This window comes from Varroa destructor, unplaced genomic scaffold, assembly GCF_002443255.2.
Source record: "Varroa destructor unplaced genomic scaffold, Vdes_3.0 BEIS01000001.1, whole genome shotgun sequence".
Lineage (NCBI taxonomy): Eukaryota > Metazoa > Arthropoda > Arachnida > Mesostigmata > Varroidae > Varroa > Varroa destructor.
This window is the reverse complement of record NW_019211454.1, coordinates 43,815,222-43,871,661: the sequence shown is the minus strand read 5'-3', so window position 1 is coordinate 43,871,661 and position 56,440 is coordinate 43,815,222. Positions and strand designations below refer to the sequence as shown.

At 42.2% G+C, this 56,440-nt stretch overlaps 3 protein-coding genes and 2 long non-coding RNA genes across 9 annotated transcripts; 2 read left to right on the top strand and 3 right to left on the bottom strand.

Annotated features, from left to right (window-relative positions):
• Positions 1–3,309: 3,309 nt before the first annotated feature.
• LOC111255300 (uncharacterized) lies at positions 3,310–9,556 on the bottom strand. The gene is made up of 2 exons (XM_022817107.2): positions 7,232–9,556; positions 3,310–7,015 (listed from the first exon to the last, which is right to left on the bottom strand). The coding sequence occupies exons 1-2, from the start codon at positions 8,330–8,332 to the stop codon at positions 6,908–6,910; spliced, it is 1,209 nt and encodes a 402-aa protein (XP_022672842.1). The 5' UTR covers positions 8,333–9,556; the 3' UTR covers positions 3,310–6,907.
• Positions 9,557–10,638: 1,082 nt separating this feature from the next.
• On the top strand, positions 10,639–20,173 carry LOC147758682 (uncharacterized). Its single transcript, XR_015324200.1, has 2 exons — positions 10,639–11,134; positions 14,449–20,173. It is a non-coding gene; the product is annotated as an uncharacterized LOC147758682 (long non-coding RNA).
• A 5,458-nt stretch (positions 20,174–25,631) lies between these two features.
• On the top strand, positions 25,632–29,111 carry LOC147758681 (uncharacterized). Its single transcript, XR_015324204.1, has 3 exons — positions 25,632–25,749; positions 27,888–27,933; positions 28,318–29,111. It is a non-coding gene; the product is annotated as an uncharacterized LOC147758681 (long non-coding RNA).
• A 4,005-nt stretch (positions 29,112–33,116) lies between these two features.
• On the bottom strand, positions 33,117–40,055 carry LOC111255377 (mRNA (2'-O-methyladenosine-N(6)-)-methyltransferase-like). 5 transcript variants are annotated; one of them, XM_086991777.1, is made up of 8 exons: positions 39,712–40,055; positions 38,742–39,029; positions 37,217–37,504; positions 36,080–36,944; positions 35,521–35,714; positions 34,881–35,116; positions 34,539–34,704; positions 33,117–34,127 (listed from the first exon to the last, which is right to left on the bottom strand). In XM_086991777.1, the coding sequence occupies exons 2-8, from the start codon at positions 38,880–38,882 to the stop codon at positions 33,768–33,770; spliced, it is 2,250 nt and encodes a 749-aa protein (XP_086847903.1). In that variant the 5' UTR covers positions 38,883–39,029; positions 39,712–40,055; the 3' UTR covers positions 33,117–33,767. The 5 variants fall into 5 exon arrangements, with proteins under 5 accessions (XP_086847903.1, XP_022673021.1, XP_022673025.1 ...); XM_022817286.2 differs by having other exon boundaries at positions 39,728–40,055; XM_022817290.2 differs by having other exon boundaries at positions 39,898–40,055.
• An 11,773-nt stretch (positions 40,056–51,828) lies between these two features.
• LOC111243411 (uncharacterized) lies at positions 51,829–56,434 on the bottom strand. The gene is made up of 2 exons (XM_022788936.2): positions 55,990–56,434; positions 51,829–55,546 (listed from the first exon to the last, which is right to left on the bottom strand). The coding sequence occupies exons 1-2, from the start codon at positions 56,195–56,197 to the stop codon at positions 54,978–54,980; spliced, it is 777 nt and encodes a 258-aa protein (XP_022644671.2). The 5' UTR covers positions 56,198–56,434; the 3' UTR covers positions 51,829–54,977.
• Positions 56,435–56,440: the final 6 nt, after the last annotated feature.

Here is a 56,440-nt window from a genome sequence, read left to right as displayed (position 1 = left end):
ATATATAGATAGATAGATGCTTGTGTCTCTCTGGGAGCTGTTATCGGCATTGTTGTTGTTGTCATTAATTCTTTGAGAGCACTACTTTTAATGCTGAAACACCACTGTGTTTGAGTACGTGTTTTTTGCTTTGCCCTGACTACCGCCTACGCGTCATTTTGCAATGTGTTGGTCGTTACACTATGTGCGATCACTCTACTGCTTCTGTCAGTTGTCATCGTCATCGGTGGCCCATATTAACCCACTTTAGCACGTACTTTCCTCTCGCTGAGGATCAACGCCGATTACGTTACTGTGCAACTTTTTTTTTCTATACTGTATTAGCCTCATAGTGTTTCTTCCGTGGTTGTGCCTGCTTTACCGATAAGCTATAGTGAATGAACAAATTGTATACTACGCATTTTTCGGCAACGGAAAGCTTGGAGACGTCCCAGAAGGAGGCTAGCTTATTGGAGGTACTGGTAATTTCAACTGATATAAAAGGAAGCAAAATGGTAACGTCTTTTCCGAGCTATTATTTTATGTCGCTCCGTCAATACACGTAGATACGTGCGTGCATTGACAGACGGTGTCATGCCTCGAGACGGGTACGGGGCGTAAAGATACGGTGTCGCATCACCGATCACGGTACGTGTTGCTGTGAGCTTGAAACGCTGTTAGATGGGCAGAAGCTGCTACACAGGGTGCGCCTGTTGCAGGGGTCACGCGGAGTACTTTATCGTAATGTTTTGCGGGAAGGCGCCACCAGAACACTGGGAACTGAAGAGAATGGTGTTTTTAATAACATGTCACTCAAAGGATCAACATTTGGTAAGCGCGTCATGGCAATGCGTGGATTTGAACTAATGTATTAAGATTTAGCCAAGATAATATTCTGCTTGTGGCCTGTTTATATTTTTTTTCGTTGTTGATGTGAGTAAGCTTGTCAGTAACAGATCGGTCAGCACACATCAACTGGAGTCGATAAAGGCTTTCTAGCTATACTTCTGTATATCCCGATTTTAGCATCTTAGGTGCGTTATTTAAACAATTGGATAAATAGAGTACTTTGCTATACGTGCTTTGTGTGCATGGTTAACAAACGTCTCAACTTGAATAGTCAGTAACTTGAACAGGCATCAATTAAATAGTTGTTAATAATCACCGTTCAAATGATTGAAACACGACAAATGGCGGACCTACGAATTATTAGCTTGTTACGAGGCAACGCTGTACAATCGGATCGTGCGGATCCGCAACTAGTTCAAAATGAAGATGCCCTACTCAAACCGCTGCAGTCACACTTGTCTCAAATGCAGCAGCGAGCATGTAGGACACGGTATTTTCTATAACAGAACGATTACAGTAAAACGAAAATCTCTCAACAATAAAAGAAGGTATTTTTAATTCTTATCTCGAAACACTCAGGTTAGCCGTTGTCGTGGTACGCTCAAACATGTGAATTTGACGGGAAAAAAAAAATCCAGTGACGCGCATAGATGGTCTCCATTTTCATAACGTACTATAGCAGACAGCTCGGTAAGCGGACTAATAGGCTGGCGAAGGTTTTCAACGTAAATTATTTCTCCACTGAGCACTGAAGCTTCTGAGAACTAGACAAATATGACGGAACAACGGGCCGTCTTCGGAATGGATGCATCTGTATGGGAAACGATAAGTACCGTCCGCAGGTTGCCTGCATTGTCAATCAACAGAGTGCGCGCAGTTAATACTGTCGTTTTGCCGATGAGTGCCGCTCACGTTTGCTATCTGCCATTATCATTTATCAGACGCAGAAGGGTATGGGGGTAAATTAGGAGTTTGGCTCGTCAGGATCGAGATGAAACTAGATGAGTAACAGTATAGTTATGGTTGTAATAGAGTTGAAATTGCGAGCGCAACACAAGTAGAAGAACTGTTGAAAGCGTATCACTTCGTCTACCTGGTTAGCGACTATAAGGGTACGGGTGGGTCAGTTACAATGCGTGTGTCCTATTATCCTACAGTCCTGCTGTATTCGTTGTCGTCAGTCACAGCTCCGACAAAGTCGATGTCAATTTCCTTCCCCATCAATTCATTAGTCGTCATCACGAATCATTTCGTGCTCTTCAATGAATCTTCTCTTCTTGGCCATCAAATCATGTTCATTGGAAATAGGTCACAGGGTATATGATTGCAACTCGTTTCCTTTTGTTCACTCACGACTGCCTCCGTACGACCGCAGTTAGTGCACGAAATAGCATATTGTTTTACTAAATGAACTTGCTTATTATTACTAATATCGGTAAGTTGTTCTTCTTCTTCTTCATAACGAAACATACGTGTACGGGGTATGAGTTGTGTTTGTGTGTGTCGGGATCACAATAATGTCCGAATTCCTCGCCGGTCTTGAGGGGGCACACAGTGAGCTGGCTATAGCATTGTATCGTCTATTTCTTTTGTCACTTTGTGCTCGCAGCATTTGCCTTCGGTCTATTTATTGTATAATAGCTATGGATACAGCGGGGTTCAGCTTCTTTGCTAACAAAAAATTCAGTGGGCTGTGACGGATAGAGGTCTGTTAGCTGAACTGGGGAGCAAAATCTAGTGAGGGGCTAATGAAGTGGAGAGAAGGATTCTTGTTTTTCATTTTCTCTCTAGAAGAGGAAAAAGGAGATGAAGTGCGGCGCTCGTATGTGCGATCGATCAAGATATCGCCACTAATCGGCAACAATGCTACAATAACCGTGTATAACAATAATAGCTTGAATTTTACTGAGCAATCGTTCATTGTTATGTGGGGACTCTCTGTCGTAAATTGAAGGCAGCTAGCCAGCCAGCCAGCCAGCCAGCCAGCCAGCCAGCTTGTTTCGCTTGCTTTTTTTCATGGTAGCATTAGGAATAGTAATCATAAAGAGCTTCCGGACACAGTGGTGGTATGTAGCTAAGCCGACTTCCCACTGTCAAATCGATTGATGATCGGCCGATTCATGCGCGTATGGGCCAGGCTCCCGGCAATAGCTTGTTGCTCTGTACGACTTTTAAGGGAAACAGCACCATATGATAGATTTCCTTAAAATAGAGGAAGGTCGCGCTTCAGTAGGGCAATAAAGGTGTATGTAGTACGATGGTGTAACCATCAACACCCGTGCGGTGAGAACCAGAGTAATAATTAAGTACAGATAATTAGAATCACCGTTATATTAAGCAATATTCGACACGCGCATTGATCTAAAATCTCTTTCGTTCTCACTTGGTCTACTTCTTTTCTAGAATCTTTTGTTGAACATGATAAACTCTAGCGCGAATATAGCGTCGTCCGTCGCGTTCAGGAATTACGAATACGGCAGATATTTTCGGCGTAAACAGTAAAAATCGCTACGCTATTTTAATTATCTCATATTATCTATTATTAGTATTATGAAAAATAAACTAGAGTAAATTGGAGCTATGCTAAGTTAGATCCTAGTACATTTTTGGTGCGCTTGTGATTTTTGACGAGCAGATATCTAGTCCCGTTAATTGGCGACGTAAAGCGATCAGTTACGGAGAACAGAAAGGAATCGAAGATAAACTATGTATCGAAAACCGGCGTGTTATAAAATCGGAAGTGGAGTAGCATTCTGCTTTTGGTGATCGATAAAAAAATACTGCGTTATTATATTAATACATCAGTAGATACAACAATACGATACTATGGACCGGATCTTCACTCTTCATTGGTCGTAATAAGAGCGCGGGTAGACGAACGGATGAGCTTCTAGATAGATTTCTGTGTTTCTTTCTTTTGCAATTATTATTGTTCGCTCTGTTACAGGGATTCTTGTCGATGTCTGTGTGGTACTATTAGCAATAGTACTTTGTGGCTGTCTTTTTTCGGGTTGCTGTTAGCCTTCATATGGTTCTACTATCATATTCTCATCATTGTAGGTCTCCATAATCCGTCCACACCTATTGTACATATTAGTTGAACTCAATACCATCAGTATCATCTGAATATCACCATTGTGACTACAAGTAGTAGTAGTAGTAGTAGTAGTAGTAGTAGTGCAACCAGCTTCGTCATGCTCATCACTATCATTGCTGCTGCCGCTGCTAAATCACACGCAATCTGTATCTCGTCCATATATATATATAGATGAGCGTGTCTGTATGGTTAGGCGTTCGCGGGTTCGTACTCTCGCGAATGTTACTGCAGTTACTATTTTCCAAATTGTAATGTTTGTTTGTTTGTTTGTTTCGGTTGTTACTATTGCGGTCGTTGCTTTTGTCAAGGCTGCAGGCAGTTATTATAGGTGGTAGTGTTGTCTTACAAAAGCAGTACTAGAATAATAACAAATGGTTTATCTTCTGTTATTATTGTTATGGTTATGATCATCCGCAGTGTGGCTTCGTTTCTCCTATCATTTAGATGGGATGGTCAGTGCCGTCGCCCAGCAATACCATAAGGACATGAGTCAAATCGAAGTCAAGTGAAAGCTTGAATTCATGTATCCAACAACTGTTTACTTTACCAGTAATATACTAGAAGAACACAATTTTTCTAACGCTTTTGTTCGCTCTATCCGGTGTTTGCTACTACTTCTTTTTCATTCTGTCTTTTCTCCGTAGTATTATTATCAATATCAAGATCAATCATTACGTTTTTTTTTTTTTTTTCCGCTCTGTTAGCTAAAATCACTTATTTACTCGACGATAAGAATAATCAGCTATTTACCGCTGTCGTTGATCTTGATAGTAGAGATGTTATAGTAGTATATCGTTGCTTGTTCTATTAGTTTAAGGCTAGTCTGATTGTTGTTTTCGTGGATCACTGTTACTTTCGTTTTGCCTTTCTTTTCGTTGCACATCGTTTTTGTCTTCTACAAATTGAACAGCCGCATCCATCCGGTAGCCGAGCCAGTCGTCGTGAGATTATTTATTTGAACACGATTGATAGAAAAGGGAAAATTTCGACTATTTTGCCTTCCTTTGTTTCCACAGTTTGGGAAAAAGCAAATGCTCATTTCGGCCAGACGCCTGCTCAGCGCCGGTTCGTATAGTCGATTAGTACACCTAGATCGAAACTGACATTTGAAGAAGGGGAGCGGGGGCTTTTTCTGATGAGGAAATGCATTTCTCAAACAGAAGTATTTTGATATAAGACAAATGTCCAATTGCTATGGATAATAGAGTATCGGGAAAAAAACGGGCCCGTAAAAGTGAAATATTAAATCGAATCGAGACACAAAAAAATCGAGTCATAGCAATCATTGGGGAAATTCAGGTGTTAGAGAAAAAGGAACAATGAACGAAATGAAGATCACAGAAAACAAAGGAAAGAAGAGTACGCAAGGTAAGGTAGAACAGGACGAAAAAGAAGCAACCTCAAATTAGGGGTCTCGTGACTAGAATATATGTATATATATATATGTATGTATGTATGTATATATATATATATATATATATATATATATATATAAATGCATATTTTTAACAAAAACTGTAGGGGAGTCGAATCTTATCTCAGCCTCGTCTCCTCGGGAACCGATGAACGAACTGCGCTTAGATTCTCCGAGAAAACTTATCCCTGCGGTTTCGGACGGAAGGACGTGTCTGTCGGATAGACTGATATAGAGATGTTTATCTTTGTCTTTTGTCAACACTCTTGAAAGAATAGCTGTTGTTGTCATTGTTGTGTCTTGAAATCGTCATCTTTTGTCTGCACTTCGAATGGAATGGATATAGCGTATACTGTGTCACATATGTGTCTTGTACACCTTGGTCAGCTGCTGCTGTTGTCGTCATAGTCGTAGCAGTAGTAATAGTTGTTGTTGTTGTTGTTGTCGTTTTGCTGGATCGCATCGAGCAGATGTGGATGTTTTTGCAGTTGTCGTAGGTCCTCATCTGTTATTTGTAGGCCTGTCGCTCGTCGTCGTTACCTCATTCTCCTTGCTTGTTGTCTTTTTGCTGATCGCAGCTGGGGTGCTGGCTAATCCTTCCTTTGGTTTCGATTGGATCACTCTGTCCGGAGCCGGACGGCCAACTCTTCGATTGCGTCTCGCTCTGAAGGCCGTCCCGTCACGTCCGTCCTGCTGCCGCCAGCGTGTCTGGTCTGTCTGACGCTGCCAAGCAGGAAACTCACTGTAGCAAGGCCCTCGCGCACCACTCGTGCCGCTTCGAACTGATCCCACTAATTTAGCCGTCAGCCCACTTGTCTTGAAACACTAGGGCCAACATGGATGCCTGCCATTTTCTTCTGTGCGTACGCCGATAAAGTGCGATGGGCCTTGCTAACGCTCCCTCTCGCCCTGCTCTGTGTCCTCCAGCCCGTCAACAATGGAACTTTCCCAGTGGTCATCCAATTCTTGGATTTCATTGTCGTTGTTCTTGTCTGTTATCGTCTGTCGAGTCTGCTTCCCTATTTGGTGAACTTTACTTGGGCGAAATTTCTTGAAGAATCTTTTTTTGTCACTTGTTGCCGTACTTCATTTTGTTGTCGAGCCAGTTACGTACTGGGAAAATACCATCTTGGCAGGGAGAAAAGCTGTTGAGTTCCCTCAAGCATGGCAGACCCGCCGCCAGTGTCCGCGGCGCCACCCCCTGAGCCAACAGTGACGTTAGCTGATGCGGCTGTATTACCCCCAACACCGTTCACAGAGCCCGAACCTACACAAGCACCTGCCGCTGCTGTTATTGTTGCTGCTGCCTCCTGGTGGCTCGACCTGTTGCTGAGATCAAGGCTTTTGGAGCCGATTCCCAGATTGAGCGCCAAAGCCGGACTCGAAGTCCGTGATGTTAGGGGGCTGCTGTGAGCGCTATTGCCGAAGGCGCCGAGAGCCGGGGCTGCGAGACCGGTCAACTCGAGGGAAGCCGTTTGGGCGAGGGAAAACACCCCCGAATCCAAGATGGACCTGGAGGCTTCCGCTTGTGGGGCGGCTGAGCCGCCGCACGAGGGCGGTCCTGCTGGTCAGTAATGATCAGGCAGGCCCATATGCAGTGATCGGGCGATCTCCGAGTCTACGTTTTCGGGAGGAACCCCCACGTTGGTGAGCAACGATTTGAGCACAGTTAGTTCCTGCAATCACATAAGCGAAAAATAACAGTGAGAGGGGACATCCCGTATTGGACAAATCATATCATCAATGACTGACACAGTACGTCTTCAAGTTTGGGGTGGTCCCTCACCTGTCAGGCAAGCATCGCTGAACTAAAGTACAGCAGAAATAAAACAATAAAGCAGGCAACACAAACGAAAGCCAAACGAAAAACCGAACCAATCGTCCCAACTTACCTTAGTGAGCATCTCAACTTTTTTTCTGAGGCCTTCGTTTTCGCGGTTCAACTCAGTCACTTTTCGTTCGGTGTCTCTTGTCCTCTGCTTTGCCTTTTCCCTACTTTTCCTCACTGCGATATTGTTGCGTTCCCTCCGCCTTCTATATTCCTCCGAAGTCTTGTCAACGAACTTCTTTCCAGTCTTCTGCATGACGTTCGGCTGCTTGAGCTGCGCTTTGTGGGCCAGAACCTGACCGGGAAGGCCGCTTAGTCCATTGTGCGCAATACCTCCGAGGTGTCCATTCTGAAGGCTGCGATGCTGCTGGTTCAGATCGTGTGAAAAGATGTTCACAGGAACAGTAGGCGCAGGTCGAGGTACTTGCGCCTGGTGCACCGTATGCTGATGCATCTGATTGCCGGCCACGCCGGGAACATTTACATTGCCGGGTAAGATCTGACCGGACGTGCCCGATAAGGCCGGGAAGGCCGCCGCCAGGAGATTGCGCCCATAGGCGGCCTCCCGATTGTAGTCGTTCTGATCCAGCGGTTCCCTCTTGATAGGCACCGCAGGAGAAGGGGTGTCGAAGCGGTCTGGCGATCCGGTTAACCGCTCGCTGTACTGCCCAATGTTAGCTAGGCTAAGACGACCGCCGCGCTGTTGCTGCTCGGTGAGTAGATCCGTGAACAAGATATCGGACTCACCAAGATTTGAGCCTTGCGAGCTCTCCGATGACTGGGAGCTGCCAAGAGACGACGTCAGCGAGGTACCACTCAAACCACTTCCCCCACCGCCACCACTGCCGGCGTTGTTCTGTGCCGCGATGAAGTTACCGAGGTCGAACCCGCCGAGATCAGACAGGTCCGGAACGACGCAGCCGTCACCGAACTCAAAATGGCTGAGACTGCCCGAGCTAGGAACTCGGGCTGTGGTCGGGCTACTGTTAGCCGAGCTAACGGACAGTGCCGGGGTGGCGGACGTCGGCGACGAGCTGGCACAGCGCTGGCCGCCGGCGAACAGCGCCGCTGGGGCGGACCCGCTTGCCGGCTGCTGGTTCGATTGTCGCTTTGGGTCTTCACCACTGCTCACAGTCTCATATATTTGTCTGTCTGGAGAATCCATGTCGGAGCATGTTGCGGAACGCTCACTATTTGTAGGATTTATTTTGGCAAGTGGCTGTAGGCACTAGCAGATGGCGGCACGCTCCGACGATCGTAGGATAGTGGCGGCAGGTCGTGGCTGCACGAGCCACGTGACGCCGTTTGCTAATGGCGGAGCCGGTCAACGCTCACGCAGCCGATTTTTACGCAGAAGCTTACAGGAAGGAAGTAAGTTTAGGAGGGAGTCGGGTTATGCAATCTTGCCGTGCTGTTGCTCTTGTTGTTATTGCGGTAGTAGCCTTTGCGATGCTTTTTTCGTTTGGTTCAACACTCTCGACGACGGGTCCGCTATATCGCGATGGGAGGTGGTATAAGTTTCAGTTTTGCGGGTAGATGTTCGACTTTCTGTCCTTTGAGTTTCGGTTTAGCAGTTTCAGCATGGATATTTCTTTGCTTCCGCTGTGTTTCTAATTGATCACTGAACAGTGCGGATACGTGCACTCCAATTGTTTTTTGTAGATTGTAGCTCGTTGTCGTTGGCCGTGCATCCGTCCCTACGTGCTGTACGCGCTTTGATTAAACAGCTTCTCTGGCACTGTGTCGATGAACGATGTCACTTCAGTCACGTAATCCAATGGCACCAGAGGTAGTCACTTGTTCGAAGCACTAACAACAAATTGACGATGATTCACAGAACTCCTGAAGAACAGATACCTGCTTATTCTTTTCCCGTTTGCTTGCCCCTTCGTTTACTGAATTTTGTTTTTACTACGTTCCTCTTTGTGCTTGCCGCTTCGCTGCACGAGCACACAATGCGAAGGCAATGAGCGCAATACCCAAAGGGCCTTAGTGTATTTGTGAGGCACTGTGCCAACGTCAACTTGGTCGTTCGGTCGGTAAATCTTTACCGTTTACTTCGAATTGTCGTAATAACACTTGTAGTAGAAGTAGCATTGGCAGCAGCGGCAGTAATAGTTACTGCTATAAGTTGAATATCGCAATTGTTTCTGTTATGCTGATAGTTGTAAGAGTGGTAGAAATAGTTATACGGTATTGTTATTGGTATTATTGTAGATTGATAGATTAGAGCACCTAGCACTAAGTGTGAATGTGGATTGGAGTTCGCTTAGAGCCGGCTGCAATGCAGTGCAACCTAGCTTTCGTCACGATACTAAATAAACGGAGCGGAGCAACTTAGCGCACTTCCGGACTCACTGCCTAGCCCGACGACGTCTCAATATTGAATGGGGCAACGGTAGCGCGGAAACTGTGAAATTGCCCACGGCTCGCAGACCCTCGCTAACTAGTAAAAGCGGAGAGAGAGCGGACCCGACGATTGGCCAGAACCACACACAACGCTGCGCGATTGGACCGGAAAGCTGTGACGTCAGTGAAGGGAGAGGCCCACACACGTGCAAAGCGGCGAGGGCGCCAGCACTCCGCGCGATCACTCACTAGCACACCCGGTCACTGCCGTGGCCGCCGTCGTCGCCGGCAGTCGTCACTCGGCGCTGTTCGGCGGCTGGCCACTGGCGACTGGTTTGATTTGCCTGTCAGAACGCTGCTATGGGCAGGGAAGAAAGCAGCACGTAACTAGAACGAAGCCAGCACGACCTCGCGGTTAGCCACGATGGTGACTAGTCGTCGTGAAAAGGGCCCCGCTGGTTAGCAGGCGAGGGATTCAGCAGAGAGAAAAGCAATACGACGGCAGGTAAAGGGTGGCCAACCCAACCCAACCCGACCCAATTCAACCAAACTCAGCCCAACTGACACCTACTAGCCGTTCCGGAGGAAAGAGGTAGACTGAGAGGGGAAGCAGCCTGCCAGAAGCGCCTCGACCGTCCTGTTCTGGAGACGGGGCTGCGTTGAAAGCAAGGCGAGGCAGCAACTGATGACGATCGCGCTGCTGCTGCTGCTGCTGCTGATGTGATGGCAAGGGAAGCGAAAAATGAGGGAGAGAAGCTCCCTGCGTTACCTTACATTGAAGCGAGTTTGGGTCCTGAAAATTACCCCCGAACCATCCCGTTCCCATTCACTGTCCGGTTGCTCGCCTCCTTCGCTCCTCGCCTTCTCCAAAAGGCGCAGATCAGAACACCTTCGGAGTTCCGAGCAAGAAAGTAGAAGGGATCCAGATAGGTCGACGGTAGTATATTGGGGCTTTCTCGTGACTCGGTATTGCCCGGAGGCAGTTTAAGGCGAGTAGGATAGACAAGAACACGATCCAGAATGACGTGAGAGTCACAACCACCGTCTATTCAGTCTGCTGGAACGGGCGCGTGAACAACAGCCGAGTCGGAAGTCCCATTGCAGTTGTGGCGTTCGCCGCGTGGGGCAGATGACGCTGATTGGCTGACTGTTTCTAACAGGAACGTCAGGACAAGAGAAAGAGAACGGTGTATCTCTAAAGCAATGGACACTGGGGTGGCCTTTTCAAAAGGAAACTAGAGCCCTCCAGCATTCTCGTAGAGTGGAGACAGGGGTATAGGCAGTCTCGTCCTCCGTCCATTGTGACCTTTTGAAGGCTGGATAAACCGCTTCTGAGTGTGTAGGTCAACTAGGCAGTTACAGGCAAGAACAACCACACAGTTAACTGACACAGTAACTATATGCTCACTGTGAACCAAGCCAAGTAGAAGCAGGCGAAAAGAGCCAGGATATTTAATGTTTGCTTTGCGATGCGACAGGCAAATGAAAAATTGATTTCCGGTCGTAAGGTCCCTCCTAAAGTGCACAGAGGATCCGTTCACAGACGTCGATCGAACGCTACACCCAGTTGACGTAAATGGTACCGACAAAACTTGCTGCAACGCTTTTTAGCATAAACGTAAGCCAGTTAATTAAGTAGCTTACCATCTTAGTGAGACGGTATATTATATGCTGTATTATTTACTCTGATATCTGTATGTATGTACGTGCGATTCAAAGTGTTTCTGAGTGGCACTCACATTCAGGCCCATATCTACGTATTTTTTTTATACCTGTATAATATAAACATGTCATATTATTTTAAAACAGTAAGTTTTGTAACGAAAAGCATGGCATCGCATCATTAAAATATCTGTCCACTCTTATTTTCAAACATCAGGCTCATTCACATTGCCTCTTTGGGCGTTACCCAACGCCGCCCTGTGTACGTATCGACCTGTCAACGACGTTCGATAAGATAAATCGTAAACAGCTAGTCAGTAAGCTTGACACTCTTCGCATAGATGACAGTCTGGTAATATGAATTAAATCATATCTGAATAGCAACTGGTTTTCAGCAAAAGCTAAACACTTTTCCAGATCCAGCTTTGTATAATTTGGAATTTTGCCACTTTGCTAGTCTTCGTTCCAAGCTGTACGGTATCCGGTAGGCAAACTCTGCCGTGCAACCCGCATTTCGAGAGTGACATTGTCTAGAGGGTCAAGTATAGCTATAATTGAATCCTGCCCTACTAGACGGTACAGTAGACCAATTCTATTTCAAATTTATTGTTACAATTTCCCGCCGTTTTGCAACAAAAAAAAAACTCGAATACGCCAGTTAGGCACCAGGGCAAATGTCCCACACGTTTATATTAGCTATTCCGGATCTCATGGAGAGTAAACCATTAACACTCTATTTCCTAGTTCTTAAGCCACTACCTCATGCTGAAAATGGTTCAACCCTTTTGGGCTAATCGGAATATGAAACGTTACTTCACAAAACTTGTCAAAACTTCCAACCGGTCTCTGTGCTATCGCGTTCAATAGCATATTCAAATATAGAATGGAAAGATGTACTTAGAAAGATGTAATAAGAACTTTACGTTTGTGTCCGTCACACTGAACTCGAAAGGCCATTGCACTCTTGAATTGTTTCCCAAGTTTTCAACCGTTGTTGAGAAAACTCAATGTCTGTACCTGTTCCGCTCTACATTGAGTTACGGGGAAATTTTTTTTCTATTGCTTATCATAAAATAGCGCAAAGCATCGTAGTTTTCTCATTATATCTACGTATAAACATCGTTGAAGTTTTTCAGATGTACATACACACACACATACTCTAGGACAGACAACGGATAATAAAGACATAACTGTCATATATATATGTACATATATGTGCGGGTTGAATATAATGCTAATAGTAAGGCAAATCAATACAGGTTTGGCAGAGTCAACTCACAATAAGACACGGTCATGGAAGTACGCTGGAACCAGCTGCTGAAGGTTCTAGCATCGATACGACGCATTCAAAAAAAGATGCTAGCCTTGTATGTCCATTATGTTAAAAGTGACGAGATATTTCCAAAAAACAAAAGAAAAGAAAGAAATGCCACCTATTTTTATTCACTAGGCCCCGGAGGGAACTAGCGGAACGAATAAGAAACTGCCACTAATATCCGAGAAATTGAAGGCCATTATGCATGGCCCTAATTAAAAAGAGGAGTCTCGCATGTACTGTTTATAATATATGTCAACACGTATAATTAAAGAAGAAAAGCTTTAGATCACATAGCAGACAGGCGTTTTATAGCGATAGCAATGTCAGATGGCTGGCAGAGTTTCTATTGATCTCGACGGATTTTTTAATGAGATGCGAAGGTAACTCATACAGAGTTGAACGGCTTTTGTATGGATCATAGTCAGCTAAAGCAAAAATGGGCAACGTGATATTTAACTTGTTCTCGGTTCTTTGAAGCCAATTGTCTCCTCACAATTAAAACGTATTATTAAAATTAATAACGTATCTCATTTGCAAGGAAATCCACCTTGGATTACACCTGAAGAACCTCTCTCGTACTAACAAACAAGCGCAGAACGTAATCAAGGCGTCTATTCTAAAATCGAGTAGACCACCTGTGAATAAACACCAACTTAAAAAAAACGTTGCACAGCGTGCGTCTACTTTTACGCTATTTAACGTATTATAGCTGAACGATGGCAACAGGTTGTGGAATCAAATAGAATGATTCTACTCAAATCATATAACCGAGCCTAGGACACCCAAAGGAATCCAGTGGGTCATTCTTCTACGTGGTTTAAGCAATCTTCCTTTTTCCACATTAGAACCGATTATCCTAGTTCAGGTCCTCGCCAAAGGAAGGACTCAAACAGGGAGCTTGCTGTTTTTTCAAAGGTTCAATCGTAGTTAGTTCCTCGTTTGGCTTTCAAGGACGTTCCGCGAAAGAGTTCCTGCTGGTGAGTATCTAGAATCTTTTATCGTTCATCCTCCATTAACGTCCTCCTGCGCCCCGCCGGAACGATGCTTACAAGATGGGTAGCATTCTGTAACAGTTGTGGAAACGCTACAAATTCAAGTGCCGCTTTTCAAACATTCGTCCAATCCCGGTAACGATTAAAAATATTTTTTTGACTGGACCAAACTGGCAAAAAACAAAAAGTTGCACAGTTTTGCTTCATGTATCTTCGTATATCGCTGCGACGCGCGAAAGGTTTAACAATGATAAATGTGTTAACTATTCCATCAGACGGGGGGCCGCCGTTACAAAACGAAACTATACGACAACGCGTCCCTAACGTTAGCAGGCAAATACGTTATCAAATAAGCTATTTATAGAACGATGATACCAGGAGTCATCTACTGATTGATCACACCAAAATTCGGCACTTCCTATCCAACAACAATGAAGTCTTGTTCCAAAAGTTCAAACTGGTTGGGCTGGCAATAGTAAACTTTTGTTTTACTATTTTTTTATTAACTTAGTTGTTTTTGCCACGTTTGGGGGTTTAAACCCAAGTAAGACCAATTCGTGAAAAAGACCGGAATCTAGAACGGAAAGTTAAGCTATTTAAGTAGTGCGGGCTAGTGTACGCTAGGATGCATCTAGGTGTTGCGTTTTTTTGCTTTCCATACCGTTCGGTGACCTCCCTTCTAAATGGTCTTTATTTAGCTATAGCTAGGTCTTACCTCATGATTTTATTACCTCTTTAGTAAATAACTACTGCGAAGTTACTTAGCTCTAATACAGAATAGTAAACGAATGATTGTAGTATTTTGCTATAATATTATAATAAATTAGACACCCAACTAGCTAGATCTTTACATTTTACGTTAGTTCTATTTGAAGACGTAACTTGTTGGAGGCGACAGATCCTTAATCGGGCGGACTGAACAAATACGATGCGCTTCTTTTGATCTTAATTACTTCACAGGAATATCGACGGAGTCCCTGTTTGGAACGTGCACGAAATTGTCCCGAGGTATAAAATCCACCTACGCAAGTGGGTTTTGTGTACACTTTAACAAAAAGTATGTGGCTTGCCTCTCCTGCGGCAAATGTTGATTGTTCGATGCATGACATCTAATGTGTTTAAGGCCTATTTGACTATTGCAATATCATGTAGAGCGTCATGCAGAGTGGCGACATTCAAATAAGGTACGATTCGCGAAATGGCACAAACGGATAACCTAATACCGCTTCGTGCGAACGCAATTCAATCAGTTACCCGATGGCCTATTTTAAGGTACGAGTAAACCTGACTTGGTCACCTTCTCGAAGCTAGGATCGACTTGCAAGGATACATAGAAAACGGTTTCGGAAGCGTATCAATTTCAAAAGGAATTTGAAATTACTCTCAATTCAGTAAACAGCAAGAAGGTAGCGAGATAAACAGAATGCGCCAATTATAAGCTATCTTTGTGGTAACTAACAATTATAAAAAACTGCTATCCTATATGACTGGTTGCTATTTTCAATTTAATTATACCTACCTTGCATGTCATATGTACGAACAAATACCTTGTATGTATTGTAACGTCATGTGATAGATAGCTAGCGCTTACGATATGTTTGTCTGCCAGAGTTAGAAAAACGCTAAGATTGCCTGAAGAAAGAAAGAATAGAGAAGCGGCCAGAATCGCATCGTAACAGCGGTACTACTTGCGTCCAAGATCGAGCAACTTACGTTGGGACGTGGGTGTCTACGTGCGTACGTATGCATGCGTCTATATAGCTTGGGATAATATAAGGCTAACATGAAGGAATGGATTCGAATAAAAACAGACTGCTGCCTCGGGCTGTTCGCTTCTTCATTGCGCTATTGCTTTTTCGATGCTAACGGCAAACGGGGGTGCGCTGTAACCCGTGCATTCGAAAAAGCCAAGTAGACCATTCTATAGACTTTACGCAGATATGAAGCAGAGAAAGCGTCTAGGACATCTGTACACAGGTCCATCGAGGACTTCCGATCCCAGACACACACCAGTTATGTCTGCGATATTTATTCGTCGGATATATGCATTATAGAAATCTGTAATATTTTGAGGTTAACCTCATTGCGTTGCAGCTATGAAAGGGCTGTTTAATAGGACTCGGCCATGTTAAGGGGTATAGGCTCATATGATGGGTGCTTTCGTCTACTGCCCTTGACTTGACCTAAGAAAAATACTGTCGCTGCGATAGATCACATTAAGTGCCGTAGTTACGTGTACTCGACCTCATGTATGACATTTACAAGTAAGCTGTGAAACGGTTTTCATATTCAAATGCATATGTGAGAAGAGTAAAGCTACGTAAGGAAGGCATTTAGGGCAAATTACGTAGACCTAAATGCAATTGTGCGGAAGTTAGTATGCTATTAGCAACATTAACATTATCCTATTGTGGTAGATTATATTACCAATGCACAATAGGTATATCCAGCAAAACTGTTATTGCTTTACGATATAAGTTAAAGGAGAGTATTCCTACGCCATATAGGAAGACCAACAAATGGCTACCGATTATCAATTATCATGAAGGATACAACAAGGTCAACACCGCGACGGGCTAGACATGTAACGCATGAGCAGTCTGTGTATATAATTGTTGACGTCCTTTTCATCGGTACTTGTGAGCAAGTATAGATCTGAAGAATCGAAGACCTCCGCTGGCGTCCCGACGCACCGCCGCTCACTGTGCATTTACGTGAACAAAATGTCTGCAGTTTCCCTACAGATCGATAATGTTGCTACGGCTGCCCATCTATCTAATGCATCCAGCCAGACGTTTACCGACCGATGGTGCAACCAAATGCTGGAAAAACGAATAATCTCGGTTCTATCACAAAAGGATTGGCTAGGTGTTCGCTCACGACGTCAAAATACAACAGAGCTTCACTTTGCGACGCTCAAGTGCAGCTGTGTGGTATACCAGCGTATTATTATCCTATATACGTCTTTCTAACGGTCCTTTGAGCATAATTTTGTTTCGGGCCTATTCCCACGTAGGCCATAGATGCAACAGATTGTTTTGAAAATTGAAGTGACTTTTGTGAAGGACCACTGCCTGGGCCATTGCTATGTTAACAATATTACCAATCTGATCTTTTCCGTCATTGCACTTTGCATTTTCGGATGGCTGTCAAAAATTTCCTCTCCGCTGGTCCAGTTTATTATTGTGTTGTTGTTGTTGTTGTTGTGGGGTTCACCACTTCAATGTTTCGATCATCATTTATTACAATCCATTACTCAAGGCCGTCTGTCTAATGTTGTTTTTACTTTTCTACAATGTGCAGATGACGCCTCATAACAACATGCAAAAGGGCTTGTGTTTCAAGAGTACTATGCCACTCGGTAATGTTCCCTGGGAGAGCTGTTCTCTCCCTCTGGTTGGGTCCAAGCGATTCAAGCCGAAGAGCTTTGGCCCATCAACCTGTCGTCGCTGCTTTTGTTCGATCATCTGTCGAAAGAACTGAGAGTTGGCGGTGTCTCGACGCAGCAAACCCTGTCTGCCGGCGTTCTTTTCTACAGCAGCCTAATTCGCCTAGTTCTAATAGCAGTAGTGGTAGTAGTAGTAGTGGAAGCCAATACTTCAACCAACATACGACCACGACTAGCCACACCTTGTCATTTTTACAAAAACAGGAAACAGCAGCGGCGGCATCAACGTCAAAAACAACAGCGAGAGAAGCACTCCAACAGCAACAGCAGCAACAACAACAACAATAACAACACTCAAGTTTCCAAAGAATAGTAGAGGTAGTAGCAAAAGTAGCAGGGGCAACGAGAACAACGACAGCGGCAATAACAATAAACAGTTTTAGGACGAAAGTTGGCCCCTAAAAGGGGTGACGGCCGATGTTTGGCAGAAGCAGTTCTTCGTTTTCGGTCAACAGCGAATACTCCACATACCTGTTCTTATCCTTCGCCCAATCCATTCCTCCGACGTCTCCACAGCTGAAGCAACTACTATCAGGCGTCCCTCACCTTCAGGTTCAGTGCAAGCAGGGTAAATAGATAAGGCGCAGACCGAACGGCTAGCGAGCTGCCGGGAGAATTCCGAATCGTAACCAGTCGGCCGCAAGCTTTCAACCTTTTTTTAAGTTGTTTTCCTGTTGTTACCTCTATGGCGGACTACTTTGCTTAGCACCTAGACACCCTGGAATCGCGATCGGCTGCGTTGCCTGTGCGCACCCATTTCTGACGTCCACCTGTCAATCGAGATGCTTACCTCGGATAAGAAAAGTGAAACCAGCAGAGAGAGAGAGAGAACCCGGAGGAGGTTCTTGGGGGTACACAGAACGAGCAGATGAAAACAGAGTGGTTAGCGGCAAAGTAAGGGCGAACGAAAAAAACTCGTTTTTGCGCAACATTTGCTCTGCTGTGTGTTTGCTATGAAATGAGTTGCCGATACCTGGCTGCTTTGCCCCACTGTGGCCACCAAGCAGAAGATGCACACATATATGTATCGGAGCGTGTGCGCCGGCCTAGTTGGAAACGGCAGACACTTTCGGAAGCAACCTCAACCCATGTCAATGCTGGCTTTAGCACTGCAATGCTTTTGCTAACAGATGTTGCCCTCGAATGGCGACCAGTCAAAGCTGGCTAGCAAGCGTAACTCGCCAGTGCACCAACATGTCTGGCTTAGCGGTCGTCCAGCGCTTGCTGGGCCGCTCGGTCAACAGCGAACTAGTCGACAACGACGGCGACGGTCATAACGACGACATACAATGATGAAGACGAAGGAAACTGGCAATGGAACGACCGCCTGAAAACTGCCGATAGGATGTAGGAAAGGCGAACGAGAAGTTTCAAATAGAACGCGGCTAGGGGGGACACGCAGAAAAAAGGGGATCGTGCCTATCTGGGTCTATCAGATATATATGGGCACGAGTGCTCCGCAGGCTAGAGTGCGATATGAACAAGGGGAGTATGTAAGCCAGTAAGTGAGTGTAACTGATCACCCGGCGTATGTATGTATGTACCGGTGTGTGGACCTCAGAGGAGATAAACGAATCGGCCGATACGATGTTGTCCGTCGAAAGCGAAAAGCTGTTGCGCAAATCATCCCTGGATAGAGTGTGCTTGCAGATCTCCTTTCGGGCAGAACAATTAAATGAAGAGAAATGGTTAGCTATAAAAAAGAATATTCGGACTGAGCATAACGTCTCCCACAAATTTCACCACCAGCAAAAGAAGCAATAGCGGGACGCGAAACGAAGCTGTAACACAGATCAAGACAAGGTGGGCATAGCGGGAGAGTTGGGCCGTGGAGCTTATACGACACTATGCGTACTAGGCTGTTTAGGGGTTGTGACATGGACTGGTGGGGCAACCGGCCGTAGAATGCATGTACCACACAGCGCACCAAGGCACATAATTCGATATAGGTACTGATACATGCATCTCTATGAAAACATAGTGAAACACGCGTACACACATACAACCTACATCAACCTATGTGTGAACAAATCACTGTGATAATATTAATACTAGTCGCCACATGCCGATTTGATGATGGTGCCAATGAAAGAGAGCGGCCAGCTTCACAAGTACACGAGTTCACGAACGCGCCTGCACGACAAGGACGTTACGCAACATGGGCTTAACTAGTTGATGTTGATGGCGGCCGCAATTGAAACGGTGGAGGCTGATGCAGATGTGCTAGTAAGACACCATGGTTGCCCTGCAGAACGCAATTTGCGCATGACGAAAATTGCCTTCTGCAAAGTCATCAGTGAGCGACGGACTGCGAATATCTGCGGCACTATCGTCGTCGTCGCTGTTGCACTTTGGCGTTACTTGGTCAGCCGGAATGGGTACTAGCAATGCTAGCACGGGTTGACTGGCCGATTTCTGTGAGAACTGGTTTTTGCATTAGAGCATATGAGCTAACTAGGTAAGTACATAAGCGTCTGAGGGAAGAATACTCATCGCAACTGGACTGCTTATCTACGTGGCTCTTTACCGTCATATAACGTAGAGGGAAGATAAAAGAATTTATTAGAGCACTACGGTTCAGTTGTTAAGCGCGTGCGCGCTTCGTCTATTTGCCGGACTAATTTCATGAGAGGAAGATTTTTCTATCATTACTTGCATTGCTTGATTCTTTGCTGTGCTTAGCTTAATACATTTTTATTTCGAATATTCTTCAGTGGATTATACGAATCTGACGAAATTATCATCATCGATGTATCAATTGCACGACCCTATAATTTTAGCGTTTTAATTCTGAGCTTACAAAGATATGAGAACCTTTGCGGTTTTGACGATTATCATCTGGTTAAAAAAGGTCAGGGACCGGTGTCTCAGGTCCCGCTAACTGCAGCTGCTATACCGCTAGCGTAGTTGAAGGTAGTTGTTATGAACGCACACTTATGACGAAAAAAACTCATTGCGGCCAAACTTGGATGATTTAAAGTTCGACGGTCTAAAACTGCGATACTCTGTATGATACACGCCACAACTGGTAACATCGTAATGAAGAAGATTGATAAGTAAAGGCTCGATATTCTGCAGGGTTACGCAGCTAAGGGGATCTGATGTCGCTGCACCCTTTTCATTGAGATTTTCTAAAAAGCAAACTTTTCTACAATTAGTGAGCTTTAGGGTAGTTCTTTTGTTGGTACAATCTTTGCAATAACATCGTAATTAAATAAAGACATGATAAAAAATAGACCACCTTATCGTTATTATTCTAATAACAATCATGCCGATTCGTGTCTGTTCGTGTTTACTGTAGCTACACAAGAATATAAAAAAAAAAAAGAGAGAGAGAGAGAGAGAGAGGGAGAGAGAGAGGGAAACTAAAGCCATTGACGTTGTTATCCAAAACCTGGTCTCTCACACTGAAAAGTCTATAATTATCATCCTATAGTTACAGGATGAAATTTAGTCACCTGTTCACTCAAGCCATATTATCGTTTACAATAACAACACTGAGAATGCTAAAATATCAGGAGACTAAATGATATAGTTTGAAAGTTTGTTGAAATGTGAATCATAAGCGATATATTTGTCTGCAACCCACTTTGCAGTAGAGCACAGACGGGGTATTGGAGTGCAAGGCGCCCTTGTGATGGTCAGTATAGTCTCATACAGTGGCTTTTAGCATCAACATCAGCAGCGGTCACTGTCTAATAGTAGAAGCATAAACTGCGGTTAAGGAAAACAGGACGGATTGGCAGCGTAAACTTCTAGCCGACGGGCGAGCTCATCAGCGACTAAGCAGGCGGCAACCGGCGAGCGTCGACACGCGCGTTGCATTTTATGCCGCACTCTTCCGCACGCTGGAACATCACAGTGGCTCTGGCACTCAGAGAGTATTTCAACATTTTCTGGAGTTCGAGTTTGTGTATTCAAGATGGACGGCTAATTTAATTTATTCGTTCTGTGTTGAAAAGTTTAACCTCCGTAGCAATACCAGCAACATACATTGCCTGAACGCCCGTTGTCCTTGGCTGCCCTGCGGCCGTTGCTGCTGCGGAGGCGTAGTCTATATACTCCATTATATGGCCCGGACGTTGTACGGACAAGATTATGGACTTAGAAGGACGGGCTGAAGAGACGAGGAGGTCATATGTAATTTTGGTGCATATCATAAAACATACAAACAGTGGCGGGTATCATGGATTGGCAGGGATAGGGAGGGCCTTTTTTCTTGAAAAAACACACGCTAGACACTGCCCGAGCCGTCCTTTCTATTCTCTTATGGCAGACACGCTTGTATAATAATAATAAATGAACGCAGGCAAAGGGCAACTATGCTAATTATTTTAATTCAAACTAGACCAAGTTATACAAAGGTGCAAGGACATAGGAACGCCTCTAGCGTTTTATAAAATTTCAAATTGGGCTTTACTATGGCCGCTAAATATTAGAGCAAATCATTTGCCGCGTACAAACCATCAGTTTGCGCACATTTTGTCCTCTGGGTTGCTGTAGGATAAAGGCACGTGACTGTTTTTTTTTTATCTCGACTTAAGGAAATTATCGATGCAATGAAGTGGTTCTCGATGCTCGAATAACTGGTTTTTCTAGAGTTATATTCACGAGTAGACTGGGTTTTAAGGATGTTAGCATGCTTTGCTTTACTGCTATATAGCAGCTCAAAATAAACATGGCTTTTGCGAGACACATCCCCATAGAAAATCTTGTTTGTGTGTCCAAAAAAAGAAAAAAAAACTTGAATTAGTAGGCGTACATTAATTTCAACGTAAGAAACTGTGAAAACTTTTTTGCTTCAAATTTAGAGATTTTATGCATTCTCGTTTATTTAGATACAGAACGTTTGTGTGAAAATTTAGAACGGCTGCAGTCGATACGTCGATCAAATTTTCCAGAAGATTATATCCTTACCCTCTACCGCAAACCTTACTGCTTCCGAAACGAAAACCCATCCTGTAAACACCAACGATCTCTGAAATGCTTTTAAAGGTATTTATAACTTTTATTCGCAAAAACATCATAAAAAAAAACAAAAGAAAAAAAGGCCCGCCCCATTGAACTTAATGCAAATTGGAAAAAAATGTCCTTTTCCAGCAGTGACCCGAACAACGGCTGACATAATAATAAATGCAAAAATGGGTCCATTTTTCTCCAGATAATAAGCACCAAAACAGGTTGTGTTATCTATTGTAACCGAATGGTTCAGGTGTGATACGTTGTTTATTTTTCAGCCGGCCTAATACTTACATGGGAATTTGATTGAGGACAATTTCGCTTTGAGACAGAGAAATAATGTCAAAAAGATACCGTTTAATGAGGAGAAAGCTACCAAAACCGGGCAATAACATGACAGTGCAAGAGCCTAATTCGAGAAAAGCAATGCGTTACGTGAAACAGGTTATGCTACAAAACGAAAATTGCAGTGGAATAACAAAGATGGTCGCAACGGAAGGGCCGAGTTGCAAATGCGACAAGTTCCCCTTCAGAACCCCAGTTCAAGTTGAACAGATCTGAACACGCTTTAGGTTTTATTGCAACCAACGGAATAGAACTGGGTAGCGTCGGGTGTGTATGCTCAGTGCCTACTATATGCAATACTGTGCGCTATTGGATGAAGATATTAACGAGGCTGGTACAAAAGAATATGTGCTACTTATCATTGTTATATAGATCAAATAGTGACAGCCATTCTCCTATAATACCTATACCTAACGAGCTAATTTAACTATTGCTACGGGTGACACCATATTCGTAGGGTCGTGTGGCGACGTGTGACAAGTTCAAGCGACGAACTCTAAATCAAGAAAAAGGCCGATATTCCTGACCTCTCCGGCACTTTCCGAAATGAAACATCCGTATTGACTGCTGATTACAGTTGTTAATAACGATGTCTTTTCTTTGCACATTTATATAGACTACGAAGCCGCATTTCCCAATATAGTCCCACTAAGGTTTCGTGTTATGTTATTTTTAATTGAAAGAAGTTTTTTTTTCTCTATTAGTGAACGTCACCTAAGGAACAGCTTTGTTTCGGATGTTCGTAGCACATATCGAAACTATCTCAGCTGATTATGCACGGACTAAACGAATTCTATATCACAGGTAATACAGAGAATTTCAACTGTTCCAACTGTTTAATTGCGCTTAGGCACACCTGCTTATATTCATTCAGATAGGACGTTTTGGATGACAAAACGTCATCGAAGCTTACTGTAGTACATGAGCAGGAAATGGCCGATTAAATGTCGGACGACAAGAATTAAAGTTGAACACCTCAATTCAAGTCTGCTTGCAAACGGTGTCTTCTATGGGTGTCTATAATCGCGCCCATAAACTCCAAATTTACGGCAAGAGAATGCTAGTAATTATAGGTTTAATACCTCTTAAAAATGACTCATATTAACTTGTTAACAGTGCAAGTAAGCTGAGCTCTGCATGAGTATCTAATTTACAAGTTCTAGCAACTTAGCGACTTGTTTTTTATCGTCATACCAACTTTGTAAGAGCATCAATGATTAACATAATCCCTAATAACCAACCTAGCAAATTTAGCGTCTTTCTCTTGAGAAATTAGCCCTTCTATTGTCAGCAAGTAAATTTTAAGCGTATTCTAGGCTATTCATTGACAGTCTCAAACGTTTCACCGAATCGCACTGGTTGCGCGGTGCGCATGACGTGTAATTTCGTCTGCTACCTTTTGTTTTGGTTGAAATAACTTCACGAGATTACGGCAGACTGTCAGAAGGTCGTGGAAAACATGCAAAGGTGTTGTTCAAAATTTAGGTATTAAGCTGATAGTGCATATTTAGTGATTTCAAAGCTCGAAAATAAATCCGGCATAATTGTTTGTTAATAAATTTGGAGAAACATGTGAATGCAGCATGTACACCCATCATTTTATCGAATACTAAATAAGTAAGTAGAATGAATAATATGTGAGCACACGCTCTGCAATGAAGGTAATCCATTCAGGTTCAAGCGAGGAACGTTTTTACGGCTGAGATGAAATAAATGGACAAAAAAATTGTATAGAAAACTAGGCTTTTTATACAGAGCAAACGATGTCACAGGGAATTTTCTTCATGCCTTTGCGCCTTTACAGATGAAAATCTGCTTTCCGTTATAACTGAAATTGTAGATATCTAATTTGGCCAGATACACAGTCCAAATTATTGATTCATTTAAATGTAGTGATGGGAACAGTATTTCATTTTTGAGCTAGCTTGAGTTATTAACGAATAACATTAGATGGTCTTTTACCATATAAAGACAATAGGTACCCAGTGGATTGTTAAATAATCAAATCTTACTTTTAACTTAAACCAAAAGTTGAAATTTACAAGTCTATTTCGCATACATTAGATCGATGAGTGAGCAATGTCAGATTTTAGTTACTGCCTTCTTTTTTAATTTATCTCAGTCTGCTCATACTTCAAAAGTGCTTTAAAGAACACGTGGAGCTAACGATAATGAATACCTTTCCTTCGATAGGAAATCTAGGTGTCAGTGGATCTACCGTTACGTGCGAAGATCACTCTCTAAGATTTACATTACTTGCCCTAAATTTTTGCGATATATTGGGTGATGTAAATTTTTCCTAGGTTTCATTCACAGGAAAAAAATCAAACGAGGCACGATACTGTAGTGACTCACTGCGTACTAACACACGGATCGGCGCATAACTTGCTAATGTAGTACCGACCCAAAATCAGTTTTCACCTGTTTAATCTGCTATTTTTAGTAGAGAGTCGAGGTAGAACAAATAATATTTCACCGTCGATGGATTTGAACTTTTGCCACTCCTAGGCTACTAGGGCCTAATGCTAACTAGGCCTTATTGCGAGTTTTCAAGCGATAACGACCGTAGTGCACGAACCTATTCATCAATTCAGATCTTAAATGATTTTCCTATCTAAGTATGAAGGGCCTAAACATAATAAGCCCGAACTGATCTTGTTTTTGAACCACTTCAACTATATAGACAGTACCATAATAGTGCCACAAACTTAGGTGCATAGCTAAGTTCTGTTCTTTTGTTCAGATTTCGCTGCGCAGGATATTATCCTCGACGCGGAAAAGACAATACGTACTAATTACTATATCTTCCATAAGGTAATTGACGAATAGGCTGAGAATGATCTCAAAAGAGGTCATTTTGTTGGATGGGCAATATAGTCGACCCGAAAACTAAAGGTTTTTCGGGAAAGAAGAAGTAGACCTTCTTGGAGACCACAGATCTCATGCAACCAAACACATGAAATCTGTTAATTTTTTTTTTTTGGAAAAAATTTTAGCTTAGCTCGAACCGTGTGAACTGCGTATTTATGCTCAAAGTATTTAAATTATATTCAGTAACCTCATATCATGTTGTCGTATCCGTACACGTTTTTTGAAGATGACCTCAGATTTCGTAGGGTTTCATTAGCGAACACTTGACACACTTCGAAGTACGCCTGTATCAAAAAAAATCTTAAGCACCAGAGCGGTACTCTGGGGCCACTAAAACTGATTGATTTCATAATTACAGATATTTCTGACCCACTGAATTCAAGATGGAATAAACGAACAACACGTCGAACAGCTTCACAATTGATGCAATATGCGTGGGTAATGGCTCCGATGTTTTAGCTTGCGAAATCTGCTTTTGGCTAGATGGGAACATGAGCCACACAACAGCTAGTGAATAGTTCGGAGATAGATCCTCTGATAATTTGTTTTCGTTCGTGACGACGCAACGTCTCAAGGTCTTTTCAGTACTACTATCCGATGGCTATAAAAACACACAGTGGAACATCTCAAAGCAACGAGTAAATACATAGAGATTTGTTAATAGTTTCTACAGTGATGAATCAAACCAATGCTTTACGCACAATTTTTGTTTTACATCTAGATATCATAGGTTTGTATTCATATGTGGAGACCGTTCTTGCATAGCTTCAAATTGGATGGTCGTTATACATGCTTATGAATAAGAACAATATCTATATAAAATTCAATAAAACGGAACGATTTGTGAAACATGAGACAGAAAGGTTCCTACGAAGCGACCTAGCTAGAAATAAAACGGCATCACTTACCGTTCGGAAGTAATTTGTGTAAAGTTACTATAATTTAGACTCACATTCACAGAGTACATTGAAGGCTTCAGGCCGACACCATGTTAATTATCGAATATTCAAATGAGCTATTCTGACAATTAGGTTATTTGCAATCAGAACCTTCCCCATCGTTTGGTATCATACGTAAGTGGTATCATCTCGTCTGAGCTTAATCAGCCTCGAGGCAGCAGGCGCCATCTACCTCAACGTCGTATAAGTAGCTCTGGGCAAGTCTTCGGATTGCTTGAATTTCCGTACGAAACTAATTGACACTTGGCGAACAACCGAGGTCGATAGGTGATTCGAATTTAAAGTCGAAACTCAGAGTACACATATTGAGCTTCGAAATGAAAGAAAAATAATAAGCACTGTGTACGTACGGGAGTGCATTCAGTAACGATATTAAATAGAACTAAAAAAAAGTTCACCATTTGCCGATTTATCTGACACGACTACGTGTCCATAACCTTCTATAGAGTCACACTAGCTGCCATGTTCCTATCCATCAAACAGGGTGATGTGAATGTAAACACTGTGATTACGAACTACGACAGCTATCAGTGCCTCATATTCTACATTACTTACTCCTTTTTACCATTCTGGCAATGTACGCATTGACAAAAATGGCTTGGTCCTACATACTGCGTATTAACGCGAATAAATATAGTATAATCGTCCGACACCGATGAGAGTGAATCAGCCTAGCGCGAACGGAGGTTAGGCTTATCTTCGATAACGAATTGAATAAAGGAAGGAAGGAAGGAAGGAAGGTTTTCTTTTCAAGGCCTAGGTTTACAAGTTGAGGAATAATCTATGATTGCGCGCGTATTGAAATAAAACCTTATCGTCACCAACGATGCTTAGTCTGAAGCTTGTATCTTTTATTACGATTATTGTACAACTCGTTCTGCCGTTACTGTCCCACTGGTAGTATTTAGAAATGCGATACAACGATTAAATACTGACGTTCGTTTTCGGAGAGAGTACATACAAACAAAGTGGCATATCGGCGTTATAAGGTTTATTTCGAAGGAATGGCTGGCGAATTTTTCTTTGCGAACCAATTCACCATAGACGTCCGTTGGCTTCTGGAAACGAATAAAAGAGAAAAACGGATAGATAAGAGATATGTCAATACGGTCACCTATTCCCGATATATGAGTTTAAAAGTGTTATAATTTCTCGAATATATCAAAATTCAAGACAATATTACGGACGTCAATGCTTGCAGTTATGTCTTAAGTGTTGTGGCAATCAGGCGAGCACCTTCTCTACAGGCTCAAAGCGAAACATACGTAAATCGGGCGGTGTAAGCAAAATTTCACGTAGAATACGTTAGCCCTGTATTTTTCTCTCCTCGAAAAGCCCATGATACACCGCTGTGCCAGTGCCTGTATCCACGACTTGATTGTGGACTGAACGTCGAAGTAGAATTGATAAAATGACAATGAATGGCTATATAGTTATGTCTCTATGCGAATTACTGTTTAAAAAGAATGGCAGGTTGGTACTATTGCTTAGCAACATTCTTTAGGTACATATTGTTAATATGGGTCATTTGGTTTAGTTTGGTGCAGCTTCATAACATATAAGCTCAAATAAAGTTCTGTTAGTTAAAGCTAAAACAGAAAACTGCGTAACGTTTTTCTATTGAACATATGGTTTTAGAGATTTACATAAGGGGGCATTTCAAAAATGGAACGAACATACAATTTTAGTTTGCTATAATTAAACGTTAGGTTTCTCATAGGGAAATTCTCATATATTTTCACTTATGGAACGATTCAAGTTAAGAAAGTTTTCTAATAAGTCAAGAGTTCTATCTAAGCCAAAACTATGCATCATAGGTGGTCACTCGCGGGTCATCAGCGGGAGGTTCATCCAAAAAGTTAAGTAAGTGCTATTGCTATTTTCAAGTTCCCTAGAATATCACTTTTCAGCGTGATTTCACTATATTCTGACACCAAGCTTAACAATTATTTAAATTATATATGTAAGTCAATGTCTTGGATTGTCGGAAAAGTATAGACCATATGGCTCTAAAGTCACATATTTTAAGTACAATGGGTCGCATTAAGTCAGCGTTGGTGTTATTTGAAGGTTGAGGTCTAGCAGTAATATATATCACAAAATTGTTGCGTCTTTATTCAGATTTAAGATAGAGTGTCCTGAAGACGAGTAAAATTTTTGCAAAAATTTGCTATACTTTACAACGAAATTACACTAAAGGCCAAATGTTGCACAGGGCCCTAAATTTTTTTCTTGTGCTGTTTATAGTAAAGATGCGTTATCGGAAGAAACGGCTTAAAATAGATTTGTCGGTTTTGGTCTGGAAATACCGTTGCGAAGGATGCCCCTGGTAGTAGCCGACCGGTTATGAAAAAAGTTGGTAAAATGATTGCGAAAGCTGAGCACGATCGACACGTCAATAGCCACGACATCGCCAAGAAATTAAACATCCACCATCAACCAGTTTTAAACCATTTGAAAACAGCTGGCTACACAAGAAAAACTCGATTTTTTGGGTGCCACGCGAACCAACGTAAAAAAAAAACGCCTCAATTGTACTTCTATCTGCAAAACCCCACAGAAATCTAACCGAACCATTTTTAAAATCATTAATTATAAGTGATGAAAAGCGCATCATATACGGACAAAAAATGCAAATAAAAAAAGGTGATTTATAGCTCTGCTGTCGATAACCAACCATTACACCACGCCATTAAAAAAAATTAATCGCAAGTGGTAAATAGAAGAGACGTCGTCTTCCACCATGACAATGCTAAACAATATACATGTTTAACTACCTGGTCAAAACTGAGAGAACTTGGATACAAATTTTTTTACGCATCCGTTGCAAAGTCTGAATCTTGGACTACTAGACTGTCATTGGTTTTGGTTTCTGCGGAATACCCTTGATAATATTCATTTATTTTCAACGGTAATATCAGAATTCTACAATGACGGGGTTATAATGCTACCAGAACAATTGCAGAAGGTAACTGATCAAAATGGCGTTTATTGCGTTTATTAGTAATATTGTGTTAAAATACCAAAAATGTTTACTTAAATGTTGGCTTGAAAACAATAAATATGTCTTCGAGAACCCAATATAAATTTTTTTTGCGGATTCATATATTACATAATTCTAGACCTTCTACTACTAGTATGTCTGCATGTGCAGATAATACCGTAATCCTTCACGTTAAGCCACTATTAATTTTCACGTTATTGTCACATGGAATTTTCTTATAGGCTTCATTGTCGAAGACGTCTTTTCCTTCCGATTATGGCTGCGTCGGAAAGGATGTAGTCGTAAGGACTAGCGTATCTTGTACAGTGGTGATGTCACATTTGTATCCACGGAAGCACTGTGACACTGCCACGACAAATTACTGTTAGAAAGAATTTCTGCTCCTTTGGCTATAGAACACCTGTTTACTTTGAGAATTCTCATTTTGCTATTAACCTCGAAGCGGCTCAAGCGGCGGTCGTGCACTTCACATTGTATATGTATGTTTGTATGTTCCGGCCCAGTTTGGGACACGTGAGTTTCAAAAAACGGCTTTATTTCATTACTGCTTCGGTCATCACCGGAACCTGACCAAGTACCCCACGATCTTAATCTCATCCTCGTTACGCAGTATTACGTTAGCACTGTCGGAGCAATTTGTTGTGCATAGAACTGTGATGCGCCCGAGTTTCACACAACAGAGAGAACTTCGAATCGAAGTTTGAAATAGTCTCCCTCTATCTCTGGTAGTGCATAAAAACAGGCCCACATTTTACTGTAACAAGAAAAAAGAAGCTTGGTGGTGTCACGACAATATGCCACTATCAACCGATTATGGCCAACAACCTTACCCAGTAAAATATTCCTTACTCCAGCAAAATATGGTAAACCTCACTTGGTTCTGTTCGATCGCATCGACGGTGACAATTACTTAAAATTGGAGTTTTACGTTTGGTAGTAGACAGCCGGCCGATTCCAGCTCGAAACGAAGTCTATCTACGTTCGTTCCGCATCTAAGGCACCTCACCTATCACAAAAATTAATAGACTATCTGAAGTACTAACAAAAAAAAAACCGACTTGGTTCTTATAAGTGGCTAGTGTCCTCGACAAAAACACGTTCAATCTCCCAACCTGAGCCTTACATTTGACCTACAAGAAATATATTTTCCCTGTAATATTCAACTAGTCCATACACGTTTTATTTATACTGTTTATACAATATTTTAGTCCACAGCCATTTCCGATGCCGTGCGTCCATTCCCACACTTGATGTTTCAACATCGGGTGTTTCCGCCTTTGCTTATCGGCCGGCAAGGACCGAAAGAAACCGCCACTGCCATATCGATTTTCGCTCTTTAGTTGCTTCCGTAAGCCTTCATCAATTTGATCCCCCACTCAGCTTCCACTTGGCTTTTGCCATCGCCATCCACTGTTATTATCTATAAGTTTTCTTTTCCTTACAGCGAAAGGAATGATAACTCTACCGCAATAATTTGCACAGTCATTTCTAAGATTGCGAACCACCTGCAAATTTTGTAAATACTCCGTGAGCGACTTATTTGTTGTCCATGATTATTTTCAGGCCTTTATTGGTGCTTAGCAGGACTGGCTGATGTGAGCAGCATTAAAACAAACAGCAATACCTACTGTTGGCTGACGAAATGTAGAGCCAGCTGTGGGTTGCCTACAAGTACACTTAAACCTGCAATGGTCACTCTCCTGGCATATGAAGCATTAAATTTTACTGCAAACCTGCTGCATCTATGGTTGTTTAAACCTCTTTAACTTCTTTAAACGGGAAACCTTACGACTCAAAAGAAAATCATATTTGAGAAAAATTACATACTTCTTTGAAAACCCATCTCTGGAGGAATCAAAAAAGTTTGAACTGTACTGAAGCATAAGGTTCCATAGACTATAACGTGTAGCTACCAAACGAAACTAATCGATTACAACTAACTACTCGAATGGTGAGGATGGAACGCCCTCCAAAGAAACGAAGAGGATTTCGCCAATTAATTTGGAATGAGATTTGCCGAAACCGATAAAAATCGCCTCATGTTTTGTTTTAGACGTTCCTGTTTGGTTCGTTAATTATTTAAATAACTTACCTAGAAATGTCATTCCAATCCATCTGAAATGACTTATGTTTAACAATTTCTCCTATGCAATGAAGTTCCATTAAAATTGAAATGCTATCATATGAGTCATCAGATTTCAGATTTTTATGAACATTTTTTTTATTTCACCATTATTTTACAGGCCGAGAACTATACAGAAACGAATTTTATGTACACGGAGTGTAACTAAAATTACAAAGAACACCATTTTCACCCCCCGACGCGTAAGATACTATAAATTAATTTTATATTTTCTAAATGTTTAATTATGTGTTTATAAATAAAGTATTACTGTTGTTGTTCTTATGGCTGTCGTAGCCTTGAGAAGAACACCGCATTTTTTATAGGTCCCGACGTCCTTTCTTTTTTGCGTTCTGCTTGATTATGACTTTTGACAATGATCACGATGTAACATTCGCAAGTTTTAATAAGTTCTCATTTTGCAACTTTTCAAAGTTTCGTTTTTCTATGGAATTCATTCGTAAAATTTCCGCTTTACTTTCATCTACTGCATCCCATGATTTTATCATTTCGTCATCTTCTAATATATGCCAACGATGGCGGAACGGATGAACTTGGAATATGGCGTACATAAAACGTATGAACATAATGATATTCTTGCGGTTCCGGGCACGTCTTCTAGCAAACTAATTTGCCAATAATGAGTAATTTAATAATAGTAATAGCCAACCAAAATGTTATAAGTCCACCGAGAGAGATATACGACAAACGTTTTCTCTTCGCTTTACTTTGCCACTTGATGGATATAATTATTATAACGTGATCCGTAGTAATGATGATAATATTAAAATAATTAATCAGTGGTGAATAATTACTATCCCACCTCTCCCTCAGTCTTACCTTCCACACTGTCTGTCTAATATATATATATATATATATACATCGTGGAATATTTTTTCCGGATGTTTGGCTGCTTGTGATGCACAGAACAATTCAATCGTTATTTGTATTGTTGTTGTTACCGGTAACGCCGACTGGAATAGTTCAAAGTCGCCAAATTCCTCGTTCGTTTTATCGTTTTTTTAATTTGATCGAAATTTTAAGTATGTCTTGGTTGGTGTTCCAGAGTATCCAGCGCGTGTGCGTGCTGAGTGAGAGTTTTCAAGGAGCATAGGGAGCTTCCAATGGATGAAAACCAGTCAGTGATTACAGTTGTCGACGGACGGCGTAATTTTTAGTTATTTTCGGCACAAACCATTGGGTAGTCATGTAACGTTAACTACGTCTCTATCGTTGACATATGACTACCTCATGGCTGATGTGTGCTAATTAACAAAAATGTGATCGGCCAAGGTAAACTTGACGGAAGTTGACACCCTATTTAATTAACTCATCTGGTGAAAATAACAGTTTGGCCCCTTGTTCTGTCTTTGCCGATTTTCGCATATGCTGAATATCGGTAATTCTCTCTCACATGTTTTGCTCTATTCTATATTTATAGTTATGTATTCACGTATATTCATTTCTATGAACCCTCGGATTTAAAGACGAAGTGGTTACGAATCAGGTTCGATAGAGCTTCAGAGCTTAACAGTACCATTGAAGATACTTACCAACCAAGAATCTAATTTCGCCATTTTCCAGTACAATTTCTAACACTAGGAAAACACTAAAAGAGAAAGCAGGTTTTCTTACCTCCAATACTCAAACACGTAGTTGCTACGTTCACAAATCCCAAGGTTCATGTTTACTTTCCCATTATCTATGTATACATATATAGATTTATATATCGTTTCTAAATTTGACGGAAGTTCTCGAATAGATTTTTACAGGCCATTTAGTACAGAATACATGAAATGGAAAAACTGCAAAAGAGCGTCCGTGTCGATCAAGAAAAGATAAAAGATTTGAAAGAAAGATTGTGTAAAGAAAGGCATCGTAATTATTACTTCCGTCGTGACAATGATGAGACCCGTTAACTGCTGATCGATCAGACACGAAGTCCTTTAATGATAACGAGACACCAGTCATCAACTTTCTAGCCGCTCTCTACATATAGCCCTCTCACACGAATTGAGCTTTCGTTCTTCACGACTTATTTTTTCAATTTCATCTATGAAAACGGGCTCAATTAGAGATGTTGAAGACAATGACTCGTTGTCGTCAAATCATCCTCCAAAGTCTTCCAGTTTTTTTTAATCTAGCGTCATGTCATGTTATGTCTATTTTTTGCTATTCACCCTGGGAAAGACCAGGATACGTCTGTTTCTTCCATCTTTATACAATGACATATGTTTAGTTTTTTTTGACAACCGCTATTTTTTTGTATGGGCGACACCGTACCCGTTCGTTGCATTAACTTTGCGTAGTCATACGTGACAATAAAGAGACACACTCGTTTAGATTTCAGCTGTCACGCTATCATGCTTGGAGCACTATCTAGTAGGCTGTACTTTGTCTAGAATATCTTATTGTCTTAGATGCCTATGCACATGCTCATTTTTCCTAATTAATCTTACCAATATACAGGTAGCAAATCTCTTGAAAACATTTTTGTCAAAAAGCCGAATCACATCCAGTAGGGAGTACGTGCACTGTGAGCGTATTATATTTCTCCTTCTTTCTGCTTTTCTAAATCTTTTTAACCGGCTGTGGCGGATTCACCATAACCGGTATATGACTTTCTTCTCTGAGAGAATCTAGACCCAGCTTAAACGAATCCCGCAGTGCTTCGATTCTCTCCGGCGTTGGGCCCCAGTGAGCATACCCGGCGTCGTTTTGTAAAAAATAGATGTCCATGCCAAAGTTCGGCTTGAATAGTATGTCCGCTCGGCTGATCATATGTTGAAAGCCATGACGCAATTCGTACTCAAACGCAGATAATGAGATCTGCTCTCGTTTGTAGCGTGATGACTGCAGTAGGTTCAAAGCCTGCTCGGAGGAGTCTGACAGCGGCTCCGACAACGTAAAGATGATAAATGACAACGGATCCTGCAAGTGTAAGGAAAACCGTATGAAGAAATCTTAGTTAGTTATGAATTATCCAAAGCGGGAAATAAGGCGCCAAAAAACATCCAGATACATATAGCATGTTGACGTGAGCATCCGACACTATTTATTAATGAAAGGTGGTCAACACAAGCACTTTCCAAAAAACCGCCAATAGATTGGCTATCCTGCTATATTGGTTTCCGACTACATACTACGTACTTGGCTGAGTAAAAAATATAAGAACGTGTATTTTCTTAAGGGGTCGGTGTCGATAGGCAGATCCCTTGACAGCTATAAGAGAACGTAATACACAAATACATAACAACGAAACACCACTACAAAAAAGTGAAAATGCAAATAAAATTCAACGTTATATTGCAGTTACCAGCAAAGAATCTAAATTTATTTTACCTGCGATTGAGAAAGGAGTTTCTCAACGTGTCGCACGCTGTCCATAAGTAGCTCTTCAACATCCGGAGGATGCAACTGTATAGAGCCGCACAATGGCTGCAGCTTGAGAAAGTCACCGCGCGAACCGAAGAAACCATCGGTGTCAGCGAACGGTGAACAGTATTGCCTATAAAATCAGAAGTACTCAATGTTACCACTAATACAGATACGACATATCGCTTAATAGAGTAACCCACACTATTTGTATAGTGCAACACATTTCTATAAAAATAATTAAACTCGCGTTCATGGATAAATGACCTAAGCTAAAAAACTACGAACCGCTTCTGCTAAAACACCTACTTGAAATAGCAGTTGAGTGGTGACGAAAATCCCTCGAAGGTCACTCCAAAATGTTTGTGAAGACATCCCATGACCGAGCTTGGCAACGAGCAATGCAGTAAATGAACCGTGCACTGAGGGTCGACATTTTGACCCAACGAAAATAGCGAATGATAACGTTTAATCATCGAGTAAACACGAGATAGGAAAAACTCGAATTTTCTGTCATCTCCGCAGCTGACACGGTAAAGCTGCTCCTAAGGGTCATTGGCACGTAAAGTAAAAAAAAAAAAACAATGACGGAGTTACTGCAGTTTTACACAAGATCCTATTTAAGAAAAGAAAAAGTCATAAGCACAAATAAAATTATGCGATCATATAGAAAAAAACACGTATTCCTCTATAGAATTCTTCAACAATCATAACTAACAGCACACCATACATATCGATGAGGCTGGTATCATGCGAAATGGCACGAAACGGCGTTATATTTATAGACACCTGAGCTCACAAACCTGGCTGAACTTTGAAAGAAAATTTAACTAATGATATATTGTTACGCTTCAATAAATGATCTATTTGAATTTTCATATCATTATCTCACTGTGTATGTTCTAAGTTTTGGCTAGTGAAAAACCATTGTGGATTTCCTGGTACTAACGAGTTTTTGAAAGTAGAGCGTGCCGAGTCGGGTAACCTCTCCTTTATACTTGAGCATCGTGGCCGGGTAACTTTCGCGGGTATCATAGCAAATTTCGACACATGGAGTTAGGGACTTTGGGTAGCATAAAGCGAGTTGCACCGGATAGCAGTGGACACGCTTCGGGTTCGTTACTCTCAGTGGCGCAGTTAGTTCTACAACAAAAAAAAAGCGAGTAAGTGGCCGCAAATTTCTAACTCGAAAGATCCCAAGGAATACTTTTCTTGCACAACTTTAATCGAGTTCAAAGTGAATCAAATGTACGTTTATCCACGTCAAATTTACTCACGTCACATCATATAGCATCTAGCACACATATAGCATCACATAACATAAAAAATAACGATGGTCATCAAAAATTGTTTGAGATCTTTCTGTTTAATTTGCACCTAGTCCATTACGCTTACCAACACAAAAGCTAGTGTCTCGTTTTTTACTACTAAGCAGATCACGCGACACTACACGGGACACTTTACATACGACATGTGTGTTTATTCGGCTCTTTAGTTCTTCTTCTTACCTTCGATACCGTGTGCATTAAGAGCTTGCCAGTGTTTTGAATGAATCTTTTTGGCGTAATCCGAGCTGAGGCTGTAGATCTTGCTGCATATGCTTTCAACAGATGTGCGAGCCACCTGGTTAAGGTGAGGCTGACACTGCTTCCGTAAGTGGTTAAGACGTTCGGCATGGTCGTCATAGGTGGCGTTAACGGTTCGCCGTAGCCAGCTGAACGCGTCTTCCACGTTCCACTTCACGACTTTCCGGCTTTCAGGGCTGGCGTTACGTGACTCGATCATTTTCTTCGCCGCCTCTGCGTAACGTGCTAGCTGCTTTCGTGCGTCCCCTGGAAATTTCGGTTTTACTAGCTTGATAGGAATGTCCGCCATTATTTCGCGGTACATCAGTTGCGAAATTTCCGGTGAACATTGAGACGGGAAAACTGGCTCGCTGCCACGATCCACCGTCTTGCGTTCGACAAGCCAGCGAATGAAGCAGTCTCGTGGACACTCAATACCTTCACGCGAATGGCACATCTCCCCAAATTGCTGCTTGAGCTTATGAAGCAACACCGCCCGGAAGACCTCAATCTCAGGCAGGGGGGGAGGTAGACTGGAAGGTGGCCTTTCCACCATCATAATATTAGACCCGACTTCAAGATCGAACGGACCGTTTAGCCAGTTCTGTGCGCCGCTGCTCTTTTTCGCTGAACTTTCGCCCTCAAGTGAGGCATGTCGCTTCTGTGGGCTTGGGTGCGGTCCAGGATGAACAGGATGAGCGTGACTGTGGGGCATCGGATGGTGCGGACTGCCCGTTTGGTGCGGAGGAGTAGGCGGCATATCTGAAGATGGTCCAGAAATGCCTAACGGATCTGTGAGTGGGTCGTACTGTAGACAACAGCAAAAGCAACAAAACAGAGCCAAGCACGCCCTATTAGTGCACTGTTCAGCTTAACTTACAGCTGCCGGAGTTGCCATTCGAAATATACTCCGTTACTCTATGTCAGTTCTTACGCTAAATGTAAACTACATAGAATATATAGTTACTATATGGGGCGCAGGATTATTCAGTATTAAATCGCTTGAGTTTAGAACTATGGTGGAACCTTCCGGTAACCCCTGCTTTGCTAACTGTAATAACTGTTACGACAAGTACTTACACCACTGCTGCTGCCTGGCATTGGTGGCATCTCCCAAAGGCTTTCATTGGTAACTTTGTTAAAGAAATAGAAACGGTTCTCCCGTTTCGAGAAAAACTTGCGCCATCCTTGATTGAGCAGTTCGGGGGGCAAATCGTGAGCAGGATCCTGTCCCAAACTACCCGGCGCAGCCTGTCCTGAAGCTTGCTGATGTCCGTGTGCCTGCGACCATCCCGGCTCTTTCCGTTCGCTTGGCGGTGGAGTCAAATATGGATGCCCCACAGTAGCCTCTTTTCCTGCTGACGGTAACTAGAAATTAGGTAAAACAACAAGAGAACAAACCATGTACGACAAAAAAATGTTAGTTATCAAAAAAATCAATAGATAAACTAAGTGATTATGTCATACCTGCGCTATACCAGTGTTTGTTATCATTTTAGCTTTACAGGTCAAAACGCTGAGTGAGTATTAGTAGATTCACCCTTCGCATATATAAAAGCAGATTGCAGATATAAGATATTGGAAAAGCGTAGCTTTTTCCAATTCAATAATTTTTAGAGCGAATTATTTTCTATATCATAAATCGTATGACAGCTAGCTACTTGTCTTACAAGCATCATTAACTAACTCTGTCGACAGATTTAACACTTTCCTATACATTTGAAACAGTTAGATGTTTTATATATTTAGTACAAAAATGGTTACTATATTTCTCTAGACGTTATTACCCAAATTTCAAATGGCTCGATTCCGCCATAGCGACATCGCCAGCAGTCGCCCCGCATCACATTGTTTACATACCAGCAAACAATAATATTTGACTGAGCGTCACTGCGCGTTTCCATCTCGATCTGGACAGTGATGATGATCGTAATAGTGACGACCATCATTAAGAACTAACGCAATACTCAGGGAATGCTAAAGAGGGAGAAGGAGCGAGAAGAACGACTGAGCAGGCAGGTGGCCCATGAAAGTGGCGATCATATGACGATGTTAATTTGAACTAAGCGCCAAGTCCCAATGGGGAGAGGGCAGCATACGCAGCAGTAGCACACAATCGGACAGCTTGGACCGATCCAACACACAACACACGTCATCCAAGGTCAGCATTGGCGCCGTCGATGGTTCACTGCTGCTGCTGCCACGGCCGCACTCTCCGGACTCCGGACTCGACCATCAACCACAGCTCCCGCTGCTGCTGCTGCTGCTGCTGCTGCAACGACAGCTAGTGTCGACGATACGATAGGTGGCAGCAGGAGCAACAGTAGGTAAGAAGCGGACAGATGAATCTTGCAAAACTCCTTTTTCTTCCCCTAATATAGCGCACAGTTTCTGTACAATGTCGCTAGCAGCTAATTGTATAGTACGATAGAGTCATTATCGCATAGCATCTCACTGCTGGTAAGTAGAGATGCGCTGTCACCACCTAACTTCTGACCAATATAGGTTCCTGAGAGAAACCGCCCTATACTGTATGGAAGTATCAACAGCGGCATGTTACCAAGGTAACGTGCACGTATATTTGCTTGACGATTACTTGACCTACCTGAGTGGGGGTGTTCATACCCCAGGGGTCATCGTGCACAAGCGGTTTGGGATCGGGACCTGTTATAGCGCCGCTTGCAGCAGCTCTCTTCAGCTCCAGCTGATGAGAGTTGAACAGCGATTGAAAGCGGGCGTCTGACATACTTTCTGTTGAGCTCCGGTCCAGTCGGACTCGTCACCAACAGTCTGGGATCTCTTTGTTGTCTGGGGATATCCTGGCTGTCAATAGCCTTCGAATTAGACATGAGAGCAAGCGACAATTCACGCACAGTCATACATCCCGGGAGTCCTGCAATAGCACACATACGAGCATTAGTATCTCGACATAATACCGGCAATATTACGCGATATTATTACACTATCGCTAAGCGATCTAGTTATGCAGCACGGACAGCGACTTTTTGTTGCCGTAAGATCACCATGTTTGCATGAAGCGTCGACTAATACACGATAGGTTGGTTAAACGATATCAGTTTCAGTCAGCCCATGCCAGCGACGGTCACTATCGAGCAGCGTTACCGTATTATCCTTACTACTACTATCGGGATGATGATGATTTTGACGGTTATTGTCACTATTATTATTGTTATCATCAACAGCAGCCTCTTTGCGCAGTGAGCCTGACGTACACGTTTATAGATGTCGCTTCGAACACGTACGAATCATTAACGTATACTCTAAACACCTTTCTCATATTAATGTACCATAACAATATTAAACGACAGATGGACACTTGGGTGGTACTACGTCGAAACACCTTATATAGCAAGCTCGTACAGCGCGCTGCGATGAGAACTGAGGCTACCGTCGCACTGAGGACAGCATAAGTTGAAGTGCAGATTAGGGCCAATAAAATCCGATTAGCGATCATGATAGAACGGAAGAAAAACAGGGGATTTAGTAATAAGGAACAAACGAAGCTGCGAATGAACGATATGGAAAACATTAGACGAGATGATCAGCGACTTAACTCCGTTTCTATCCTACCGAGATTCATTGGCTTGGCTGGGTAGACAGGCTATTCAGTCAGTGGCGCAATGAACACTACCGCTGGTGTCACACTAGTCGGTCGGTATTCACACACGGGAAACAACTCAAGAAAGTTGCCAACCCCATTTAGTCCCCGCTAATTGCCCCAGCTGGCAATTATCTCGCACCTGACGTCCACCGAGAGGCTCGCGTTGACAGGACGTCAAGCCGGTAGGTGACTGACTGAGCTGGTCGTCTTGTTGATAAACAATCACACGAGCCGATGGCGTTCAGGAAGGCGGCGACGCAGACCACCCGACAGCAGCCATTTTCAACCAGCACTAGCACTAAAGGCAGCTTGTTGAGCGGACCCAGTAGCGTCGCTGCTAGCGCCATCTAGGAGGGACTCCACTGGTCATGTGACGTGCGCAACGTGTCCGGCAGTGCATTCGCGCGAAGTTTGAATCCTCTTCATGTCTATCTATCGGGTCAGATACCATATATCTATTGATACAAATCGGTAAGTAGCCGTATCTGCATCGACGGTACATATTACTATATATGCGAAAATTTATATTTGCCGCTTTAAAGTGAAGCGTGTGTGCAGACTAGTGAAGTAATGTTATAGCGCCGTGCTCTTTACATAGCACTTTACATAACCATGGCTAGTGTATAACGTATACTTGCTCTGCGAAATATTAGCCTTTTTAGAATCTAATTTATTATTATTATTATTATTATTATTATGATATTAATTTGTTTGAATAAGCTGAAAGCGTCTGAAAGGAACACGCGTTTGAAGCATCTCTCTTTTTGTTACGTCTTTTTACATGCAAATATAATAAAAATGGTAACTATTGTATGGTAAAATAATTTTTTCCATCGACGTAAATGGTTTGCCTGACACGTATGCATCTTATATTTGCGTAAAATTTATGTGAAAGACTACCCTATAGAAAATTGATTAAGCACGCGGGACTAATCGGAGCTTCTCCAGAAAACATTGATATCCTATGTACTGTCGATGCTTCGAGGAATTGCTGTTGAGCAAAATTTTGTCACTAGATCGTATGTGAAAGATTAGGAATCGCGCACAACGCCTTGGTGCCCTTTTGTGTCCACTTTAGCGTTATAGCCGCATAAATGGTGATGATTTTGAATGCTGCCCTGTGTAACAATGACGACGCTAAAAAAGTCTAGATTGGATTTAAAATGTTTTCATTATGCCCACCAATATGGGCATAGTAGTCGCTCACTTCGAACGGAGCCATTGCCTCGCTCTTCGCGATTCTTAATTAGTAATATAGCTCGTTATGGTTTTGGATTCTATTAAATATACGCGATGGCCAATGAGTTTGCCTTAAAATAAATCTCGAAGTGGGCATTTGTCCACGACTGATAAAAATAACTTTGATGATTGAATGCAGCATTCAAGTCGATTTATAAACGCACAAATTATTTGCTTTTACTTTTGCTTGATATTTTAACACTTAACGTCTGATCGATTGACACAGACTGCGTTATTAGTTCTAAATTCTGTGTCATGCTGAAAACAAATCTGCCCTACCAGTCTGATCTAGTCACTCAAAACCTAGGTTGACCCTTACCGTAAGCTGTATCAGTTTTCATAACCATTATAAAATGAGGCAACCACCTTTCGCTTGCAATATTTCAGTAAACATGCGATCCACTAAGCCAGTTGTCCCGCTCAACCATTACGTGACCACCTCCCAGTTTCGTCAAAAATTTCGCAAAGAATTTAGAAATTCATCGAAAGTTGCATTATGCATCTCTTTTTTATCTGAACTGTCACATTCGGCATTATGAATGATGTTCTGTCAAGGAGTGTGCAGTAAGAATAGTTGAAAGGTTTTTTTTACGAGTGACTAGTTCGTCCTGATTACCAGTCCACAATATCCTGGTATTTTTAAAAGAAAGTAACTGCGATAATCAGAACATTGGAAAGATTAATTAGAACTTATTTTTTCTATTCATTATTTTTCTGCATGCGGAATGCTGCATGGAATGCGAGCATATACTTGAGGCAGCTTGTATCACTATAAGTAATCTAATTCAATAGAAAAACGATTCCAAACTATGCTTTCATAATAATTGTGTTGCTGATTTTGCCAGCATAATATTAACTATCTGGGATGTTATCTGGTATTTCTCCTTTTGTAAACATTTTCATTGCATTTGAGGCGACAATAACACCCACTGCTCAACATTACATTGTACCGAATAGTGAAAACGGTCAAAGTATTTCCCGCTTTGGGTCTCCACGAAAATCCGTTTGCAATTGAATACTTGAGCTGTTTGAATTTAGCGATACGGACCACAGGTCTCGTAACTAACGTGTCTTATATATGATCAAATTAATACTTATCATTCTTTTCGTGTTGAATTCGTAGGTAACTTACACTTACTTAGCTTACTTTGTGTCGTAAGCTTACAAAATGCGACATTTTCTGCTATTAAATATGGATCGCAGGGGTTTTTTGTTAGAACTCGTTATACTTCCTTTTGCCGTCAGTCATTGGTGTAGATCTTATCGTCTGTCGTCGAGCCCAGTTACTGCATACTTAGCTCTATGAGGAAATACTTAGAAAGAACACTGTGTTTGGAAATTAAATAATGTCGGACGTTATTATAGATTTGGGATTTAGAGAAAACAATCCTGACCGCGAGAGGGAACATAACAAACAAAGATAATTTGCTTAACACACATAGTGTCTTTTATGTAAGGCTTATGTAGCAATGGCGAGTGTGGTTGGTTCACGAGGAACAGGTGTGCCGTGATGAGTCCGAAGTGCTCCCAAAAGACGTAGCAGCCAACGAAAACTAGCATTGATTGTTTTTAATTACATACATTTATGCACCATGTGGTAGCACCTCGACACAACTAATGGCTCTTTGTTATACTCAGAGCTTCCAGGGCCAATTCTAAGCCAAAAGTGACTGGAGTTCCATCGGATGAAGTTATAAGATCGAACTGTCGCTTCAGATCACAGCCCAGATATGAAACAACACTTCTATAACAATACGTACTTAGACAACAAGGATTGTTTCGCGTGCTCGCGTATGCAATAACACCCGCAATCAGCAGTTGCTGCTATAAAGAACAAATTTGGTCATTAAAATTTAAAATACGTTACAAGTATTTAAATAATACTTTATTTTCTTACTAGATGACTCGTAAACTCTGTATTTAATGCATTATAAAAAAAAAGAACTAACGTTGCTTGCTTTGTTTTTCTATGTGAATTCAATGTGAAACTGATGCGGATTTTACACCTAGATCAGAAAGGCCATGTAGGATTAACTACACGTACATACTGCTTTACAATGTTAGAACAGTACCGGGCAGCGCTATTAGTTCATCAGTATATCTATTCGCACGTGCTTAATCGCTGCGGACGGATTACTGTGCAAACCTGCTTACTGCGAACAACTATGATTGCACGTTATACCTTCGGCTAGAATCAGCTTAGAGCTTTTATAAGCCAGCAGCATCTCCGTAAGCCCAATCTAAAATTAAAAAAAAAAAGTCATTACTACACGATTTGGAAATAGACGTACAGTTGTAGCCTGCAGGCCATCCTTTTCCTTCCTTTCAGCGTCCCCTGGCCTAGGTATGGCAAAAGCCTTGCTGAAGTTAATCCTACGACTTGATTCAATGCCATCTACGCAGTACGATTCCAGTATCGCTAAACAAATATGGTTGTAGCAGGTTACCTGTCTCAAAATCAAATATTCAATTTTATCCTGTCTTGTATCTCTATCGAACTAGACTTGTCTGAAGTACTTGTCTGAGTAAGGCCGAGACGCATCGCGATCTAGCACCTGAATTACTAGTATCTATAAAACACAAGCGTTAAACTTAGTATATCTAATTATACAACTGGTCTCATTGGTAGATATTGTCTACAAACGATTTCAACGATACTGTCAACACTAACCAAACTTCAGAATTACATTAGACCTTATCTGCTTACAGCCGGATTAAACGTCCTTCAAGATTCGTTTTTCTAATAGAAGTCGAACAATTATTCATCAGATTTCGACAGTAATATTGCTATCCACTCTTTTCCTGTTTTAAATTAGATTTCGTCTATTTAAACTCTGAGATTATTTCTTCCCATGATGATACCAAGGTGAATATCGGAACCATGTAAGTGTATTCGTCTTCAGGGTTTAAGCTATATATAGCAGGGTATAAAGGGTAAAAGCAGGGCATACCTCATGTTTTTGTCTCATCTATTATTAGAAGTTTCGTCTGCACATGGTAAACGTATTTTATGATGAACGCCAAAAAGGAGTAAATTTACAAAACTAGTTGCAAGTGTAAAATCATTATATACTTTTTACTAAAATGTGCCTTGACATCCAGCATATATGACCAATTCATTTTCAGCGGCTTCACTATTTTTTCAATAAAATACAGCCTGAATGCTGGTTACGCTATTTGTTATTTACGGGCTGCGATCCTTTAACCGTCCTGCATAGTGTTTGTACCTTTTGAAAAAATCCCGGTAGCAGATTTCCGTGTCTTACAGATTAGACATCCTACTACATAATCGTTCCGGAGCATCAGATGCTGTTACTGGATAGTTACTAGAAGCATCTATTATATCATCATAAAATCTTTTGTAGCGAATCGTGCATTTAAGCCATGCGTCCGCTTGTCGTCAACATGCAAGGTAAAAAAGAACCTGCGGATACAATGTTAGAACTGTGTATTTTATATCGGTACATTATACTACTTTACCATAAGATCTTAATTTATGTAGAAATACTTCTAGCCAACCTATTGGTTGCTGTCCTAGACTCCGGTCAAATGCAACAGGTATTCTACTTTAAACCCATCCGTCACTGTTTTTGCTTGGCACCGTCACTGATCATGATCTGGTAACGTTAGTTAGGTTTTCGATATGGAATGTCATCTTCATGTCTTTTTGTAAAATAGTATTTCTTGGAGACGAAAAAGACCCTAAGGACCTAACCGCTGATTTCATGTCATATTCCTTCGCACCCGGGGAGAACTCTTAATTAATTTGTGCATGGTTTGACTTCTCTAAAAGTTTGTAAATCTTACTGCACGTAATGCTCCACGGGGCCCCTTTATGTTACTCGATAGGAACACTTTACGTTCTGCATAATAATTCATGTAATGGGTAAAATTCACAGAAATCGTCCAAGATGTATTTTTATATATTCATTGAAGACATTTAATTATAGCTAATTACCAATTTAGGCGCCTGTTTCTAGGATGAACATTTTGAAGGACATAATTAACCCTTTACGCTAAATTCTTCGTAGAAAAATTTTTTATCATAGTTAAATGCTTTCATAGATTTTCTCTAGTGCTAAACTGATTACGCCAAAAGCCCTTTACTAATGAAAATTCTACAAACTGCTATAAGACCCATAAAACGTGGGTAACTTTGTTTAGCGCACGTGCGCATTTGAACTGTCTTATTGTCAAAACCGTAATAACTGCATATAGAACCGGTACACGCAAACGTGTAGGTCTGTACGCGCCGCCCTCTGTAGTTACAGCTAAATGAGTAACTCATTTAATACATACGCAACCAGTCTGTAAAACGATAAAGCGTAGTTTAGTGAAACTGCACAGCAGTAGCCGTTACGAGTTGCTAGGCTAGCAATTCAGACGTGTGGGACCGAGGTTTTGTACCTACTCATAACCTTTATTTTACATAACGCTGTAATCTCTATATAATCATAAAACCTATAGTAAACGTGAATGCTGTCTGCATAATTAGGGCAAAACAAATTTCAGCCAAGGTCACATATTCAAACCTATTTGAAAAATTCGGCTTAGTCTACAACAATCCTAGGAATTATTGTGGATAATAAAGATTTCGAAGCAGATGATTACTAGGACCAACCCAGCTAGCATGCCTTTTACCGAAGGTAAGAACCTAAAGATGCAGACCACTTCTACACGACCGGGACTTGATCTATGAATTAGATTAGCTGGGTCGTATGATCAAAATCTGCCATTTGCGAGCGTCGCTATACGCCTCACTAATATTGTTGCTACCACTGAACACGTAGCTGAACGCTTGTGAGCAATACTTACAAGGTATATATATGGGTTCTAAAAACTTAAAAAAATAGGTCGATGATCTCTGTTGCATATCTACTGTTTGGCGTGAAGACTGGTAAGAAAATAAGATTATTCAGCATATTCTACTGCCGAAGTACGGTGGAAACAATTGCGGTTGTGTATTACCGAAGTACGAAGTAACTATTCACCACCGTAAATTGACCAGTAAAGAGCGGTTGTTGCGACCGACGTCGCTTCTGCTGCCGCTGCTGTTGTTGTTGTCGTCATCGTAGCTAACGTGTTTACTACATGTTGCCCAAACTCTGCTTCCATCGTAGAATCGCATTGCTTTCCTTCGTTCTTTCTTATCCGAAGTGGGGGTAGATAAAAGCAGAACCTACGAAATCCAGCTCTGACCTCAGTCTGCACCATTTCCCTTTGAAGCAGTTGCAACAGAGAAAAAGGGAAGGTAGCAACAATGGCGTGCCAGCAATAGTAACAGCAGCAGCTGCAGAAGCATAATAGCGAGAGTGGAAACGGCGTCTGTGGGGGACCAGCGGGTATTGCTGAGTCAATGCACATGGGGGTCCAGGGTGAGATGAGGAATGAATGAAAAAAGAAAGAAGGAACCAAGCTTTGTTGCCAAGGGAACGAGAATTCTGCTTTTGGTCTATTTCGGTTCTACCGGTTTCTCGCTTCCTTCATACTCCTTTTGGCGTCGTTTCGCCTGCATCTAAGACTCTCTCAAACCCCAAAAGTACTCAGACCATGGCGCTCCCCTAACGCTGTATCCGTTGGGTGATCGTTGTTGTTGTTTTGATGTTATTTCTGTTAGTTTTTCTGTGGTTAGCACTCGTGTATTCGTGGAAACGTTGTTTTTGGCGTGTTCATGCGATATAATGCTATTGTTATATAATATATTGCTAAGAATTTTTATTTCGCTGGGTCTTTTACAGCTTCTTCACATTATATATCGGATATGGTATATCGTATTTCTTTTGGCTCCCAGAATGTTTTGCGGGATGCAGTACACATTATTTCTCCATTTACCACCAGTGAACCACGGATCATTCAGTCAGCTATCGAAATTTGTTTTAACAAAGTCCTACAGTTGATTCCTTCTCAACCTGAGTAGCTCAAGTAGTAGAACCCGCTATATGATAACGGTAAATACAGAAAAGCGTCACCAATACGGCGAATATGTGCTTTAACAGAAATATGGATCGAGCAGACAAAGCACAATTTCTGCTTCCTTATGGGGTGAGAGGTAAGGTTTATGAGTACGTTTATTAGTGATTCAGTAGACGTCACACCGCAAACTCGGAAATGCTCACTGGGATACGACCACAACGAAGATTGAAATGACTACCAGTCCAACTACTACATTGATCAGTAGTACTATAACCAATATTACGACGGCAACGATCGATGCTACGAGCAGCAAGTTGTCGCCGACAACACCCTTGTCTTTGCTATAATCCTAGTGCGACGTCTATGCTTAAGGCGAACTCAAGAGCTAGTCCTTTCGACAAGTCGCAGCACGTACAGATCTCTCTGAACAACAAACACCAACAATTGAGACTGTGGCCAGCGACAATAGCATTAGCCGCAGCGAACCGAAAAGCAACAGCTCTGCCAATAATTGCAATGGACAAGGAAAGACCCCGACGACACGGATAGAGGCTAGAACGCACAAATTGACTAATAGACAGATACAGTGACACCTAGTGACTGAATAAGCTGAACGAACGTCTGCAGCAGCAGCGACGACAAACGAAACGGATCATGCAACGACAACTAGTGAAGGACAGAGTGTCGATTCCGGCGGTTGATTGACCTCGCCAACGACAGACTAAACTTTAAAGTCCCGTCCCAACCCGCTTTGCCCCTATTTTAGGAGGGGTTCCGCACCCCCAGTACCGTATCCTGATCATTTATCGGCTCTAACCAGTGCTGCTAACATCGAGCCAGCGTGTGTTGTTGATACTGCTTGATCTTTTTGGACCAAATGGGTCATCTAGACTGGCCAGCTTGTCGTTCAACCAACATCACTGCGCGTATGATTACTGCTGATACTAAGTGTGCTAATGCTAAAGTAAAATACGTGTATTGAGTTTTATGCCCTATATCGCCGTGAAACATTTGCTTGTTGCTGCTGCAACTATTATTTCTACAACTATGATTACTACTACTTATATATGTACTGCTACGGCGCGAACGTTCTCTCTTGTACGAACCGAAGCGACGCTACCAGTCGCCCAGACGGCTATGGTTAAAACAACGTCAACGGGAGGGGTAGCAGCAGAAGAACCATCGGCTTCAATGATTCGGGAGAAGGGGATACGTGTGGGGAGAGGTGGACTTCCTCATACGACCCTTCATGCGAACTCCGCCACGCGCTACACGTATGCACAATGCCCATAAGCGCCGACCACTTAAGTGACATAGAAACAGAGAGGAATTGCCAAAGGCACAAACGCACATATAAAGCTGTAGAGGCCCATAGCAACGTACGTCCATAAACAGGCGTACGTTTCATGGGGATGATACCCAGCTACTCTTCAGCACTGGGACATCAGCATCCATCGAGTCCCTATACAACGAGTGGAAGTCGAGCGAAGCCAGCGGTCCCTGGCGAGTTCGTTCTAAAGCTCTCTCTCACTGTCCCGTCTTCCTTTCTTTCTCTCTATTCTCTCTCTTTCTCGTTCTTTGTCTGTCTCCCAGAAATCGTTGTCTCCCTGATCTGTCGATCGGGAGGAATCATCAGCCGACACGCTACGCCAAATAGGGTCCGTCAGACCGTTCTTTATCCTAGTCGGTCTGGTCCATACTTCTCTTTCGATTTCATTTCGTTGTTCCCTTACTGCTGGAAGAATTGAGCCAGCTAGACAGGAACCGAGCCTCTTGCCAGCATCAGCAATAACCGAGCAGGCAGCCTCGGGCCAGCCAAGTTCTGTCGATCTCTTTTTGCCCAGTATCATATACTATATAGAGATTGGTGCTGGCCGACGTCACAATCAACTCAAAACACTGAACAAGCAAGCAACGAACCATAGACAGACTAAGCTCAAATGGTTGGTGGGCAGAAAGGCGGATAGGGCGCTGCACTGTGCACAGCACGGCAGAGGACAGTTCAGATAGAAGGTCTGTCCGCAAGTAGAAAGTGAAAACAGCGTGATACACACGCACACCCGCACAGAACAGAACATAGGAAGTAAGTTCGAAGAGACTGCGCGACCGCTTTTCGTTTACCGTCCTCATCATAGTGAGCGTCGACGTCATGTTTCTACACGTAGGGCTTTCGGATGGCTTGCCCTGGTGAACGGCGTCACCATGTGTACCACTCCGTTGAGTGCCAGAGAGCCATCCAGCTATCTAGTTGGCTGGCCGAGCAGGCCTCTTGCAGCAACGTTAGGTGCTGGTGGCGGACGTGGAGATGATGACAGTGCCGCTGAGGCCGTTGGACTTACGCCAGCGTCCAGCGTGAGCTAATGTCGGTGACGATAGCGGGCTTGCCTCATTCGTAGTTCCATCTGTGAGTTCGTTGCTACCGTCGGTTTTCGATGTAGGGAAGAGTCATGGTCATAGCAAAAGACAGAAGAACCAAGACCACTGGCCAGCGCAGCTGTAAGCTCTGGTTATTCGACCATAGCAATTACTACCGCCACCTTCTCTCGGGTGGTCCGTACCACAACTGAAGCAGATGGCGCTATAGTGAACGACAGCAGTGCGGCCTAGACGAACTTGCCTTGACGCATAACTAAGCACAGGCGTAAGCTGGCAACGTCAAGCGCGCGTTTTCTCATCACGAGCTAACATAGTGTGGAGGCTTACGGATGGCCTCATGGCTCTCATAAACTGCTGAATATACTAACGCATAGTGCGTTGAGTGGTCACGTTACACTATGCTAACAGACGAATTAACATTTTCAAAAAGACATCGAATGACACAGAGACGATCGACCAAAGCGGACTGAACACAATTTACTCGTTGCAATGGTAAAGACTTAACAAACACTTCAACGCCACTTATATCAGATTGAGCATGAAACACTAGCGCCATCTATGCGCGGTCGTAGAATGAACTAGCGTTGAAGGGGAGACGAAATTGCGATTTCTTGTTGACCTCGAATAGTTGTCCGCATACTTTTTGCGTAAAGCATAGCGCCGATACTCTTCAGTTGTTAGTTGGCACTAGATTGTCTTTGCTAGAGATTGTAGGTCATAGGTCCTGACGAGGGTTAGGTGGCTAAGAGTGAACGCGAGCTGCATGGTTCTGGTAGCATGGTATAATGAGATTTACGAGCTGAAGGTTGTGAGACTTCATGTCTAGGGTTGGCAGGAATAAATCGACCTAGTGAAATGTCGGACATCACAGATTTTTATGAAAGAGTCGTAACGAATTGAAAGAAATATTTTATCTATCACTTATTCAAATGTGCCCTCTTGCTTCAGTTGCATTGGGCAGTATGCTTTTATTATTATAGCGATTGATGGGAAACATAAGCTAGGAAACATATTTAGTGATATTTCACTAGAACGAAAATGAAGGCCGCTCGAATCTGTAACAGATAATGGTAACACGTAATAGCCGTTCAAGGTTCATTGAATAACAGCGCACATTTGTCTTTAGGTTCTCAAAATGGACGTAGCAATATCCAACGATATAGGAACAATGTTAAAGGCGCATATTACAGCCACAAATAACAGTATCGAGTACAAGACAAGGTTGAAAATAGAACGTTCTCGACAGACATGTCCGTTTTGACGAGATACCACTTATTTCAGATTTTTAAGGGAACTCATAATTGTTGCTAGACCAGGACTTTTCTGGGAAAAACTTCCAGGTGACATTTGCTAAGGTCGTTGCTTCGAACGTTGCCATTAATATATACTAGAGTCGATGCATGATGAAATAACGGAAGTTTCTTTTTGCCAAACACATAATGCGAACTAAACCAAATTTCGAAATTACAGAGACCTTTTTTTGAATAGATCTTGACAAACTCTACGGACCCATACGAAACGGCTTTTTAGTTCTTGGTATTTTTTACATTTGAGCGCTATTGCTATCGGGAGAATCTCACAAAATTCCTGTGCCACTAGTAGCCATCTATCTCCCAAGTAAATGAGGGACAGCAATGATACTTCAACAATTGATGCTCCTTCGCAAACTCACAAAATGCAGACTGCAAAAAGCAATGTCCTCCCGCCGATAAAAGAAGTGTGGGAACGCTATGCGTTCTGAAAGATAAAAACGTACTAGTTTGCCCGCCACCTTTTACGCTATTGCACTATTGAACTAATGCAAACACTTCGGAAAGGAAAAAGGTATATCCAATATTCTCATTCTTCACGACGCGTCAAATGAACTATTTTAACGGATAAATTAGTTCGAGTGGTCAATGTAAGCACAACTAAATATACATATTTAATTATCTATAGAAATACTCCGAGCATTGTAGGTCAGAGGACTGACAAACCTTATCGGGCTCGCGGACAACTAGATAGTCAAAGATAATTTAGAAGCGAGCATTCTACAAGCAAGAGTCTACAAATACAAATATCTACAAATAGATATAACAGCTATGGAGGTTATACAACGACGGTTCTAGATTTTCGGCTACGCTCTTTAAATCAGTCCGCATTAAATTTTCCCTGTGAAAATAGCTGTTTACGAAATAAGTATGTGTTATACGCTCATTGGACGCCACGCCATTCCCCACGAATTTGATTAGAGAACATCATTTTACGAATCTATATTACGAACCTGTCATTGTCTGAGCTGATCGCACACAGATGCAGAAGCTTTCTATTTCATTGATAAGATAAGATTAAAATTTACTCAGAACCCGTGATTATTTATATAACTATTAATAGAAGACTCGGGCCGAATACACGCAGTGGCAACTAAATACATTTTTAAAGTCATTGTGGTATTTATAACTTACAGTGTTATACGTTGACAATCTACATAATTAAAAATTAAAATCAAATTGCATAGATTACGTACGTTGTGACTACCGAAGTCAAGGGAAAACACCAAAGCTTTATGTTCCACTTGTTTTGTTGTTTTTATTCTATTTTTCATGGTTTTTTCATCTTTGTGCCGTCGCCATCATCTCTCTCTCTCTCTCTCTCTCTCTCTCTCTCTCTCTGTTCATAATGCTTAATTTATATATATATATATATATATATATATATATATATATATATATATCTTCTCTTATTAAATTGCTGATTCATACTTACACAATGTTACATAAGCCGGTGCGCCCGGTTAGGATGTTCTTGGATAGTCATTCGCTAATAATAATAACCAAATGAGAGCAATTTTTCATGATGATGTTTTCATCTCGTCTGCCATTTCTTTTCTTTTATTTTGCCTTTGTTCGACGATGATTCTATCACATGCTTTTCTTTCTCAGGTTCTACTTTATATATATATATATATATATTCTTGTATGTACTTATGTATAGATTTATTTCATATAGATATATCATCCCATCCTCAAACTGGGCAGCTACCAGCAAATATATACAACAGGACAAAGTCATCAGGCCGTTCGACCATCCTGTCCATCGGACCGATTGGCCGATGGGGCCAGGAGCACTACATGTTTTTCCCGCGCCACTGATGCCTTTGATACAAATATGTAACTATTTACATTTGATTTTACCTTTCTTCTTTAACATGGTATTTGCGTCTGTATGTTTCTTTACGTGTTCATCTCTCTCCTGTAAGTGCATCTCATCATCTCCAGAGTAAGAGTAATACGAATCGACGAACGTTGTCTTCTACCCCCTTTATAATTAATACCTTTTTCCTCTTCTTCGTATTGTTATTTTAGTTTTGATGCGTACAGTATATCGTCGTCATTGTCCTCATCATTATCTTCAATCTTAACATAATTTTAGAAATAGTATAAATTCCACATTGGCTAGAGAGAGTTTCTCTCCACCTGTTTTATCACAGATCACCCCCCGCTATTCTTCATGGGGATGTACCAACGGTCAATGACGTCTTTAGACACCTATCGTGCATCACATTTTGTAAACCGCCATCAGCTCACATTATGTGTATTACACGTCACCTTTCTTCCGTGTGTAATTGAATATAGGAAAGGAAATTGGGGCATTTTTCTCAGGCTCTAACGATAACACATCTATGGCATTCTCTTGACCTTCTCAGTCTCAAACTAATTTAGCAGTCATAACAGGAGTCGCTTGAATGTGTATGCGCGTTTGTGTTAATCAAATTCATCCCGTCGTCATAATCATCTGTATCATACTATTAGTAGTGTCACAACAAAATAATTCACAATGCAATAAAGCAGCATGAAATAAAGGTATTGTTGATTTGTTCGATGTGTTTGTTCTCTCTTTCCTATGCTGTTTTTGATCCTTAGTCGAGGCATACTATACTAAACTAGAAAAGAAACAGTTGGCGGGAATATCCCTATTAATTTTAAATAAATATATTTAAACTTTTTGTTCCTCCCTCTCTCGCTCCCCCTTCTGTATATTTCTAAAAATGTCTACCTCTGTATATATATATACTTCTATACTGTACATGTTCGTGTGTGTGTCACACAAATCATCTCAATTGTCGCCAACCCACCGCCAGCACTTCATCCTCTTGCCCACTCGTGCTTTTGGATTGCATCACTACTTATAGCGGTGGCATCGGTAGCAAGCGTCGTGACGACAGCTGACGCACACAATTCAAGATAGCCCTTTTGTCTGTAGGCAACACGGTTTAATTTGTACAATTTCGCAGAGAACAACGGAGACAATAATTACATAAATAAGAATAATAATAATAATGATATTAGAACACACAGACACGACTTGATCATAACGTTTTGCCTACAGCCGCCCCCATTACCATTAAAATGGTACATCTAACAGCAGTAGAAGTAGTGATAAGGGTAGCAATGTCAACGCGGTTCCGGACGTAAATCTCAAAACATTCAGTCGTAGCAGCAGAGTGAACGGGATCTACAATAGATGTAGTTGAAAAAAAAACAGGGCTGAAATCGAGAAAACCTGACGTGAATGCTCATTTTTTAGTTGTTCCTTGCCGTCGTCCGTTTTCGTCATCTCAGCCTTCTAACGAAAAAGAATTCTGAGCGGGTGAGTAACGTGAGAACCGAAAGCCACCTACGGCAAGCGGCTGCAGCAAAGCTAGAACTATCTGCCCTTTCCAATTCTGCCTATGTATTTACATTTGCGTCTCGCTCAACGTTACGCATTGAGGATTGGCGACTGAGGAGGTAACTCAGCTCTGTAGAGCTGGGTCTAATAACTGGGCTAGACAGTAACTGTGCTCAAATTCAAATGAGTGCAGAGGAAATTAGCAACTGTCGGATGTTGCCATCGCTAGTCGAGCTCTTGTATTGCAGTCTGTTGTATAGAGATAAATACAATGCTTGGTTATACTGAGTTGGTTGAGTCCGATCGATTCAAGAACGAGCAACCTGGTAAGAATGACACGTTCGTCAAGCGACCCTAGTTCAGAACAAGGGTGAGATTTAACGTCACCGTATGCTCGGTTGCAATGTGCTTTCTTTGGAAAACTATAGAGAAACCAGTAGTTCGCTGGAATGGTCGTGATGAGGATGCCGTAATGGGGGATGCATGACTGACTGATTCATTCAATGATTGAATGATCAGTTGATATAATCCTTTTCTATTCATAAATCAATCGCAGCGTATGCGGTTAGCAGTAATAGTATATGACGTCGTCAATCGACACATGTCTCTTGCTTCGAACTCATCCAGGCCAGCAGCTTCTGTAGTGGGCCATAATGCGTTTTTAGGCCTTACTGATGATCGGTGAGAACAATGAATAGCAGCTGTAATTGGTCTAACATGTATTATCTGTTCCCTATGGCGTTAACGAGCTCCTTCATCAACATCATCACAATCAGCATCGGCATCTTAGTTAGCATAATTGATTTGACTGATTGAACAATTGATTGATTGACTGATGACTGGAATCATGCACGAATTTATCGTTCGGAAATTGTCTTATGCTCAACTTCTTCATTTTTTTCTATCATCCTCATCATAACTACCGTACGGACTACTAATAGCAGAAGTTGTGAAAGTAATAGTAAGCACACATACAACTGCGCCTATCAAACTTCAATCGTGATTTTTCGCTATTTTCTCCGCTTCTCATCACGAGCCGTATCACGACGCCAGAACCGAGCGCCCCTCCTCAGGCATACCCCAGTAGGAGGGCCACTCCTGACTCCATTCCGCTTCCCAGCTGTCCTTGCAGTTGCCATAGCGAGGCGCCGTCATGTCCTGTAACGTGTACGTCTGCTGAAAGTCCTGGTAGGAGCTGGGTTGGAGCGGCTGGGCTGCCGTCGGCTTTGCGTACATGTCAATGTAGCGATCCTGACCGGCCTGTGTTGCTTCACCGTACGTGCTATCTTCGACGGCCTTACTCTGTTCGCTCGACAGGTTAAACATGGGATTGCTGTTCTCATGTGGTGGCGACTTCCATGGCGTCGTAAGAGTAAGCAGCTGATTATCGTGAGCGGGCGCTGTTGCGCGACCTGCTGCGTCTTGCGAACCACATTGGCCAGCTTGTGCCTGACTGAGCGCCTGGTTTCCGTTCTGTCCATCTTGACTGTGACTGCCCTCGGGATGGGGCGGAGACTTCCACGGAGCCGTCAGTGTTAACAGCTGCGAGTTGGCCATATTCTCCGACGAGTCCTCGGGGGCCACTGGCGTTGCGACAGGAACCGTGTTTCCTGTAATCGGTTGGTAAGAAGAACGACAACGTCATTGTTAGAGCGATTACAGGGAAATTGACGATCAGTAAACGACATGGATAAAAGAGAGAGAAAGCTAATTTTTCCATGTGCATATATATATATATATATATGTGTGTACGTATATATACATATATGTATATATATATATGTATATATATATGTGTACGTATATATACATATATGTATATGTATATATATATATATATATATATATATATATATATATATATATATATACATATATATATATATTATAACTGTAATACATACTACGGTACCGATTAGTTATTATCTCATCCATTTGCGTTGCATGAGCTCTGTTTTTATATTGCATTGATATTATGAACCTCTCCTTATAAAATGGTTGAGTATGTAAGTAGTAATAACACATAATTGCTATAACTAAGCAGAAAGCTTACCAAAATTGAGCACGGACACCGAATTGAGGAGGCGGTCCACGGTATCATAATCGGTTAGAGGCTCGTCACGAAACGCGACGAATGGTGTTAGTCGACCACTGTCCTCGCTTAGGTCTGCGAAAAGTACCGAACTAGCATGGGGGTCTTTTTGTGCGCTGTAGCGCTCATCGACACTCGGCTGGTTAAGTTCCTTACTCTGGGGTCCCATTCGAGGGTCCCGAATTGGGTAACGGGGATTGTAGGCGCCATGCCCACTTTGCACGGGATGCTGGCCATGTTGTGGCTGAGTCCATTCCGGCTCGTGGTAACCCTGGAAGCCTTCACGCAAATTTTGCGTGTTCTGGCCACCATGCGGGTTCTGTGGAACATTCTGCTGGTGGCGTCCACCAGCTACCGGTGGCAATTCGACGTACTCATCACGATAGTCCCGATAGATGCGCTCTTTATAGTC

Coding starts and splice junctions, on each gene's coding strand:
- LOC111255300 (XM_022817107.2), bottom strand. CDS start 8,332: ATGGATTCTCCAGACAGACAAATATATGAGACTGTGAGCAGTGGTGAA. Junction 7,016..7,231: donor AAGTTGAGATGCTCACTAAG/GTAAGTTGGGAC, acceptor ATGTGATTGCAG/GAACTAACTGTGCTCAAATC.
- LOC111255377 (XM_022817285.2), bottom strand. CDS start 38,085: ATGATGGTCGTCACTATTACGATCATCATCACTGTCCAGATCGAGATG. Junction 35,715..36,079: donor TAATGCACACGGTATCGAAG/GTAAGAAGAAGA, acceptor TTTTTGTTGTAG/AACTAACTGCGCCACTGAGA. Junction 35,117..35,520: donor CGCTCTACTTTCAAAAACTC/GTTAGTACCAGG, acceptor AATGACCCTTAG/GAGCAGCTTTACCGTGTCAG.
- LOC111243411 (XM_022788936.2), bottom strand. CDS start 56,197: ATGGGACCCCAGAGTAAGGAACTTAACCAGCCGAGTGTCGATGAGCGC. Junction 55,547..55,989: donor GGTGTCCGTGCTCAATTTTG/GTAAGCTTTCTG, acceptor AACCGATTACAG/GAAACACGGTTCCTGTCGCA.